Below are 72,089 nucleotides of genomic sequence, written 5' to 3'. Positions count from 1 at the left end.
ACTTTTCCAATCACAATCAACTAGCAATGAGTAATACATCAAAAGGACTCGATTTCACTGTCCTGTATAACGACACCAACCGTATCGACAGTATATAGTATAACATGTAAGAAAATATTTAAGGTATCAAAGTTTTTTTATGTAACGGAATGTTTATAATAAACTTTTTTGCACAAACACAGCATAAACTAAGCAAATGAACAAATAAAAACTCAAATAAGATGACTGAATGAATGATAGAAAAAAAACCCAAACATAAACAAAAATATATATGGTACTGTGATTTTTTTGCAGGTATTGTTTGTATAAAAATCTTAACAGCACGATTAAACTCAAACCACGTTTAGAAGCATTAAATCAAAGAAACCTAGCCTATACTTTCATAAAAAAAAAAACAAAAAAAACAAAAAAAAAAAACAGAAGCAGCAATAAAAGTTACAGTTCAATACAAAATTGACGAAAAGAAAATTTTAAAATGCCACAGTTTAATGTACAACTTTTGAATCCCTGTTGACTGTTGACGGGTTATATCACATTTTTGGATGTAATTCTCGAGTATCGGTACCGAAATAAAGTAATTAAAAACACACTACAAGAATAGAATGTTAACAATTAAATTAATATTTGTTCCTGATAACATCACGACATGAAAATATTTTAGTATAAGACAAGTTTGAAAATCAAATTACTTGATTTTAATTTCTTAACTCTTTAATTTTTATGTACATTATCAATATATTTATAGTCACCTTACATTTAGTTTATCTCAGCGCTTTTGCTTTTTGTTTGGCTCATGAAGTCAATTATTGAAAATAATGGTCTGCTTATTAATATTGCTTTATTAAGATGTAATCATTAGTTGATATTATTGTCTTTATAAGTTTTACCATTATTTGTAAATGTCTAGTTAATGTGTGGTTGCTTGCTTTTGCATAAAATGTATTAATGCATTTAGCTGCTTTGTACCAACTGTTTGTTTGTTACTTCTGCAGCCGTATGTAAATATAAATTTGATTGGTCTGTTCTGTTGTAAAGAAATTTTGGTAATCCATGTTCTTATTTTATGTATTATGACCTGTAAATAAAGCTTGTGTAAAACTTTTACTAAATATTTCTTTTTTGTGAAAAAAAATTCATTATGTGTCAATCTGATACATTTCAAAATAGCTAATTACAAAGCAATCAATAGTCAATAATCCAGTTAAAAAGCATTTTTTTTTTTTAATTTTAATTCCCCATATCTATATTTTTATGATGTATGAAATGGAGAACGAATAAAGGTGAGTTTTTCCTAGAATTTTGAATTTCATTTTATTATAAACCCTGCAGTAAAATTTTACGTTGAATGTCATCGAATTTTTCTTTTTTTTATTAATTGTTTTACTGTTATGCAATGTGAATCGATAAGCTAAATGCAAAATGGGAAATTAAATTATTTGTTTTAATGTTTAAGGAAGCAATAAATCATTTTTAATACAACTTCATAGACTAATTGTAACATTTTCGTTTTTAGTATATCAAAACTACACTTAAATTTGATAAGCAACAACAGCAAAACGTGGGAGCAGACATTCTAAGTTGTAACTACATGTATTTGTGTCGAATTGTTTGTTAAATGATGTGACATATGTAAAATCTTTACTATATCAAAAAAGATGAAAACGTAATACCTAGTCACTCTGATGCAATACATATATACAGTCCGCCAAAAGTTAAGCACCACCTAAATATAAATGGCAATATTTTTTTAACTATTCCGAAACAAATATTTATGTTTGGTGTTATGAATTGCCTATAACATACACTAAGAAAGTTCATTACGACCAAAAAAAATAAACTCCGACAAGCAATTTTTTATTAAAGGTCATTTGCACTTTTTCGAATACACTGTTTCGATGCCTTTAAATTATCTTCCTACTGTCCCGCGTACAGGTGAAATTTGACCTTCACCAAGTCACTGTGAAATATGGCAAGGGGTAAGTTATATGTGACTGAACCTTGACAAGCAATTGACATGTTGAATGCCGGTAGGCGCACTAGTTGCATGGGTAACCATTTCAATGTTAAACACACCGTCATTGTCAGATTTTTACAACGTCATGTTGACATAGGAACTGTAAATTATAGACCAAGGTCCGGAAGACCCCGTTTAACAACCAATCATGATGACAGACTCCTTATTGGTTGTGCTAAAGCCAACCCATTTACTCCTGCCCCACAACTTAGACACCACTGGCGTCAATGTGGTCATGTTAGTGTTCGAACATTGGTCCGTCGACTTCATAGAGGCTACCTAAGAGCTCGTCGTGTTATCAAGAGACCTGCCCTAACAGCCAGGCACCGTAAAATCAGGTTTCAAAGGGCTAATGACCATCGACGCTGGAACATGAGAAGCTGGCAAAATGTTCATTGGTCAAATGAGAGTCAGTTTCTGTTACGACCAATAGACGACAGAATACGAGTTTGTCGTGGAAATAAAACTGCTAATGACCAAAACAACATGTGCCCAACGACTGCATACGTTGCTGGTGGTGTTACAGTATGGGGTTTATTCTCATACTGTTGTAAGGTGGGTAGGCATATTCTGCAGGGTAACATGAACGGACAGACATACAGGGATTTGGTGCTTTGAAACATTGTAGTCCCTCATTTTGATAATCCTTTACTTGCTTCAAGATCCTTGTGCATGTACGACAATGCTAGACCACACAGGGCAAGGGTTGTAACCGAGTACAAAGAGTACAAAGAGCAAGAAACCATTGACACTATCTTTTGGCCTTCCATGTCTTCAGACATGAACCCTATCGAACATGTCTGGGATGCCTATGGCAGAAATCTCAATCGCAGAGATCCACCTTTGCAAAATCTTAGCCATTTAAGAAGCGCAATTGTTGCTGAATGGAATAAATTTGCTCAACTAAAGTTCAGAAGGCTTGTACAGAGTATGAGACTCCGTGTTATGGAACTGTACCGGAAGAGAGGGTGTTACACATCCTATTGACTCAAATATTGACATTAAATTTGTCGAACATACCAAAGATTATTTGTAGAGACTTTTAATGATATTGGGTGATTAATTGTTGTAAAAAAATAAAATCACAGTGAAACTTAAATTCCGTTTCTGTTTTGTGTAATTTTCACTGTTTCTATGAACACAAATTTCAAATGCATAGAACCTGCATACGTGAACAAACTTAAGTCTACGGTTTGTTTATGGTATATGTTAACAAAATTGCTACATGAATATTTTCGCTTTTTCGAGGATTAACTGATTTTTTTAAATGAAAAAAATTTCGGTGCAACAAAAATAGGTGGTGCTTAACTTTTGGCAGACTGTATATATAGACGAAGCGGAATGGAAAACAATAACTATTCTTTTTTAGTATTGTTCCTTAGAAAATAGAACAATATACCTTAGAACGGGAAAAAAATATTAAATATATGGTACATTGTTTCATTCAAGTGAAGTGCTAAACTCTTAAACGTGCATCAAGAACAATGTCATGTGTTAATTTAAAAAAATTACATCTTCTCCTTTCTTATTTATAATAGGATTTTTGTTATGTCATCGCTTATCCTCATAACCATGCGAAGATATCATAAAACAAGTTTTTAAAATGATATAGTCTCATAATAAAAAAGTTGGGTTCACGCTTTTTGGATGTGCGTTAAATAAAGAGGCGAAAGATAACAAAGGACATTCAAACTCAAAAGTCGAAAGTAAACAGAATAAACAGACAACGTCAAGGCAAAAACAAAAGATAAAGACCGAAAGATAATTAACAGTACACTTAACACAACATAGAAAACTAAAGACTGAGCAACACGAAGCCCACAAAAATCCAGGTTTGATATCACGTGCTCCAGAAGAGAGCAATTTATACATTTAATAGATATAGGAAGATGTGGTATGAGTGCCAATGAGACAACTCTCCATCCAAGTTACAATTTATAAAAGTAAACCATTATAGGTCAAGGTACGGCCTTTAACACGGAGCATTGGCTCACACCGAACAGCAAGCTATAAAGGGCCCCAAAAAATTACTAGTGTAAAACCATTCAAACGGAAAAACCAACGGTCTAATCTATGCATTTATATTAGTATAACTATGTTGATTACAGAAATTAAAATCAAACAGTAACTTCTCTCTCAAAAAAGGAAGAATCTAAGCTTGACGCATCATGTGAGTATAACTCTATATCACACATAGAGATAGTTAAAAAAAATTAAACATTGTTAAAATATGGCACAGAGCCTTATATCGTGATCAGTCTAGTTCAACTCTTATTGTAATAACTTCTACAATTGAATAAATCACGGAGAATAACTATACTATCTAACTCAAAACTAGTTAAGTGGCACTTTTGGCCTTGTAATTATTTGTTGCACTCTCATCAGAACACACCACGAAAGGTTTTCGAAAACAATAGCTTAAAGCAAATACGAAGTACAACAACTTCACATATAATTATATTTGGGTTTTTTTTCACACAGTGTGTGGCATAGAAATGATTAAAACGAGAGGCGAAAGATACCAAAATGTGTTCAAACTCATAAGTCTTTGATGACTTATGATTACTAATCAATCGGTCTAGTTTAGTCCCATGAACACACAAGAATTACGGAATGAACTGGTACTAGCATTACACAGATAAAATGTCTTGACAACTGAAACAACATAAATAATGATTATATGTTTTGAGTCAAATAGGTTTATGTTTGAATGTTATAATAACAAAGGGAACAGACCACAGTTAGATCCATGACTTATTGTACAAAAGCATAGCTACATATAACAAACAATGTATGTATATATAACATGACAACATCTGTGATAGATGACAAGCATGTGTATATATTATACAACCTCCATAATCTTATTCATGGTGATCACTTTCGAGTAAATCGTTATCATTCGTTGGTATATTTTCAACCGGGGTTACATAATTTCAATAACTGTTAGGCATCCATATTTCCGGGTGCCTAATTTGTACATCGATTGACGATGAACAAAGGTGTACGTAAGTATAAATGGATTCGTTCGTAACTTATAGAGACGATCGGCAACAATACACTTACGGAAGAACCGTAGTCGTAAAAAACATACCTGAACTTGAACTATTCGATTTTAGAATATTTGGTAACATGCAGTCATATGTTTTAGCATTGTGACACAGTAGTTCTCGGACAACAAGTTACAGAAACTGCATGGCTTTCATTCGATCAATGGGGTGATGGAACAAGATTTTCTATTTAACATTAAAGGTTTTGATATATGAAAATGCAGAACATGTGGTGTTGTGAGCATTGACGTAATGTAACTTAGATTGACAGAAAGGACAGAAAAATCCAAGTCAATGAATTTATGATGAATATTTTGTTTACTACAAATGAATCTGTTTGAATATTACTTGTATAAACCACGACCAGTCCACTAACAACATGTTGTTACCAAGACTAACTGTTCATTTTAGGGATGATAATGTTGTGTACATCTAATACAAATTAATGATTTACTGCAAAATGTGTTTTGTCTCCTGGTACAAGTTCACCTGATACTAAATCGATAAATGTACATGAACCCAAAACCCGTTCAATCTTTTGCATTTGCGCTAGTTCTAATGTTTTCAGAAGTAGATCCTAATTAGAGAAACAACTTCGGAAGAAAACAAAGCTGTCATGAAAGTAAAAGCATAAAAAAACAGATTCGGTTTTCGATGTCATAAAAGAAAATATTGTATGTGATATGTCCAAAAACGCCACAATACACATAATTTTTCAAAATAAGATGTTAGTTATATTTCCCCCTGAATGGTATGGTTCATTACACAAGACTAAATTAATGTACATTACTTGTACATGGTCAGCTTTCATGAGAGTTGATTCCAGACGTTATGCGTTCTAAAGCAATAAACAACAACACACTAAGGAGAGTCTCTTCATGATATTACAAATATGCCAAGGTATTTACATTATTAGTATTCACAAATATATTGTACACGTTAAATGAATGGTAATTCACCAATAGGAATTAAACAATTCCAATTTTTAATCGAAGTGTAGTTAAATGAACTGTTTGAAAAACTCACATATTTTTACAAACTAAAAATGATTAAAACATGTAAAATTTAACTTTAAATTATAACTGATATACGTGCTGAAAGCATATTTTCCTGTAGAAGATATATCGCATACTCAGATCATTGTAATTAAATAAAGGCAACAGTAGTATACCGCTGTTTAAAAGTCATAAATCGATTAAGAGAAAACAAGTCCGGGTTACAAACTTATATTATCGTGATATGTATAACTTTGTCTGTCTTTTTGTTGTTTTTTTGGGGGGTTTTGTTCCATGGGATTATCAGTTTTTTTTCCGATTAATTCGTTTGAATGTCATTTTGTATCTTCTCCTCTTGTTTATAAAGTATTTGTTTTTGTGTTATATTTTGTTTACTGTACTGTTGATCAATTATGTTCTGTACGTTAGTTGTGTTAGTTTTTGTAAAGAAACTATACTGTTCGTTGATAATAACTTCAATAGGCATATAATGAAGATCTGATGATATGCTGATATACAACATACCATCTTAAGGTAATACACCGTTCATGACAAATATAGTAAGCAAATGTAAAATATAAATTCAGAAAAAAACTGCATGCATAATGTTGATTTCATGTGATCCTAACATAGAACACTGATGATGGCATCTAGCTTGTTTAGGAATGTGTATGGATATCCTTTTAATAACGGGAATGTACATATTAAGTTATATGATACTGTGTTGATGTAAGGAAATATTTTATTGAAACTTCATATTTTTCAGACGTAGAATGAAGACTTCCGCGCAATATGCGTTGATGTGTATTTTAAAACAATATGTAACATCATATTTCTCATTAGGACGATTTACCGAACAATTATATATTCTTAAGATAGAATAGACTAGTCATATGAGCCTTTCACGTGTTTTAGAAATGATATTATGCAACTGCTAGTGGAGGTTGCCTCTCCAAGGGCACCACTAGCACTACTGTGTTGATATGAATTATCATTGTTATGGTCATAACTATAAATTATCTGTTAACAAAACATTAAATTATTCGAAATACTAAGGATTTTGTACTCCAGGGATAGAATACCTAAGCTGTATTTGGCAAAACCTTTCGGATGGTTAGGTCCTCAATCTTCAACTTCATACTATGTTTGGTTTGTTTGATGAACCAGAGTTATGTCAAAGAACGTCTCGTCCTTTTTTCTAAAAAAGTTCATTGGAAGGTACCAAGACCTTGTCAATAAATATTCCGTATCAACTTCAGAAATTATACATGATGGTCTTGAAGTATCGATTCTAGACACTGACGTTGTTTATCATCTTAATTACGTGTTATAGTGTTCTTTTTATTTGTCTTTGTATATTTTTAACCTTTACTGTTTCGTCCATTTTTGGTAAAATACCTTTCGCGTGGCTCGGTATTTATACATCCCGCCGAGGTGTTATTGTGCTATGGTCATTTTTGTATTCTAGTATTTCAGTTTTGCTCATATACGTTGTCTAAAGAGTGTCCTTATGTCATTTTTGTTGTTCGTTGTTGACGTAGTTAATTGTTTTATAGTGATTAAGATTATAACAGAATGTCGACTGCTGTACATTTTTACATATTATGTATATTTGTTTTACTCACACATTGTTGTCAATATAATAGAATGCTATGCGACTGTCATAAATGAGAGAGGTTTAGCTAGCTATAAAACCAGGTTTAAATCCACCATTTTTTACATAAGGAAATCCCTGTACCAAGTCAGGAATATGGCAGTTGTTTTAATTCGTTTGATGTGTTTCAGCTTTTGATTTTGCCATTTGATAAAGGACTTTCTGTTTTGAATTTTCCTTAGAGTTCGGTATTCTTCTTATTTTACTTTTTACTTTCTTTCATTCGAGCGTCACTAATGAGTCTTTTGAAGACAAAAAATGTGTATTGTATACACACTGTTAATCCTTGTATCTATGATGAGTTAAAGCAAGTAACTTCGCTAGCAAGATGACCAAACCTGTGGTTATTTAAATTGACAACGGTCAAGGTGTGGGATCACTGCATACGAGAAGTGATAGTCTGTAAAGTTTGGAAACTGAGACAACACCGATCAGCAATTTGTAGTTTAGTTATAAACATACGTAAAGACATTACTTTTCAAGAGTAGGTTCATTCTTGTATCTTCTTATTTTTAAACAGTCTGATATTTAAATAGTTATTCCAATTTCATTGTGTTGTTGGGTGTCTGTAAATGCATTTGGTGTTGAAGTTATGGACATGTCTCGGCACGATATGTTCCTTCAATACTAATAGTTTAAATATGCTGGCAACCAAATATCACTGTAAAACAATGAATTAATGTTGAACAGACTCTAAACATGATACACAATAGTTTTTTTTTTTCTCAACTTTTCGTGAAACAGAGATTACATATGTAAACACTCAATGTGAAATTAATACATATAGGTCAACGTACTTTGTGAGATTCTTTGCGGAATATGAAACTGATAGATGAAATAGTTACAACGATTTATTGTAATTGTTATAATAAAATGAGATTTTTAAGATACCCGAGATATTTAGTTATATGTCAATGTTCAGTATCGTTTGACTTTACCTGAAATTCAAAGGATAAAACATCTGAACTAACAAATGCAAATAAATATGGACGTAATATTTTGGATTGACTTATATTCAGCCTTTTATTTGATTTATTCTTTAGCATGTGAGTATTGAAAATTATATGGATTTACTATATCTATATTAGTTACTTTGACGTATGATTAAAAACTTGCACATGCAACTTGGCGAAGTATCATGGCCTTTTCAAGTAAAACTAATGATAAAAAAGATATATCAGATCTCCTGGCCAGTTCAGCGATATTGTATCGAAAATACCTTGTTTATGAATGTAGTATACTTGGTTACACAAAAAAATATATGAGCAGAACTTTTTAGTGTAAAAAAAACAAGTATCATATTTCATCCAATTAAATGAATGTACTACCTCTTTTGTAAAATCAGGTGTTAACGTTGATTCGGGTCAGTGGTTTTTTTTTCTAACCTTTATAAAAAAGATTTTTTTTTTTTGAATAAGTTCATCATCTCAAATATCATACTTGGTTTGTTAGCAGCGTAGCTTTCATATTAAATGTTATATAGATCATTATTTTGATGTGAATGATGCCTACATATAATGTGTTGACGGTTTACAACAATGTACAATCTTCTATGTTGACATTGGGAATCCTGCTAGTTCTGTAAAAATTACACACTGGTCATAGTTACGGGGTATATAAAACCAATGCTGTTCTAAACCACAACTTAGAATTCGTGTTGTTCAGATTAAACCTCAAAGCAAACATCTGCATATGACCTGCTTCAAATCCGGTTATACACTTTATGGTTAAGAAAAATTTTACAAATATGTATTTAACTACATGGGGAAATGTAATTGTCTTCGAATGTACTTAGTTTGCATTTGGCCTGAATAGATAAGTAATTTAAAGACTTTTATGTGACCTCTATGACACCATTTATACAACGTTTTTAAGCAGTGTATATCTAAATATGGTAACTGAAATCGATATGATTGATAAGTTCGATATGTTCCAGGTGCGCGACAGAAAATATTGTTTTCAACTGAGAAACATTCCATTGAGGAGTTTGATGTAAGGACAGGAGACGTGAATGTACTGATCGAGCTCGGATACACAGTGTATGCGATGGATTACGATTACAAAAATAAATATCTTTACTTTCCTAGATATTTTGACAACTTGATAATGCGGTATGTTTATTTACAAACAGTATGACATAAAACCATTCTGTGTTTTGAATACAATAATCTTTAGATCCCTTGAACTAATCACACCTCCTACGATTCTGTTATTCTTTTTTTATCCGTAGATGTGTTAAACAATTTATTTAACGTACTAAGGATAAGTATATGAAGAAAAAAAAAACATAATACAAATAGCTCACACACCATAGATCATCATAAGTGATGTCGTCATGTTCATATCAATACAGAATTCTGGTTAGGTCCAATACAGAATAAATACAGGATATTGACACGATTGTTTTCCAATTGTTTAATGTTATATACCTTACAACACTTTAGAAGTTATTTGATATTTGATATATAATGTTTTTTCATCATATTGTGTAGCTTAAAATAACACGAAAACGAATGATTATGTACCTTTTGTTGTTACGTTTTGAAACGAAAAGAACTGTAACTTGATCTGACTGATGCATTTCCGTCGATCAGTCACCATCACACAAACGACATTGAAGAATGAAAATGACCAATTATCAAATTACTGTATATTTCTTAGATAGAAGGTATCCCATAAACATAGACAGAAGAAATCAGAAATAAAATCAATATAGACAAACAAAATCGTGGTTTTGAAACGATACGCTCAAATATTGTTTTCTTAACCGGCTTCAAGGTAAATTTCTGTAATCATAGAAGAAGAATCAACAAAAAAACGTTATGCGCAAAATGTTTCAGTACAAGCACAGGTTTTGATTTTTGATCAAATATATGAGCCCTCGGGTTGATATTACTAATCTAGAATCTATACCAGGTTCAAAACAGAAACAAACAGATAACACTATTATAAGTATTAGGGATTAGTCCTAAACTCTTTTTAGAATTGAAAGAACAATTTGTTATAGAGCTGTTCTAAACAGTTCAAGAACCGTTTCACCCTTAAACTGTTCTAGGACAGAGCTGCCAGAAACAGTTTAATGGTCAAACTGTCAGAATTGTTGTTCGATGTGAAGCTTTCAGTCTCATTTTTAATGTAGAACTGACAAAAAATGTCAGAAGATAGAGTTGCCAGGATCAGTTGTAGGTTATAACTGTACAAATCTGTACTAGAGTAGACCTGTAAGAATCTATTCTAGGGAAGACCTGTCACAATCTGTTCTAGGGTAGACCTGTTAAAATCTTTACTAGGATAGACCTTCCAGAATCTGTTCTAGGGTAGACCTGTCAAAACCTGTACTAGGGTAGACCTGTCATTATCTGTTCTTAGGTAGAATTGACAGAATCTGTTCGTAGGTAGAACTGTCAGAATCTGTTCTTAAGTAGAACAGTTATAAATAACGTAAATTAGAGCAGTTTTTAGATTGTGGTCTAGAGTATGGACAGCTAGCTAAATATCCCCCTAAAGTCATTTGAGATACATTTAGGCAGGATTTAATAATTCCAAGTCCCCCAACATAAAAAATATGAAACGCGTTGTCTAAAACTTTTTAATTCAAAGATCTCCCCTGATCTTTTCTATGATCAGTTCTAGAGAAGATCTATAAGAATTAGTTCCAGGATAGAACTGTCCTAAACTGTTCCAGGGAAGACTTGTTTGTGTCAGAAACTATACATAGGTTGTCAGGAGAACTGCTGCAGAGAGACCAGAACTGGTTCCAACTTACATTGACACTATTTGAGTCTGCCTAAAGAGCCAATCATTGGAGAACAACTCATTTAATATTGAATATTAAACAACTTGTTGACGTGTACGTGGATTTGATCACGTTATAGACTTAATACGATTTACAGCCGTGCCATTGAATCATTACAATACTCATATTTTATACAACGTACTAAAAAGGGTATGTGGGATGGCTTTTCTATTGCTCAACAAAATCGAGTAATTAATATCAGTAAACTTTAGTTAATTTCAACATAATTTGTTTTCTTACAGATTCCGTTATCCTGCAAAGTGTATAAAATTACAAATAGTTGTCTCTACACGGAATAAACCTGCAGGAATAGCTATAGATTCAGTCGAGGGTCATGTTTATTGGACTGAAAGTATTGACGCAAAGGGAAGAATTGTCAGATGCAACTTCGACGGATCACATGTGATTGCTATATTTGAAAGTCTAAGATTTCCTTTTGTTATACGACTAGATGTTAAAAACAGGTATTGTATGTACATGATGTAATCATTGTACTGTTTAATTATCTCTATTTTAATGTATTTCTTGGTACAGGAACATTTTTGTTTCTGCAGTTGTATTTATTGACAAGTTTCAGTCTATGCGTTGAGGTGGATGAGCTTGCTACCCCATACATGATTAAATATAAGTTTCAAAATGATATGAACTTAAGTATTGATTTTGCTGCAGTTTCCGAATTGTATTATTGAAAAATGTAAACGAGGATGCTCCGAAAAGCTGGTAAAGTTTTTGTGAAGACTAATGAACACTTTGACACTACAATATAATTTAGAGGATTCAACAGAAACAATCAAACATCACCATTAAAACACACTTGTGACGTAAATCTATTGTTATAACTCTCCATTATTTTCCAGGAATGGAGAGTTATTTCTTATTGTCCGTCTTTAATTAGGCGTATGAAATACCCTGAGGGAAAATCTTTTTGACTTATACCTAGACTTTGTAACCGAGAAGACTTGCCACAAGTACATTTGATATTTATATTTGTCCCCTCTAACATTGTTTCCTATCAAAATGCAGTAGTTTTACTTAAAACCCCCTTTTGAATTAATGTTCCATATTACTGCGTATTTTTATAGGAAAGGTGAAAGAGAAGAAAATAAAAATAAAAAATGTACTTGTAAGAAGTGATTACAAACATCAAACAAGAAATACATCTGCACTTGTGTTCGTTGTATCGGTGTTAAGGGGACATGACGACTGAAACTAAAAAAAAAGAATATAGGAGCATTGCATATTTATTACTATACTCAGACATTTCCAACATCAAAACACAACACTGACTGAAATATTTCACTTCACTTCATGGAAATATTCAATGTAATTGACAAATTGCCATCAGATTTGGATATTTTGAACTTTCCGGAATCATCGTTTTCACTATCGATTCGTCCTTGGATAACGGAATTGATTTTCCTTTTCTGTTTTTCATTTGTTCTTTTGTAATTTCTTACAGCATTCGATCTATGACCCGTGACCTCGCATATTAATTGCTCATCTACACCAGCGTCGTACATCCTAGTTTCGGCAGAAGCTCGAAGCGAGTGGTTAGTACGGTAACCACCTATACCTGCTTCCTGACAAATGCTAGCTACAATGTTAGCGAGGCTATGTCTACCAATTGGTTGATCAGCATACCAAATGTTTCCGTTTGTAATTTTCAAAGGTCTCAAGTACAACGCATCGGCTTTCCTTGGAAACGGTGGACAGTGAGAAGTATATAATTCAAACAAATTCACAATGCACCTAGCTTGGTTTTCTGTGTTTTTATATGCCACCACAGATTTTCTTTTAGCGTTTTTATGCTTGATACCTCCTTGGCCTGCCTTTGATTTTGCTTCAGTATAAATCAAACACTTTAAACCATTTTTTTCATTTATTTGAAACTGTGATGAATTTCCCCCTTTTAAATCTCTGTGTTCCTGGCCACCTCTTAATGCAAAGTTTAAACCTATTAAATAAACTAACGTAGTCAATAAATGACGAGCGTTATCAGATCCTAATGAACCGCTTGCCCATAACTTTTCTTCCTCCTCCAAAGAAAATTTCTTCGGCCTGTTTTTTAGGAACGCGAACTTCTGCTCGTAATTTCATTACATTATCTATAGGGAATTTTTTATCTGAATAAAGCTAGAATCAGATAGAAACTTATGATTATATCCAAGTGTATCCATGTATAACTGTAAACAAATAACTAGAGAATAAAGCGTATCTGGTGGATATTCAGTTCCATCAATTTTACGAACTTCGCAAATAAAGCGGGAAATGGAATAATTCAATTCATCAAGCGACATTTCAGCCAGATCTACGCGAATTGGACTAAGTCCCACATTTGGATCATTCGCCCTAATATTTCTGGTAGATTTCCATTGTTTGAATAAGGTCGTTGCCCACTTGATTTTGCTCATGGTACTGTCAGCAAACCTACAATATTAAGAAACAATAATAAATATTCAAGCAAACACACAGCAAAAATACATATCTACTCTATATTTCAATAATATTAATCGAATATTGCAGTTATGAGAGAGAGAGAGAGACAGAGAGAGAGAGAGAGAGAGAGAGAGAGAGAGAGAGAGAGAGAGAGAGAGAGAGAGAGAGAGAGAGAGAGAGAGAGAGAGGGGGAGAGATCAGTAAAGAGAGTTGAATTTATAAAAGAGTATGATTAGGGTAGACGTTAACGAGACAGCAACCTAACGATATAAAAAAAGGTCTATGAAGGTCAGCATACACGACTAAAAACCAAATGTCTATAAAACGAATATTTTCTTATAATGTATGAATAAAGGGAGACGTGGAGTATACATCAATGAGACAGCAACCCAACGATACAATATAAAGGATATCTAGATAGGCGACAACATATACAGTTTTCAACAATAAACAGCTTCATATCGTCCCGAGTTTAAAAAGTTAATAACTTAACACAAACTGTCAAAGATCTGACAATACGAAATTCCTAAAAAAAATACACAAAAAAACCAAGAATATAGGACATGCAAATATAGTATTGTTTTATGTCACTAGTTATATCTAACTATAGAATTATACATTGCTCCCAAATAGCTCCTGATATAGAAATATAGTATTTAACCGTATTTTGTATGTCCGGCTGTAATCAAGTATCAAATGGAAATTAAATTCCGAACCTTAATCTTACTATCCATATCTGTAAATTCGTTGGTTAAAAACTTAAATAAACACTGTTTGTGTTTTACCATGATGTATTGTATAATATAAGTTCTTTTTTGTGAACAAGTAAGAAAAAAAAAAACAGTATAAATAAGAAGGCGATAATGGTCAAACTTTTGTTTAGTCCGACTGTGACAAAATACCGAAAAAAACTTGACGGCCGGTCGAATCTTTTGTGAGAAGTTATTTGCTAATTTCTAAATATCAAACTAAAATATTTATTTATATAATATATCAATACAGACAAGGGAAATTACGCAAACTTCCTTATTTTTTTTTGATGTACAGATGAACGAGAAGACTTTATCACGACATACAACTGATCCATTTCATTTTGTATGAGACCTTTATGATGTAATCATACACAAAGGAAGACTGCTTTACATTTTGCTTTTATTGCTTCATTTCCAGAGTTAAATGGGTCCTGTTATATATTTCTTAGTTAACTAAGTATAATCGCAAAAATATCAACATGATAATTGACTGACTGTTGATTGCTTAACGTCCAGTGGCAACTATTTCATAACCTAAATGATGACAAAGCACGCACAATGCCTCATGATTTAGAATTACTGTTTATTTTGTGTTTTGAACAAAACGTCAGTTTATATATCAAACATAAGTTACTTACTTCTTTGATTGCATATCTTCGATTTCTTTATCTGTCTTTGGTTCGTGAAATCTTGAAGTTGATGGTTGATGACTTTTACTTTCAATTTTTGAGACATTTATAAGTAATTCATCGTCAGACTGTGTTAATTTCGGATTGGAAAAACCTTCGTCTTCAGAAATATCAGAACATGCAACTGAATATGTTTCACTAGTAGTAGTAGTATCATATCCCAAGAAAAAATTACATAAATCCAAGTTATCATCATTGGATTCTTGTGAAAATGTGTTTTGCGTAAGAAAAATTTCCTCACCATCCGAACGTGACATAATCCAAACTTGGACACTAGCTACTATGGACTTTCTTGTTAAAATCAACTCAATTTAAAGCAACTGTTGTAAAAAGAACTCACTAGTGAGTTTATAACTACTCACATAGTTTAGTAAATTCTTTTAAATTTTAAAAGGTTCAGTGAAGGGAATGGTCAAGTGATCATTAAATTTATATATTTTATTGTAATACAAAAATTGCAAATATTGTAGTGTGTTTGTTATTTTTTAAGTGTGTTTTAAGTGATAGAATGTCCAAATAACTGTCCATTCCTGGGAAATAATGGGCGTCGGCCCTTCGGGCCTCCGCTCCATTATTTCCCAGGAATGGACAGTTATTTGGACTTTCTCTATAACATCAAAGTTGGATAACAAGATGTAAGCTTTACATAATATACAAAATATATTATAGAAATGAATTACCTTCGACTTAGAAATGTATTATTAGTTTTTATTATACTTCACACGTAAAAATGCAATATTTGATTGGCTTATACGAGGATGGTAATTTACTCTATTCTATGGTAAATACTCTACTACCCTTCACGGAGACGCTTGATCAAGTGTGCGTTTATTAAATACGACTCTATCCTATGGTAAATTCTCTGTTACCCTTCACGGAGACGCTTTATTAAATACGGATGGTTGTTATGTACAAGACGTCATAGTTTATTACTTTGAATTTGAAATTTAATCGATAAAATAACAGAACATTCAGTATAATAAATTAAATAACACATATCTTAGAGGGTGATAGAGCAGATTGTTACCCCTCGAAAAGACATTGTCAACCTTGGCTTCGCCTCAGTTGACAATGTTTTATCGGGGTAACAATCTGCTCTATCACCCTCTCAGCTATATGTTATTTATATAATGTTGTCTAATTTGAAGTAGCTTTCCTAAACATGCTAAATAAAACATTTATTTGATATTTTTAACACTTTTTCAGGTGGATGTATTTCGTCGAACGTTTTTCGCGAATATCTAGATCAAGTTTAAATGTAACGCAACAACAAGTGCTTGTAAATGTTAACCCTGATGTTACTTGTATGGATTTAGGTAAGTTATATATAAGTTTTCATATACCGGCACCATTTAAAACATCATACCCAATGAAAAGACAGACGAACATATAAATAAACTCATCTGAGATACCTGGATTAAAACTGTGTATGCAAAACGCTCGTTAAGTCTACACAAGACTCATCAGTGAAAGAGAGGCGAAAGATACCAGAGGGACATTGAAACTCACAAGTCAAGAACAAACTGACTACGCCATGGATAAAAGAGAAAAAGACCAACAGGCAAAAACAATAGTACATAAAACACATAGAAAAGCATAGAAAACTAAAGACTAAGCAACATGAACCCCACCAAACTCTTCGGGTGATCTCAGGTGCTCCGGAAGGTTAAGCAGATCCTGTGACACTCGAATCAAAAGTGTAAGAGGCCAAATAAAGTATGAAGTTGAAGAGCATTGAGGACCTTACTATCCGAAAGGTGTTGCAAATACAGCTAAGGAAATCTGTTCCTTAAGAGGACTATATCTGGTATTTTGAAAAATAAAAGTTGTATGAACGGTTAATTAGTGAGTATGATATGACCATATCAATGATAGGTCATGTCAACAATGAACTGTTAAATACATGTTTTACATTTTGACAATTTTATTTAAATGCAAGACCATTCAATAATGTTTATATCGCGAAGATCATGGGATATTTAAAAGATCGTGTTCTTCACATCATTCAGTTGCTAGGGACTTGTTTTCTTACACTTAAGGTACACAGTAGGGTTTCGTCGTGGTAAGTTTAGTGTTCCCTTCCAACATATTTGACATGCATGTAATTGTCCCTTTGTGGTGTTTTCAATGTTGAAATGTTCTTTGTTTCGTGATTTCTGTTGCTGACCTCCACTCTTGAATCATTTCATCCTGTCTAATCTAAGTGGAAATTCATTTGATACAGTTTGCTGTATTGGGATATTATTCGTATGGAGCATGTGTTAATTTTTTATTAGGTTTTAAGAATTGTTGTAGTAATGTGCAAATTACAGTTAAATATGCATTTGCCGGAATGCAAAAAATAAAAAGTCATACAAAATACTTTCGGTAAGATTTATCTACACAAATTATTTTTTTTCGATTTTGTGATAGAAAATTAAATTATTAGTTTACCTTTATTATAGACATGAAAAATGAAAGACTGTATTGGATATTAGATAACACTGGTGATCTAAAATCATCTCTGGTTGATGGAACTAAAGTTAGAACAATCATTAATACTAATTGTAAATCGCCAGTTTGCAAAAATATTGCTATTGATGTCTTTGGTACCAACATATATTTTTCAAATCACAAGCAATTATCGATGAGTAATACATCACCTGGACTTGGTTTCACTGTCCTGTATAACGACACCAATCGTATTGATAGTATATATAGTATTTTAGGTAAGATAACTACCGATATATAATACTTATGTATGCAACAACATGTGTTTAATTAGCCTATCATATTTGATGACCTGTAGTAAATGTAGATGTATATCATAATATAAGATATTACAAATCCTACAAAAGAACAATACAAACAATACAAACAATCAAATAAACCACAAAAGAAGACAAATAAATGAATAAACATAAACAAACAGCAAAAAAATATCGAAATTGTTTGCACGTATTGTTTGTATAAAATTCATACAGCACGCTCGAATTTCGAAAAACAATCAGGAGCATTTAACCAAAGGGGACTAGCCTAAACTTCATTAACCGAGCAAAATCAACTGTATACGAGCAAGTTGTAACAGTTGTTACAGTACAATGCACTTTTTATAAAATGGAAATTTAAAATGACACAGTTTGATGTACAACTTCCGAATCCCTGTGAACGGGTTTTATCGACGAGTATCGGTATCGACAAAAAAATGTTGACAAAATCGTATTTCACGCATTTCAAGAATGATATCAGATTTACTATTTTTTTTTTCATTATTACCATGATTGCATCAATATAGTTTTATTATAAGATATTTGTGAAAAAAAATAAATACTAATGTTTCAGTTATATTTATTTCATAACTATGTATATGATAAACATCTGTTTTATAGTATCAATCAGATCTATGATTGTGTATCAATATTTATAAATATAGATAAATGTTTAGTCCATATCAACTGTATCTTTTAATCTGTTGGGATTTTTTTCGGCTCAGTTAATTATTTCAAGTAATCGTTTGCTTTATTTCACACTTATAATGCTTTATGAAGATCCGAGTATAAGTTTATATTGTTGCCTTTATATGTGCAAATACTATATGTAGGTGATTATTGAGCGGTTGCTTGTTTTTGCGTACAATGTATCAATTCATGTAGCTGTGTACCAACGCTAGTTACCATCTTTGCTTATTATATGTACAAACATATCTTTGATAGTTAATTTGACTTAGTTGGTGTTGTTTGTGATACTGTATACTTTTTGTGTTAACTCATGTTTTTTTATGTGTAATACAAAAATAAAAATATCTGGCATGTGTTAATATCAAGCAGTTAGAAAAGTCTACAAAAAAATACGATATTTAATAAGCCGATTAAAAAGGCTTTGTTCTATTTTAATATGCATGATCTGCATTTAATTTAATGTGAAGTTTAATTTGACAGTGCAAAACGGTGAGTTTTAAATATTATTTTTAAATTGATTGATTTAATAATACTGTTGTAAAGGATTACTTTAAAGTGCATCAAATTGCAAAGAAATAATTTAATTGATTAACTGTTTTTGTTGTAATGAAACGAATGGATGAATTTGCTGCAATAAACTGGAAGATCAAATAATTTCTTTGAATTTTCAAGAAAGACATGTACTTATGTTAAAATGTTCTTACCACTGCATGTAAGTTGCTAAATGTAATATTTTCTTTTTTGTTTAGTATATTATAATCAGACTTAAAACTGTTAAGCAACAACAGCAAAACATAGGAGAATACATGGTAAGTTTCAATCACATGTATTTGTGTTGAATTTTCAGTTGCATATGACAAAACAATATGGTAAATCTTCAATCTATCAAAACAGATAAACTTATCTTGCTTAGGCGATATACATGGCTGGATAGAAAATGAAAATGACAAGGCATAAACATGGAAACACGCGAAAGCAGTAAAAAATTGTCTTACTTTAGGGTTCTTTGATTCACCATGTTCAATACAACGAAAGTCGTAAAATAGCGTCAAGCACAATGTACTTTTCTTCAAATATTTATCCTCGCCCCTGGCATTTATAATGGGATTTTTCATGTTATTGATTACATAAAAAGAGGAGATATGGTTTGATTGCCAATGCAAAAACTATCAACAAGAGTTCAAATGAAGTGGATGTAAGCAAATTATGCCATTGCATTTCCATAGTCGTAGAAAATAAAAATGAAAATGATAAATCGTCAGGATAACAAAAAAGTCTTTCACGCTTTTTTGATATGCGTTTTATATCTTACGGAATTGTCTTCCATCTGCTTACTATTATTTCTTTATAATTGCTCCCTCTTCTGTCATCTAACTTATAAAGTTGTATTACAAAACATAAGGGGGTGTCGACTAGTAGATGACGTGGTAACTACATCGTTAAGACTTACTCAGTATGCTACACCAGTTTTTAATCTAAACTATATCGTTAGGTTGTATATCAGTGCAATTAATACATACTTAAAGAGCTTGATATAGGTTTTCTATGTTTTATTAGACCTTTTTCACCTTTCCTTGGAAATAAATTATGATTAGTTTCTGATTATTAGGTTTTTCAACATTTCTCTACAAATACATTTTGAGTTAAAATTATGATTATGATGTCTTTTAACCTAACTACAAAAAGGCATTTTGATTTCACTCTGATTCGTACTAGGTTCTTTTTACCTTTCGGAAGAACAACCTTTTAATACTATTGTTCTCATTATTATTTTTGACTTTGTCGTCCGTCACGTTTGTTTCGACACATATCGGATATTTATTTTTCGACAGTTTTAGCGCATATGAATTTCACTCAGTTCAACCGAACATTGTTCATTGATAGATTCATCCATTTTTGATTTTTTCTTAATGTTGCATCTTCTTCGTAGACAAAAAAGATATCGACAAAGGAGGCAATATGATAAGAGTCATTGTTGGTCCCCTTGCATTGCATACAAATTAAACTGATTTCAAACCTTTCAAAACCATACTAATGTTATTCATAAATTTACATGTTAATATAACCTGGACAATTTGGTTTGGAAAGGTCATTTGTTATATCTCTTTGACGTCATCAATATGTCGTTATTTAAGTATTTGACCTGAAATGACATAGTTTGTGGTCTTATTATATGAGCAACATATTTACCCCTATATTTTACACACAATAACATCTATGTAAAATATATAGTCTTGCAAGCTATCGCTTAATGCAAAGCTGTTGCTCATATCTAAATATTAATGACAGTATCACACAATGGCAAATATAAGAAGATTGCTGCCCTAATACTAATATTTAAGCCAAAAACAAATTCAATAATATAAGAACTGATATCAATCAGATTAATGTTATACTAACACATGAAGGGTGTAATTTGGTTGATTTATAATATATTTGTTTTAATTTTCTAATTGAAAGAATCAAAACTGTGGACTGATCATAACTTTTCTTTTTTTTTAAATCAGTCGTTATATCCTGATGATGTTTTGTTCAATTTTTACTGAAGTGATCGAGCGACATCTTATGGAAAATCGCACGAAAGGTACCATGCTTATAGTTGTATTCGCCAGACGCGCGTTTCCCTAAAATAGACCCATCAGTACCGATCGAATTAAAGGGATTAACAGGTCAAATAAACAGTTACTGTATAAATAGTACTATATCACCGATAATTCATTTAAACACTGAAATGCTGAATTATTTTCCACTTCCTTACACATAAGGGCCTCTATGGTCGTTTGTACTGAGAAAATTGTCTATAGTTGTTAACACTAAGGTAATGAATAACCTTCAGCATTCCGCAATAACATATGATAAGAAATGTACAAATAATTAAACAGAAGGTAAGATAAGGGTCCGATTTCCCTACACATCAGAATAAAATTACACACAACACAGATCAAATGTAAGCAGAAATTTGCTAATGTTCAAATATAATAAATCGGCAAAGTAGATACACCTTTAGGAATCAAAACACATGAGGGAGCCGCATTTAGTTCAAATTGTGAACATTAATTTTCGGTGGACTTCAGAAAAGGGAAAATTCATTAAGAAAGATTACTTAAAATACATATAATATGTAGAAGTGAGAAACACACGTTGATATTATGATACGCAGTTTTTCAGTTAGCAAGGTAACACTGTCATTCTGGTATATACAGCATACTCAATGTATGAATACCAGTACTACACGTGCTGAACAGGTTGAACATGCAAAGATAAATATAACAGAAATTAATTATTCACTGACAAATTTCTATTTTTTAACAAAAATAGTGTCAAAGTTTACTTTTTGCCAAAATGATACATATATACTATATGTTATTCCTTCCCGCCAAGTTGAAAGATATATGCGCGGTTTTTTTTTCATTCTTCATACTTGAATTCTGCAACATGTTTAAATAATCGATAGGAACACTTTACAGAGTATATAATTAAAGGTTGCAAATTTCAACTTTGTCTGAAATATCTGATGGAAATTAACATCTGTTTTGCATCTTTAAAGATCACACTAGGGAATTATCCTTTTCAGGTACCAAAAATATATAACATACATGAAATTTAAAAAAAAAGAGTTCAGCCTAGTTAAGTGCATTTACTGTATGTTTTGTCAAAAAAAAAGTTATTTTTAAGGGATTAATTGGTAATTTGTCATACGTGTTGATCTTGTTAATTTTGTTTTTATTTCAATATGTGGTATGATTGCCAACGAAACAAATATCTGACACCAACATTCCGGATGTAAACAACCATAGGTCAGTATACGGCCTTCAACGTTATGTAAACCCCCATACCGTATACAAAACTATTAAAAGCCCCGATATAACAACATGTGAAACAGTTTAGACGTCAAAACCAAGAAGACTTTTTTAAAGTTCAGACATGTTCAATTTATACTTTTCAGGTACCAAGTAACCATGTCGGAATTTTTGTAAAAATATGAAGACCAAAAAAAAAGCATTTTTCTTGGTCCAGAAATACAGCTTTACTGTATGTAGTATTCCAGTAACTTGAAAACTTCCATTTGTATATTGTGTCTTATTTTATGATATTCATAATTGACACAAAGATTTAACTGTCGAGTAATCAGTAAATATCAAGAGTTTGATACAGACAGTACAAACATCAATGTATTTGTACGTACGATTGACAAAAGTGAAATTTAGCCATTGCAACGCAGTTAGTTTGATACATAACTATGGCATGCAAGTAGATAAACAAGCTTTGACTATCTAAAGTCATACGTATATGGTTTTTCTTTAAATTATACATACATATCAAACACTTTGTTTTTATTATTGTGAACATAATGCCTTTAGCATGTCTAAGTCCTGTTACTCTCACTCTCCCTTTTTATGTCACATTCATTAGCTACTTTGTTATAATATGGATGTTCGTCCATGTTCAGTGTTTGGTAATAGGTTCTAATTTTAAACGCTTAACTTGAACACGTTTCATTATTGGTAATCATAATATGATCTTCTAAGTTGTGTTTGATTCAAAGAGGAAAGGGAAATGGGGTTTTTTTATGCTGTGATTGTTTATGTTGAAAGGTGTAATTTGGTTTGGTATAAGTGGGAGGTGTCAACCAAGTTATGACTGTGTCCGCCAGAGACTGATGTGGATGTAAGCAACTATAGTGCAGCGTACGTTCGATTTTACCAAATATCACACCGTAAAGTAAGCTGTAAAAGGCGTGACAAAATGTAAAACAGTTCAAGCGGAAAACGAATGGACTTATTACTTTAACAACAATAAACGGAACACAAATATGATTGATATCAACAAGTTACAACATCTAAACTACAAGCTCCTGAAATTGAATTTTAACGTATTTGCAAAATAGTAACCCTCCCCTTATTTGGGAGATTGATATTTAGGACAACATCAGAAAAAACTATAAAACTCAGTTGCAAAGTTCAATAAGTCATCCGCACTTTTGAAATTGGTCGTACTTTTCTGACGTATCATACCTTTTAGGAATACACATAATACATTTGTAAGGACGACATGTTATGATTTAAATTAGGTTATGTCCCGTTAATCAGAATAACTGAAAAAATAACTCCGTATGTACAACATGTACGTAAAGTATAACTTATGTCTATCATCTGGAAATCTAATATATATGTACTTTTTTTTTAATTTTACATTACAGTTTTCTATTGAATATTTTTTTCGTGTACGTTTCATTTATCCACTGATCGAGATTGAAAAAGGGGTAGGAATGATATCAAAATGAAAACTAGATATTTGTCCCTGTATAGTTCTTTTTATGGTAAGTCGACTGTCTCAACGGCGTTTACAATACATCTCGTGTTTTTCATATACATAAAAAATAATATCTTATTTTTTTGTATTCAACAAGTTTTTTTGCATTGGATTAAAACGTATACGTGTTACAAAAATCAAACAAAAAACATCAATTTCTATGTTTATGAAACTATAGTTATTATCAATGCCCTATAAATAACAATTAGCTGATAAAACATGACGGGGATTATTACCTAAGGCAATAAAAAACGAAGCTTCTAAGGAAATAATCTATATAACTATGATACTTAACATTGTGAATCCAAGGAAGTTTTTCTTCATGAATATGTATATTTTAACGACAAGAAGAAATGTAAGAAGATATTAAAGTGTAACATTATACAAGAATTATGTATATAAATTCGGTCAAATAATTTTTAAATATAATGTAGAATGAACTGACGGTGTTGTTTTTAATCTATACATGGATATATTCATAGAAGCCTTGTATAAAAATTTAGTCTGGCATTGTTTGATCTGCAAATTTAAGTTGTTAACTCAGAAGGATTATAACCCAAGCTTATGTGAAATCATGACAAATCCCCCGACCTGGGTCAAATGCCGTAAACATCTCAACCATATCAGCTTCAAATCGCCAAATACTGCCTTCACCTCGTCTTCCTGTATGGTTGTGAAACAGTACATTGTACATATTTTTTGTTGCATGTGAACGTACGTTCTTGCATACTAGCTGATTTGTTTAAAAGTCATCATACCCAATGCGTATGGTGCGGTATTGCCAAATATATTTGTTACACGTCGTCTTTTGTCGCCGTAAGTTTCTTTTTTAAATTTTTCGTCTCTTAAACCAGTTGACCAATTCAAACCAACCTTTGACAGAATACTCTTTAGAGTATCTAGCATAGTAATCTGTGTTCTTGCCAATCAATCAACATGACCACCAAAGTTAGAAATAGGAAATGACACTTGAATGCATGTTATTATTTTATATTCTAAAACCACCTTCAGAAAAACAATATATATATACTTTCCATTTTTCCGACAAATAATAAGACAAGTCCTTTCTATTTCTATGTAGCAATATTTCATGTGCGTCTCCATTGGAAATATATTTCTCACAGTTGAGTTAATTTTACAAACGGTTTCTAGGAAGCGACAGAACCAAAGGCTATAAGTATCAAATTTAAAGTCATCCCTTCATAAGAAACTAAGGCTTCAACTCCCTCAGGCAAATTTGTACTTAGATAATTTGGCTATTATTGTTAGGTCCTTTTTGTTCATATAGCTCTTCAACTGTTTCGGTTTGAAATACTCAGCTTTGAGCGTTCCTCATGAAGGCAAATCCAGGAAAGCGCTTCGAACGCATGCAATTATATAGTGTTCTTTTCAATATGTAAGGGACGCAATCACGAGTTGGTTGACATATCAGCGTCGCAGATGACCACGGATATATTCCATTTGCGTATCCCAAACCCCGTCCTCTTTTCCACGATTATGATATCATAAAATTAAATTTTTCTACAACTTAGTACTTACCATTAGCAACATGATGTGTGCCACTAGTGTAACAGGATATGCTGATTCTCCCGGGGTGCCTGAGATCATCCCTAGTTCTTATGATTCATATTGTTTATTTTCAAGTTTTCTTGGTAGTTTTTTGTGTTGAGCGTTCAGAAACACGTTTAACGACGCCACATTCTTCATGTGCCTGTCCTCAGTCAAGAGCATGTAGTTCATCGGTTGACGTTAGTTAATGTCTGTCATATTTGTTCTCCTTTAAATTGTTTCTCATTTTTTCATATCGTTGCCTTTTAAAGCCGACTAGACGACATGAGCGTGTCTGATTGTTGAAGGCCGTAAGGTGACCTTAATTGCTCTTTATTTTATACTGTTTGTCTTTTCCTCGTTTTTCATTTTGATTCCCATTGAGCTGCCAGTTTCTATTCGACTTACGAGCTTTATTTGCCTACTTGGTATCTTCAGTCTCTGTTTTTCGTGAAGCCTATTATAATGATTTTCGAATATTTGTATTGTTGTTATCAGTTATCTAAAAACAAATTGTGATTAAAAATCATCATCATAAACATGTACAAACCAGTTATCATGACCAAAAATGTTGAATAACTTCTTAAAGTAGTTATTGCGCTTGAAATACAAATTTTAGCTTTAAATCTACATTTCAGTCAACACGACCTAATTGTCATCATCAGAGGAATTGCCCTTGGTTTATGAGTTTTGCAGTTTTTTGCATTAAAGGGTATTTTCTTGAGAACAAGAATAGTTAAAAGAAAGTTGTAGCATAACACATGAGTGGCTTATCAAGATCTACAAATATTTCTACAGTTTAAGACCAAGTGACTATATGCATAAGAAACGTCTATTCAGATGTCACGAATAGTTTCAAAACAAACTACGCATTGTACTCCTGTTATCAAATATTGTATTTCTTATTTGTTCAGTACAGTGTTTGCATTAGTTTCAATATAGGGTCTACAAAAGGGGACCATTGGGTTGATTTTTAAGAGAATGTTATCATTAATAAAGGCAACAGTAGTATACCGCTATTCGAAATTCATAAATCGATTGAGAAAAAAACAAATCCGGGTTACAAACTAAAACTGTAGGAAACACATCAAATATAAGAGGAGAACAAACTCAACACTAAAATGCAACACACACAGAAACGAACTATAATATAACGATGGCCATTTTCCTGACTTGGTACAGGTGGGTTGAACCTGGTTTTGTGGCTAGCCAAACCTCCCGCTTTTATGACAATGTTAAATATAACATTAAAATGGCAATTACATGACCGGACTACAATACAAATAAATGGGAGAACATACAGGACAGACACACACACAAGTAATAGCTATCAAAAGGTACCAGGTTTATAATTTAATACGCCAGACGCGCGTTTCGTCTACACAAGACACACCAGTGACGCTCAGATCAAAAAAGGTTCAAAAGCCATAACAAGTACAAAGTTGAAGAGCATTGAGGACCAAAAGTTCCAAAAAGTTGTGCCAAATACGGCTAAGGTTATATGCCTGGGATAAGAAAATCCGTAGTATTTAGAATAATTCATACTTTTGCAAACAGTAAATTTATAAAAATGACTATATAATAGATATACATGTTAACACCAATGTGGTGACTAACTACAGAATAAAAACGAATACGTAAAACAACCTAAATCAGCACATAAAAAAGGCACAGCCGAACAACTTATTATATGTTAGCCGAAGAAATCGACGCACAATGTGACGTCACATTTAAATTTCTATAAATTTCCAAAAAATAGGATTGAGTACAAGATAAGGTTTGTAATAATGATATAACATGCACTTATAACAATGAAAATTACAATACTTATTAATATAAAATTTTGGTAGTAATTAGATATTAATTGTATTATCAAGCTATGTCGGTATTTCTTCTAAATCAAACTGTAAACCAAATACACGTATAAATTTAGTTGACCCAAACTAATATCTTATAGATGAACTGGGTGATTTATTATCTTTACCGTAACACACGATTAGAACAGAAAAAAATAAAAATGTTACCTGTAATTCAAAAAGCTTAAACATTTTTTCACATATTGAGTTATCCTATTTTATAAAATTTCACCTATAACAATATTCTGGATTATGAACATGTGATTGTTTGTGTAAAATGTGTAGCTAGGAGTTCAACCCCCCCTTTATTTCATAGCAGTATCCATCATATCATCATTCATTCAAAACACATTGTGGCTTGGGTGAAGAGTTGTCTCATTGGCACTCATACTACGTCTTCTTATTTCTATATCAGTTCTCAGTTATTACATGTACAATTTTTGACATCTTGATTCGATTCAAAAGAATGAAACAGCATTTATACAGATATCGAAAGATGAAATGGCTGACCAATTAACATATTAACTTGGTAAAATCCTTTTTTTTTTCATTTTTAATGTCTTTAAGAACATAGTGTTGACCACAAATTAAAGAAAAACTAATTAGACAATTTCGTACAAAAATACCGATTGAGCAGTGCAGTTATAATTCCCTAACAAGGAAACATTTCATCCTCATAAAGACACGTTGTAATGTATAGTGTATTAAATGGCACAAAACTATAAAGTCATTTGGTAATGATCCAATAATTTTTGAATATCTCATTTCAGTTAACAATACGTTAAACAATATATAACAAAGGGTTTACTTTTTTTGTTCACTGTCATATGACGTTATCTTTGATACAAGGTATCGGAATTATCATTTAGACAATATACCAAAAACATACAGTTGTGGTTTTAGTTAATTGTATTTCTCTTATAATGTAAGTATTGATTTAAATTTAATATTGATAGGATGTGAGGGTGATCCTTGTCATGTCATTATTGTGATATGTTTGAGATTTGGAAGTGCTCTTACGCAAACAACGTTGATTTAAATAGAAATAATTTAATAGAAAAATACCCTCTGTGTCAGGTATAAATATATACAACAATCGCATTAATAATAGACGTATTAATTCAATCCAGGTACGGACCCAAGATATGTGTGCTTGTTGTACAAAAGTCCAAAAAGATTCGTCATATTTCAATTTGAAGTAACAATGAATACATATAAATTTTAACACTGTAGGGAAAATAACTAATATAAGACGTTACCGGACTAATCCATCCTAATATTTTTCCATCTTCTCAATAAATCAGGCATTTCATATCAAACGATAATCTTGTGTACGTATCTGTTTAGATTTCGAATGAGGTGCTAACAAACCTAATATTACAATTTCGAACATGATCTTGACCGACATTACAAAGTTATGGACTAAGGTACTCAATTCAAAAGTTCTTATACATTAAAGACTGACCGCTCATAAGTTACAATTCTGGTAACCATGATCTCGTCCTCTGTTCCTTGAGTGTGAATTACTTAATATTCGCTTCATATATGATCAACACGACGGGTGCCCCATGCGGATTGGATCTGCTTACGCTTCCGATGCTCCTGAGATCACTCCCGGATTTGTGTGAGGTTCGTGTTGCTTTGTCTTTAGTTTTCCATGTTGTGTTTTGTGTACGGTTGTTTATCTTTTCGTAGTTTTTATTTTTCGTCACGGCATTTTCCTTTTGTTTTCGACTTTGGAACTCATTTTGGTAATTTTCGCCTTTCTTTAACATCAACAGATCGATTTCTAAAGATAAAGGGGGAAAACAACTCTTTTAAAGTGTCGCTTCATCATTTCTGTAACATTAACTAAACCATTCTGATCATATAACGAACGATTTACAAATGGCAGTTTGGCGATAGCTTTGTGCAAACGAAGGAGAAGCTAGAACAAGTATAATCAGTGTTTTCTTTTCAAATAACTCCTGCAAAGTGTTAAACGGGGTACCTTCCAAAAAGTAAATGTTCCATATTATATATGAAATATCTTATCAATGTGTTGCAAAACAAATGTGAAATGGTTTCAGAAACCGACTTGAGAACAAAAACGACATGTTGTCGGAGAGAAAAATAAACAACCAGAAAGGAATCAAAAGTTCTTTCGACAGACATGTGGAAAGGGCTTATAACCGTTAATACAACAAAATCTACTTTATTGAAATCAATCGATTAATATTTGCACGTTGGATAATCATTTGTAGACGACAAATACAATATGTAAATAAAGATAAACATTTCGTTTGGAATTTCATTTTCTTTTTAACTTTGTTAATTTCTTACCAAAAATTATTATCAATTAGATTGCAGGTTAAAAGGAAGTAATTGAAGATGACTAGTCCCACCTAGTTTTTACATCCAAGATAATAGGTAGAAGTAAATCTATTTTCTACTGCCCTGTTAATTAGAAAACAAATTTGAAATAGTTAGAAACGAGTGTAAGCTTTCGGTGTAGAAATAGCGAGAAATTTGGACGAAACTCTGTGTGACGAGCAACATTTTTTGTGCAAAATTAAGCAAGGGGTGTTTTTTGTTCATACTCTTTCAAAAATTCCAGAACCATAGAGTACCCTTGAAAAATGCCATTTTTCTATCAAAAAAGCTGCGTCACCAGATGTGTTTTGCAGTTTTATTCACACCAGAGGTGTTGATAGTTCAGAATTTGGCAGTTTTATCAACAATTCTTTTATAGTAAAAACGCAGGACCCAAAAGGCTACTATTGTGGATTATGTAAATGATTACTTTATTTTAACCTTGAAACCAAATACCTACAGGATATAAATATACATGATATATATAATACAAAAGTGGAGTTTATACAAATTTTCTAAGTTTCTTTCTAAAAGTAACAAAGTTGCGAAATAAGGGGGTATATAGATTTAAACTAAGATAAACTATATCAGTTTTCAAATTTTTCAAATGTTTAAAGTTTTTTTGTCAAAACAAAAAAAAAAAACTGTTGCTACAGGCGATATGAAGCAAAGATTTTAAACCTTTTCCGAACGTGTTCATATATATACTTTAATGTGTTATTTTCCTTGAATGTAGAACTCCTGATAAATTCCAAGTATTAAATCTGGTTTTTGCAATATCATGAATTTTGTAAATAGAATGTTTTCCTGGAAATATCGTCACAAAGTATGTCAGATAATTTAGGTTAATATATGACTTTTAAAGGACACATTTAATGTAGCGTGACTAAAGACTAAACTAACTAAACAGGAAATGTAATCGAGGTCTGTACAATTATAAATAAGTCCAATGCTATTTGCGCGCATCCACAGAATTCAAATTGACATGATATGACAGCTGCTTAGTGAGTATCTTAAGATGCGTTTTAGTTATTAAAGTCGAAAGGTTGCTGTCTCATAGTTGTTAACCTTACATCGGTTTTTAAAAACAATGGATTTCAATTCCTAGTTTGTTGTTAATTCGTGATAATTTTTATATCATTTAAAAGCGATTTTCCATTTTACTTTTTATAGAACAAAAATATTTGAAACGAGCTATTTGTTGGGCCGTCATGTTGATGTCTTTTTGCGTGTTTACTACGATCTGGGTTAGTTCATTATAATCGTATATCATGAAAATTAAACAATAGAAATATTATGTTTAAACCTCTAAACGTCACGTCTTAGAATTGTCAAATATGTAGTTATATAACTATACTGTCATATCTGACAATTTGTAGGTCATAAATTAAAACTATAAATTATTGTGCTGCATACAAAACAAATACACACCTCACTCTTAGTTTAAACTTCTTGTTCTGCCATAAATGTATATAACTATTAGTAAATGTTAATGTAATTTTAACTCGAAATGAATTAGAAACAAAATAAAGTTAAAACGTGTATAATATTGGTAAAATATCTGTATAGTATGTCCATATTACTAGTATTATCTTCATTTTGCAGAAATTGCACTCCTTAAAAAAATACCGCATTAGTTAATGCACTCTACTCATATAAGTTGTCCCAAAATATATCCGTTTGTTGTTGGAATACATCATCTACATTATTACTAAACTAGAAATAGTTTTGCAAAAAGTGTCTGCAGACTCTTCATTGTGTACTAGTACAAATAGTATCGACATGCTGTGTGAACCGTTCCTTTCCTATTACCTAAAGCTTTGTCATGTTCAATACATACATCATGTACATGTTTTTGTGGTAACTTTCAGACATTTGTCTTGACCTAAATGCATTGCTTTGTTAAATTATCAAATAGTAGAAGGATTTCTATAAACATATGATGAAACTTAAAGCAACGAAGGATTTTCTACGTGCAGTTTCCTCGGTTTTTATAATTAAATAATTTTTTTGTGTATAGCTGTGCCTATAACCTCTTTCAAACATGGACATACAATTTTTGACATTCCAGTAAATAAAGAATGCCCCAATCCGTCCGTCAGTTTTGTTTTCTCATCTTTTGCCAAACATGTTCTAAACCAGAGTATGTGTCTTCAAAGAACGCTCTCATATTATATTTTGTGTCATGAAACTACGCACCTGCACACGAACAATTCAAGCAGAGAAGTAGAAATGTAAATTATCTGCAATAATACTTTATTCTCCTTTTTATTCGTGTTTTTTATTATTCGAGCCACTCTGATGAGTCTTTTGTAGACAAAACGCGCGATTGGCGTACCAAATCATTAGCCTGTTAACTTTGATAAATTTTATTATTAAAATTTAGTTACTAATTTATTTTCAAGTGGTATAACAGAGACAGTGTGTGTTTTTTGTTTAACTTTTCTATTGATTGAATACTTTCAACTCGTAGGTAAGGTAAGGTAAATCTTGATATATTACACAATAAGTTTATCGTGTAAAAAAGTTTTAATGCAAATTCCCAATAGCTGTTTAAATCCGACGGTGTAAATGTGTCTCCTTCAGTTATCATATGTAGGATCCTTGATATTGTAGAAATCTTAGAACCACTAAATTTAAATGCAAATTCAAACTTGTCAAATCTCCTTAGACTCCCACTAACAAAAAATAAACATCTAAAATGCGGACATCTTATTGAGAAAATTAACCACTAAAGACTTAAAACTAAATGAAGCTGCTCGGTTGATTGCTTCAAAAGACCTAAAAAAAAAATCAAGAGTCAAACTGAGATGGTACATTTGAAAAGAGGAATAACGTATACATCACAAGCTTGAAACGCAAAAGACCTTCTACTGTACAATAAGATATGTATGTATGTCGTACTACAATTTTCAGCTTTGCTGAAATTTCAGGTTCCGAAAAGGTTTGACTTTCACTCTAATAGAGTCTGTTTTTTTACTGGAGAATAACAACCCAATCCACTTTAATTTGAAATTGTAAACGAGGGCATTTTATCATAATAATTTTCAAGTCGTTTAGTCTCATCAGTCATGCTCGAATAATTTGTAGTAAATAGAACCTTTCCGCGAAGACCTATACAAGGTAAATAAGTTGCCGGTTTAAAACGTTAACAAAAGAGAATTTAAGAAAATAAAATAAGGTTAAGATTTTTTCGTTGAATAGTAAATGCATGAATACGTTTTAAAATGAAATAAATTTTAAGAAATGCTTTTTATATCCTACCGACTATCAGATACCTACACAAACATAAATATCTATTACTTTCCTTTTAACATTAGCTTTGTACACTTTATGTATCAAATTTAGGCCATGTAGGCGGTTAGCACGTGACATCGCTAAACCAATTGAAATTTATGGAATATGTGAAGGATAAGATATAATTTTGCACTTTCTACTATTTATAGTGTACTGTCTATGTGAAACTTGCACAAACATGACTATTTAATACACTTACTTTTTGATGGTTAACAGATACTGTCTCATATCGGGTAACGTCAGGAACAATAACACTTAAACACTATATTAATTAGATAAACACGGTCAACACATGACGTTGTGCAACCGATTAAGTTCTCTGGAATCTGTAAAAGGTAGAATATGTTTGAACAAGGTAATTAATAACTTATAAATTGAAATTGTAGAAAACATCAACACGACAATGACAATATTAAAATCATGCATCTGGATGTTAATTCTGGGGTACCATCCTTCAGAAGGATTTCAATCAGATTCAACGACCGGGAGTGCATATTATACCAAACACCATGCAGACATAACAGGTTTTGCTATTAGGATTGCTGTTGGTAGATTTTTAACGGATAACAACTTGATAGTACTAGATGATGAAACCGATGTAACCAGCATAGTCAGTCATTTCTTTGGGGATGGTTAGTACTAACGTTAATTTCTGATACAAGGATTAACTGTTGATCGGATTTCTCCTTCCAACAATAGAGACACTAAAGCAAAATCATCTCAGGTGGATTGTCCTGTAGTTAGTTGGATCATTGTCCTTCGTTCTAAAAAAAAAAACAAAACAACAGGATGGTGTTTTTATTGTTATGTCATATTTCATGTTATGACAATGACATTCTATATCCGTTGATTATTGTTTTTTTACGTGTGAGCGAATTGCCTTTACACTCGCGTTCACATTTACATTTCAATCCCAAAACAGAAATTATATATATACATCGGTATAATCGGTGTTTACACTGTCTGTAACACTCTGTTTCAGTTTTTTTTAAAACTGCATATCACGGCTTTGTGACGTCAATTATGTTGACCTGGCCTAAATAACTTTGACCCGGACATATCACCAACGTCATAATGAATGAACCGACATTGATAAGTTTGATTCGAACTTATCACTTCATCTTCAGGTTTGCTGTTGAAACAAAGAAAGACACTTATTTCTATCAAGCAAATACACAAATACAATCCGATAAATCAATTATCAGGTTATCTGCATATTGATATTGTAAAATATCACCTGCTCGACACAATATGAAGCCTTTTTGAACACGATTGTGTCTTGCATCTAATATTTTACAATATCAATATACAGGCAACCTGATAATCAGGTACTGAACAATATACTTGAAACAGAATGGTATTCCTTGTAAACAAACGATATGGCGTTTGGATCTCACCAAATATAATAAAGGAGTTCATAGTTAGATACCCATTTCTCATTTTAATTGATATGGAGAAAATGAGATATCTTTTTTCTGTAGTATATGTATATCTCATATAAGACTAGACTATTTGTGTTAATTAATTCAGCAAGCTATATATTATCATATTTTCCAAACTGCAGACCATATTTGACAAAACATCTATAAAGCACCTTTATAGGTGGGAATGACATGAGCCAATATGATATACACATGTATAGCATCGATTTTCTTTGGAATTTCGTGGAGATATATTTCAAACTGAAAATGTTACTGTCTCTAATTGACAAAGGGTATTTTTGGCAATAAAAAGTGTAACTAATTCAAATTTTTATTTACAAAGAAATGTATAAACATATCATTTAAAATTCATTATAGTATTTTTGAGTTCTGTAAACATTACGGTGAAACATAAATAAAAGGGATCTGCAGTGTTATCACAAAATGTGATCTGTTTTTACATCATTCCGTCCCTTTATCTCAACCATTAAACATGACAAATTGTTTGTATCGATAGAAACTTTTAACATATCATTTCAGATTCAGATGGATATGAGAAATTTGTTGAAAAGCAAAACGAAATAGTAGAAAATGTAAAAAACCAGGAAAGGTCGAAGGAAGCTCATATTCACTGCAATTCAGAACAAATTGAATTGGGTAAGACAATTTATAATGTACATGGTAATAAACGTATGACCATATGAATAACCCGCACAAGTGTGCGTGGTATTATATGGTTTGTATCATACCTTGATCTTTTACTAGATGATGACGTAGATGGACGACATCAAACTAGAATCTAATACAAAGGTGATGATGTCAACCGTCCATTTACAACTTCCGATTTCTAAGCAGTAGTATATTTTCTGTTCCATTGTATGACGTTTACACGTCTCTAGTAATACTGTCCGCTCAACCATATTCAGGTGTGTGACCTTCACACATAAACTGGTCAATCAGAGTTATGGAACAAACGACTGAGAATAAAATTACACCAATATGACGTGTGTCAGCTCACTAGCAACCTGTTATTGCAGAATCTGTAAATACATAAACAGACGTACGTTGAGTAATAATGTTCAAGCACAGATGTTCTATTCTCGATTGTGACTTTCATTTTTTTGTACATATGTTTTCGGTATTTAAGACAATAATCAATACTTATGACACTCTATTGTCAAAAATACATGCAAATTATAATCAGAAGTTAACATATGATACGTTTGCTTTGATATCCATATACACTGAACTATGTTTCTATTTTAGTAAACAATTGTAAACTCTAGGTAAACTTTAAAGTATGTTACGCAGTATACATTTTTTCGATACCAGAAAAAAATCGTTCATTCTGTAATTCATCCATTGTGTCTTATTCCCAATTCAATTGTGAGTGTTGATTCCTATGTCGTGAGATGCATGCATATAATGAAAGGTATAAGAATCGCAAATACAAAAATTTGCTTCCAGTCAAAGCGTGTGTTCAATGTCGAGAAAGGGTGTAATATCTTTAGAAATATTGTAATTTAACAATCATTTTTCCTCATTGAACGTTCAATCGATTTATCATGTTTATTTAATTTTTTTTAATTTTCTTTGAATTCTCTTTTAATCGTTCGTAAATGTCTGTTATATAGCATGACTTAGTGTATGTTTGCATTGCATTTCATTGAATTAAGCTGCTGTCTGTCGTTTTATTAGATGTTTTTTTTTGTTGCTTTATATCGAACTGATGAGTTAAGCCCTTATCAACTGATTTTTATAGTTTGTTCTTATATAGTAATGTTACACTACTGTCTAAGGTTAGATGGCGGGTTTAACGGAGTCAAGTCAGGAGCCTGGAATTCAGTAGTTGCCGTTTGTTGCTGTATATCATGTTTCTGCTATTCATTGTTTTGTTCATAAATCAGACGGTAATTTTCTCGTTTGAATTGTTTACATTTGTCATTTCGGAGCCTTTTATAGCTGACTATTCGGTATAGGTTTACTCATTTTTGAAGACCGCGCGCTGACCTATAATTGTTATCTTCTATGTCAGTTGGTCTTTGTTGGAGAGTTGTTTCATTGGCAGTCATACCACATCTCCTTTTTTATGTATGCTGAACACAGGATCAATTCAACAGACAGCAGAAAACAGCAGCGCAAAACTGTTTCATTTATTTCAAATATCGTTTTAAAGACAAAAAACAGAATAGCGTTTGCTATAATGGTTAAATATCCGTGTTAAACATATCTATATTTTCGACTTATACAGTTGCATATCTACTAAACATTAACACCTAATGGAAGCGCTTTCGTCAATGTAGTAAGACTCTTAAGCCAAAAATAGAATCTGACAATCCAAACAGTTTGAATCCTTACAAATTTATTTATTTAACCTTCAAATTTGACCTATAAGATTGGTTTACTAGTATCACTGCATGTTCTGTAATAACTCAAAATGATCAAGATAACAGGCGGCTTAAAGTGTGACACGACAGACGCGCGTTTCGTCTGCATAACACTTATCGCTCCCACTGGAATCATAATTATTAAAATATTTTCAAATTGAAGAGAATTGAAAACCGAAAATAGGGAAAAGTTGTGCAAAATATGCTAAGGTCGTCTTTGGCTGGAAGTAGAAAAAACTCAATTAATTACAAAAAATGAAAATATTTTACAGAATTAAATGTATCAATTGATATATAAATGCCTTCCCAGAAGTACTTACTACTGGCTTTTGATACTACAACACTCTTTGTTATCTGTGTTTCAGCTCACAACCATGTAATCAAAATTAGAGGACAAATTAAGAAAATTGCACAAAGTGCGGAACCAAATTTCTCATTGATTCGACAATTGATTGGGAAGTGCCTTTTCACAATACAAGCTTTTTATAGCGGATCTAACTGGGTTGAAATGAACGGTGATGAGGTTTACACAGACTTTGGTAAGCTTTAACAGATATATACTTTTCACAAAAATAGTAATATCATCAAAATCGAGTTAGACGAGTTGTACATTTTGCAATGATTGGATCATTCAAAATGTCAGAAATAATTTTCTCGTTAGATGTTTATAATTATATCTAGCTGTTAATCCGTATGCCCAATTTCGTTCATGAACAGCCATTTTACAGTTGTTACAATAAATAGTGTCAATAGTGTCAAAATGAAATAAATAAACAGCACATACCAATCTACATATGCATGTAAGTAAATTTAGATTATTTTGATCGACGAAGTTCATGAAGTAAAACGATTGCTACTCTATGTTGATGTTTCTTTCCTGTGTCACAGGAGTACCAAATAAAACGTTAATGGATATTGCTGGTGTAACATTGGACACTTGCCAAGATTGTGACAATTCTGGGTAAGTAGAGTAAATACAATTGCGAAGTAAAAAATAACAAGTAAAATTAATGTTAATGTTAATACGTAAAACTACCATCCATCTGACATTATTAACAATAGCTACACTAGGTAGTTACGGTAACAGAGGACGTCCGGTATGAAGGTCGGGGAAACTTGGACTGCCACTGGAATATGACTGTTTTTACCAAGAAATCTTACGACTAAAATTGATCGTAGGTTATACTGAAATGTTCATGACTTACGAGTAGTTTTTTCTCGTAATATTTTTTTGAAATGAGTCGCTGCTCCTTGTTAACGCATGCTGCTTGCACATGCTTCTCCCTTACATGAACAAACAAGGTCTTGTCGAGAGTCTGATGTCATTTGTTCTTCAAAGAAAACTTGCTCTTACTCGTCATTTTGCTAAATTTTCCAACCAAACTATTATGGCTGCCTTTATTTGGGTTGGCAACATTTGTATCTTTATATATAGTCAACTGTTGTCTTAGCGATTTATTGAACTTGTATTTTAAGCCGTATAACGCAGTAAAAACACTCTAGCATCATATGTAGCACTATCAAGATCACCGTTTGCCGAAGTGGCTTGTTTTTGTTCTACGGAGGTTGCCAACCGACTTTTTACCAATTCCACAAAAACTTGAAGTGAAATAAAATCCAGTCTAGACATGAATGATCGGCAGAATTTCGGTGACAACTTGGTCAAAAGACGAAACATTGGCATCAACTGGGCTGAATCGTCTGTTATCCTTGAAGCTGTCAATGGAACCATTCTGAACACATACTTCTTAAGTTTGTAATTTTAAACATCAGGTAGAAAAACATAGCATCAGCATGAAAAGCATGAAAAATCATTGTGATATCTGTCTCTTCATGGTTACAGCGGGAAGTCGGTTTTTTAACATTTTTGATTTTCCTTTGATGCTATTTGCGGCTTAAAACATTGTAAAAGGCGTCGCCAATTGAAATGACGCTTGCAAATTAAATGTTCGATTTGCCATGTCCTTTTTTTTTTTAGAAAAGAACACTTTGGCATCTATGTAGTGCTTCTTAAGTTTAGTCTTCAGTTTAGAGTAATTGCAGTAGGTTTTACTTAATATGTTAGTTGGTAAGAAAGACTGGTCATTATCAACATTGATTAAATAAGAAGAGTCTTTTTGTCACGAATAATGTCTTTGTCTACAATATTAACTACTCTTTGTGTAATTTCGTCTTTGTGTCAAGCATACAATGTATGGCCAAACAACGTGCAGCATGATAAACTGCATTATTATCATACTTTACTTGGTTTATCATATCAGCGTCGCCTGCTCTCACAGTAACATTTTTTAAATTTGCTAATTTTCCAGCATATTATGTAATGTTTTCACTTTTTTTAAGAAATGTTCTTGCAAATTATACACTTTAATGTATCGAGAGGCCGGGTCAACATTACTTTCAACCAACAAAGAATCGGACAAATCTGGCTTCATATTTGGTGCTTCCTTTTCAGTCGTGCTACTGGTTTCAAATTCTGTTTACTTGTGAAGCTTTTAAAACAAGTCCTGTGATACCTAAATATGTTTGAATAACTTTACGTATCATTACATACGTCTCAGTGCTGCAGCATTTAGCAGACTTTTTATTCTAGATTCTGTTGATGTTTTTAAAGTTTCAACAAATTTGTCAATTCCAACTTCAGAGCACTTTTTCTTGACATCGGACGGAGCCACTTTTAACAAACTAGTGTAATTGTCCTTTTACTTGAATGTCCAACAGATAGAACACACCTGAAAACAAAACGCACCGTACACTGATTGTCATTTTTTACGGTTAAATTCAACAAACACGACTAATCAGCAATACCTAATAACATGAATAAACCGTAAAGCTTCAGAAATTCTAAAGTAAACAAGAAATACGCGTGATAATAACTGAAAATGGCCATCGCAAAATTACCTAATGTGGACTGATTGATAACTAGAAACAAGAACAGCGTCGGTTCATGTGTAACACATATCCGGAATTGAAATTCTTATAAAATGCAGATGTTTAATCAATTATATTGCTTATTACTAATTTTCTTCAAAAAGTAAACCAAGTCAATTGAAGTATCATACGACGGCTTTACGGTCGTACCTTTAAAATACACTTTTATTGCAAGTGCAAATAATGACGGGTGCAAAACAGTGATTTTTTTGTGTTTTTTTCACAATTTTCAGATATCCTGTGCTTTAAATATAGTACTCATTAAAAATGCCCTTAAAATGTATGAAGTTCAAAATAACCATATTCGCCAATTTAGTTCACAAATCATGCTTAGAAAAGGGTTAACTATGATATTAGTCTATCGAAACAGTAGTTGGGTCTTCGGTGAGAGTTGGGTAACGTCAGTTAAGGTCGTTTTTGATGTCACTGTCACCACATTTGATATTTACGACAAATATTTTTTTGAAGTTGAATAATCGATAGACATTTTAAGACATTAAAATTCCATGAGGAATTTAGGTAATTTAAACTCGTTAACTTAGCGTCTTTTCAACTTTTGCCGCCCCACTCATTTCAGAAGATGTTTTCCTTGTTTAATCAATTATTTGCATTTTAATTTTTGTTTGGAAAGTTTTTTACTAACAGCTGCATAAAAAACAATCATGTAATATAATTAGTGTCGAATTAACAGACTAAATGGACAGTTTTCATTAATTGATGAAACGGAATGACTGCAAAGACCTGAACAAACTTAGAAACAACTAACAACACTTTTATTGCTTACACATAATTGTCTTTTTGTAGCAAAAACGAGAGTTCCTGCAAAAACAATTTATTGGTAAATGATATGTTGACTAGTGGTTATCAGACAGGTCAGGATGTGCAACCTCCATACAGTATGTATATAAAAAAGACGAATGGTATATAGAGCCCCTGATTGGTGTTAAAGTCGTGTGATGGAATTTGGATGGTGCATAATGGAAATGGGGTGGTGTAAATGAGAGGCAACGAATACCAAAGGGATAATTAAACTCATGAGTCGAAAAGAAACTGACAATAACATGGCAGAAAACAAAAACAAAAAATACGATGTAAAAACAAACAGCGGTACAGCGTACGGTGCAGTGTTTTTTTAGGAATGATTTATCATGCGATTGTAATTTGACAGGACTTGTTGCATTTCTCTCCATAAATAGGAATCAGAATATATATCCTCCGTTTCGATTTTCTTTTTTTTTAAATGTTTCTTGGTTTTGTTTTCGCCATTATATATTTCAATACTGTGCAAAACTACAAAAACTCAGTATAACGGAACTAAAAATAACTTTCATATGAGTAGGAGGATACACTATTAGTATGTGTTTACAACCAGGTATATCCAAATATCTTCTTCTAAAAATGCATGTAACAAGTCAGAAATATGACAGTTTTCCAGTCGTTCTTTTAGTTCATACAGTCAAAAGTTTGATTCCCCCAGGTCTAATGGACTTTCCCTATTTGAATATACCGTTGGAGAACGATATATTTGTTAATACAATTTTAGTGAATGTCGAAGGACGTATGTGAACCTTTTGATGGCTATATTCTATTGTTTTGGGTTGTTGTACCATTGATGTTAATTAAACATCCTTTTTTAAGATAGGTACTTAATGATCCAATAAAAAAACAAACATGGTGAGTATTTTTTTTTTAATGGATCAATTAGACTCAGTTTTATAAAATAAACAATTTGTTTTTAGAATTTTCGAAATTCATGTATGTACAAATAACAAATAATTGTAGAAACTAGTGGCGATATCGATCAAGGAAAGTGTGGATTCGGAGGACGAAATGACCCAGAAAATGGTTATCGAACTGCAATAGGAGGAATCAACAAAGACAGTTTAGACCCAAAGTATTCACCTCATCATCATCTTCACTATCAAGCATTTTATGCTGCACGAAATGCCACAGTTCAATTTCTAATAGATACACGTATGTTTCATGAAGATTTAAACATTTAATTATATGTCAGTGTTGTGTTAAAAGAAAAAAAAAAATTCTTTTCCATACTCATCGATTTTCTTTTTATTTAATCAATGTGAGGTTCGTTTAATCACAGTTCTTTATGGGTCGAAATTCAAATATAACGTCAAATTTTATTGCTTTTTCTGATGATTTCACATAGAAAGAACACATTGTTTTTGCAGATCATTAAACAAGGAGAATAATATTTGTTTGCATATCGACTAAAAATCATTAGACAAACAGATTCAACCACCTAATTTCGTGCAAAACAATATTTGTCCACTCTCGACGGATACATTTCTAAATTTCAAAATCTTAATGTCTTGAATGGAGAAATATCGTATCACACTCGATGCAGTGGTAGAATCTCTCGATTAGTACATTTGATGATGTCCGTTAAAACATTTTATTTACACACATATTTTGTTACAGAAAGTGGTATCATTAACGAGGTGAATATAGACACATTTATACAGATTTTTGGCTTGTTGAAAAGATACAAGGCGTCATTTGGCTTCGTAATAGACGACACCAGTTCTATGGGAGCCATTATTGCTCAAGTTCAAAAGGCATGCATAGATATTATGACGAATGTCTTGGGTACAGTAAATGCGCCATCCAATTACATCTTAGTAACTTTTAACGACCCAGGTAGGTTATTTGAGTTGAGTTGAGTTTCAACTAATTAACACTGTAATGCATATCCAGCTTTAGAATATTGACTTATTTACCATCAATTGAAATTAATGTGACACACACGTATTTATTAATTATATACAATATCAAAATTTAGGAGTAATGGTCATAATAGTTTTCCATAAGATTTTCATTAGCACTAGCTAGTATATATTGCAACTGTTTTAACGTAATTTGATATAAAGGGCACGCATTACTTTAAGACGTGAGAAACAATCTATGTAAAATTAAATACTTTTTCTCTGAGACCGTTTGCCGGAGGGCGCGGATTTCCTAATAGCAATTTTTTGGCATTCCTAAATGAATTTAAAAAATGTATAGTACAAAGGGCATAATGTTAGTCTAAATCAAACGCCTTGGACGAATTAGTTTTGATTGACAATATGAAAATACGATTGTTTTTGTTTAGGAAGACAATTCAAAGCAAATGTGAAAAACACAAACTGCTGTAATCGGCTGAACACCAAAATAAACAAAACCAAGGATTCAAACAGGTAACCATCTTCTGCAATGCATATATAACCTGCTACGCGAGTCTACACTTAAGAGAAATGCCACAATCGGGAAAAGGACACAATCGGTAAATTACAAACAGACGTTATGTTTACACTTAACTAAGAGTAAGTTTGTTCAATAACGCGAATCAATGCCATTTTAACCTCCTCACATTTGTCGTATTTATTCTCTAAAATCGAATTTCCAAAGATAAAAGAAAGCTAATGTTCTTAAATACTTAAATAACGAATTGATTCGTTTTGTTCAATCCTGTTCCTATTTGGTGCCATATTTGTAAATACTGGTGCCATTAAAGGTTATATTTTCTTTACTGTGCAAGTATTATGCCTTTAAAATTGGTATTCTGATTGGCTGTTTAAATCTCATAGATGGTATATAAATCATTTTAATATTTCTTAATTTTTCATTGCAATGTTCATTCATCGTATATTTCTGCTTAAACCTCATTTTATATCTTGCAATTAATTTTCCCCACTATCAAAACCTACATTTGGATTTAAAAATGAGCCTCTTCACACCAAGATACGTTATTTTAATCAACTTCAATATTCACGGTATTGTTCATTTATGTTATTCATAGTGAAGCATGTGCATAGACTTACGACTGAACATGGACTTGACATGATAAGTGCACTTGAAAATGTAATACTTGAAGGAGGAGGTGACTGTCCAGAGTATGCGATGAGCGGATTGCAAAAAGGTACAACATGTAATATCTAAAAATAAGTCGCATTTACATGTATCTCCGTTATCATGGCAAACATATTTGAAATGTTTTTTCTTAAAAAGAGTGTATTGTTGTCGTCCGTCTTGTTGTCAGAATATGAAAATTAACTTAATATCTACACCAGCATGATTAGCTAGGGCATATACATAAGGCAACATTTCGAAAAAATTCTTTGATACCAAGGTATTTTAGTTATCAGTTCCTGCCTTAACGCAAAGATCTGAATAGGGAAATATATTTTACTTCCTATACACTTCTATGACTATCATTGGCCAAAAGCGACCACGTTGAGACCTTGTATATTTAATTTTTATTCAGTAGGAGTGTTTTATCTTAATACACGGTTAGTAGTTATTTCTTGACTTTAATGCGTTGTTTTGCAGATGTTAACAAAGGTACCGGGTTGCATTTTCTCTTGATATAAAGACGCTCAGATTTTAATATCAATGCTTCATTATTTTAAGCTATTGAATTGTGCAGAGAGAAATCAACGATATTCTTCTTTACTGATGCTCCAGCAAAAGACGAAGCAGATGCCCAAACTGTAATAGATGCTGCTAACGAAAAAAATATTGATCTGCGACTTTTTCTAAAGGATTCTTTGTGTGCTCGTCGGAAAAAGAGAGAAACTGGTGGTACATATGTAATGCTTAATATAAATATTACATAATTTATGTCATATTGCATAAGCTTAAGTAGAAAGATTGTAATTGAATATTATTACAAACTGACACACATGGTATGCACTGCTGAATTTTAATAAACCTTCGACAAAGAAGAAGTTTATTGTGGATAATGTTTGTATGACACCTACACACATCTAATTTTATCATTATATAGACCGATTGCAGATGACATTATACACATAGTAACTGGGAAACAAAATTTCCACACCGACCAATGAAACAATATATTCCCATCGACTTAATTATATAGTAATTTTAAATAACAAGATGCATTGAAACATTTTATATTTAAAACAAATGCTCAAAGAAATTATTACCTTCACAAACAAAGTACCAAATATTTAAATATTTATAATAAAAGAAAAAAACGTATATATATATATAATTTTATATCGTTCTGGCGTAATTGAAAAATTAGGTTGAATCATGAATATTATAATCCATTTGTTTGTAGGCAAATTTCGGGGGTTTTGAATTTTTTTTATTTGCCTTCATTAACAACTCTTTGAACTTGCACAGATTTACATTTATCGGCAATTTGCGCATTTTCCCTTGGATCTTATCGCCCTTTATTTTTTTAAGATCATAAACATGACTTGATACTCAAAATTATTAGGCACGCGACTTCATTCATACAACCAAACGACTATCCGAACGTTTTGTATGCGTGAACATATTTTTACTATTTCATTGTTTTCATATTTTCGAACAGAAAAACCATATTGTAAAGACAAATTGCCGATAACAAGAATAACGATATTTTAGTTTTTGATTTTGACTTTATTCAAATGAGCTCGCTTAATATTCATTTCATACGTCCTTCGTAACAATGACAATAACATCAAGTTATCTGCAAAAGTAGTAGAAAATATGCACAATGTAGAAAATTGAAGTTCAGGTTATATACAAAAGGCTGTGCAAATCATACTAGTTCCAATGAATATCATTAGGTACTTGTGTTTGCAAATTTGATGATAATGTTTAATCTTGCCAAGTAAATTTAATAAGTAGATTTTCATCCAAATTTTTTAAAAAAACGGGGTGGGTGGGAGGATTTTATTTTTTATTTTTTATTAGATATGAAACGCTCTTGTGACGTGTTCTTCATATATGCAAGTGTAATAATAAGGTTCTATCATGTATATACATGTATAACGAATCAAACATACAAAGAAATGCAAAAACCAAAATTTGAAACAGGATGTTATTAATGAAACGAAATTATCGACAGTTACCGGTAACGAAAATGAACAAAATCCGGAAATCGTAAATTTTTCAAAATAAAAAAAATTGGGGCGGAACGATTTCAGAGGGGCGGGCGGGGATGAAAATCTATCAATTAATTTTAATTGGCCTAAACAAAAAGGACAATAAAAACCTTGATATAAGTAGATATGTCAAAACATCTATATGTTTCTTTTATTTTTAAGAAGAGGGAGAAGATTACAGGGGGATAATAGAAAACGATAAATCAAACTTCAACTGGCAACACTTTGTCCAGAAACCAAACTAAGAAACGAAAAGACAAGCTACGCTTCGCACAACATTTCATAGATAAATAAGATTAAAACCATCGACGAACCTAGATAATCCACAAGATTTAGCAGTTCCTGTTCCATTATTGACATTTCCAAATTGTATCCCATTGAAATACATTTATCAGTTATATCAGGAAATTACGCGTCACACAATAGCGTCACACAATAGCGGATTGGCATTCTCGATAAATAAATTTACAAAAAAAACCAAATTAGTCTAGGTACCATCATCAGCCTTGCAATCACGTATTTTATTTTTTGAAACGTGCTGTAAGGATGCAAAAACCAGGACTCAACTGCAATTTTAGATATTTTTTTTATGAAAATACGATTCTGCTCAATACCTTAACGTATTATTAACGTATGCACATTTATAATTTAGATTCTATTCAAGATCGAATAAAGCGTGATGCTGAACAAGATGCGTATTCCTTAGTTGCAGCAGGTACAGGAGGAACCATTTACCGGTTTAGTACAGTGGAACTAGGTGATATCATACGACAGATCAGTAAGGTATATAATTTTGATAAGGAAATGCGAGATTGTGAATTTTATTTTATTTTTTTTTATACTGAAAATTAACGTATGTGTTATGTAATACATATATTACAACTGCTTTCCAATCTGAATATGGAAATGTATCTTACCTTCTATACGCTTCTATGAATATCATTGGCCAAAAGCGAGCACGTGGAGACCGTGTATAGTTAATATTTGTTCAGTAGGCGTGTTTCAATTTAATACACGGTTAGTAGTAATGTTACGTTCATTCATAAAAACAATAGATGTCTTAGGAACGCTGATTTTCGCACTGTAAATAATTGAATGTTTTGTTTAATGTTATGTAAAAATTGTGATATCAAGGTTAACAACTACGTCTTATCTCCCCATATAAGATAGTCGGTAAGATATGGAATTTACTGACCCTGTTTATATCGTATGTGGTCACTAGCACACTGTGTAACTATAATTTACCGAACAAAAGGATCTATCTTTAATATGCCAACTGTTATCATATGGAAGATACATAATGTAAAACGTATTAGTATTTTAATGAGATAAATAACGAATAGGCAAAATCAATGAGATAGACTAGTTGTTCATTTCGAACAATTCACGGCAGACAATGATGTACATTGTCCCGAAAGCATGTCTAGGAATGTATCTTAAGGATGATTTTCACAAAGAAGTCAATACAACTTAATTAAATTTTATTTAGTTTGTTTCACATTCATTCAATGCTGTTTATCACTGTTCATATATATGCTTAGTAAAACATGGCACCAATGATACATTGAAATTGTTTGAACAGTGTTAACAAACATAAACAAAATATATAAGATAGACGAGTAGGGAAATGTTATTGCTAAAATTTCTAATTTTAAACTTGTTTCTCGCTTCCAAAATGACAATTTTTAGTAATTCATATCAACCTGGACAATTTTTCAATTCCAATAAGTTCAACTTGGAAATAAAAACGATATATTTGAAGTCAAAAAGATAAACTTAGAGGTAACGAATCTCATCTTGTAAGTGTGAAGTGTCAAGTTGGAAATGATGAATGACAACTTGGAAGTGAGATATGTCATTTTGAATATATCAATTTCCGATTGGAGCTAAACAAATGTCAAATTAGAAATGAAAAATAAAAAGTTTGATGTAAGAACTTCAAAATGAATGGAGAAATAAAACAAAATAGAATATCCTCACCACGTGTACCAGTCTTTCATTAAAATGCTTCATAGAACTCGCTAACAAAATCTAACCAAACTCAATTTTTATAATCCTTTGAATAGTACTGTTTAGCAGTTGTATGTTCGCTGGCTTTAAAGTAATACTAATATGACAATTCTATACATAAACATGATGTGTTTATGTGTTAAGGAACTCTTTCCATCGGCAACTGTGACAGTGGATATTTTTGAGGTCGAAGAACATGACGATAATTCAATGGTGTTTCCAGTCGACAATATGTTGAACAATGTTAGAATCACAGTGATTGGTGCTAATTCTTCAAATGATGTTGACGTTGCATCCGAATTTGGTGAATATAACTATATTTTTGTTTCATGACATAACATTTCTAGATGGTTACTTAGCAGTAACCTTTAAAACACACAAAAATAAATACAGAAACCGTGATTATAGAGTAAGCCAGTAACCTTGTTCTGTTAACTGTAGTTTTTTCAAATCGAATATTGTTTCGAGTTTACTGTGTTCGATATACATTGGTGGATTGAACTAAGATTGAGAACGAAGTCAATACGTTTCCTTGCATATTATCAATTGTATTCGTTTTGTAAACTACCCCTAAAATTCATAAAAGGTACAAAGTCCATAGTACTTTTATACTTTTGAATATTCAGATCCACTATGAAACTGATGATATAAGATGTGGATTTGGTGTACTTCTATAATTAAAAAAAGCAAACAAATCGCATTCTTATTGAGTATTTGTAATTAATTTAATAAGATAGAAAAAAAATTATCATATTTGGGAAGGTTTGAGCGCTTATTACAATGTTTAACCCATCACACATTATTCATGACTGTGTCTGTTCTAAGTAAGAAGCCTGTTATTCAGTATTGTCGTTGGTTAGTTTTTTTTTAATTTTTGTTTGCCGTTGATTATTAAACCATACCCAAGTTTTACATTATGTATCTTCCATATGATAACAAGTTTGTTTTTCTCGTTTGAATTCTTTCACTTTTTTGCATGCCGGAACCTTTATAACTGGCTATACTATATAGGTTATGCTCATTGTTTAATACGTCACGGTGACCTATATGTGGACTGTTGTGGATACATCTAGTTCGCATTTACGATCATATCTCATCTCCTTTATATAGAGTACTAATAGTAGTGAATGGTTCATAAGATGTATGTCAATTATGCCTATTTACAGCTAAAATTACCAAATTAAAAATAAATGACAATTATCATAGTATGTCATACTTCTTACATTGACCAAATTTTGTGTTTTATCTACACATCAGTGTTATCTTTATGACGTAAAATTTAAGCATAAATTTCAAAACATGCATCGGCACTAACGATCCTTTCCAACATAGTGTTTGTTATTACACATACTTCGACTTGAAAATTTGAAAGTGTAATTCCATTACCATATTTACATTATTTTGTTCCAGGATCTGTAATCACAGCTGAAAATACCAGTGTGCTTTTTGAAAGCCCAGCTAAAGTTATTGTTACTATCTTGGTAAATACACGAGAGAGAGAGAGAGAAAGAGAGGAAGACAATAATCCAAAAAACAATTTATATCATTGTTGGTTTAGTATGATTTATAACGAACATATAATTTTTTATATATCAACAGTTTGTATTAGATAATTGAAAACTCGATTCGAACTCCAGCACAGTCAACTCTATGTCTACAAACTCTTATATTCAAGAGCATTTCCTATCATGATTTAATTGATAGAGGGTTGCTGCTCACCAAGAGTTCGAAATGGTGAAAATGAAATCAGCCCTTCGTAAATTTTACGGATGCGATTGACGAGGTGGTTGGCCGTTATTACATATCTGTATCACACATGACAACGGATATGTTCCAACTGTCGTAAATACAATCCCGTCCGATTTTACCCGAATGTGATCTTCCGAATTAAACTTATCACCGGGTTGTTTGAACTTGCATGAGAACCACGACGGATGCCAAAGGTGGAGCAAGATCTGCTCACCCTTTCTGGAGCACTTGAGATCACCCCAGGTTTTGTCGGGGTTCATGTTGTTCGGGCTTTAGTTTTCTATGTTGTGTTTTGTGTACTGTTGTTTGTTTGTCTTTTTTGTTCTTTTTTAGCCATAGTGTGGTCAGTTTATTTTCAACTTATGAGTTTGTATGTCCCATTGGTATTTTTAGCCTCTCTTTTACTTGTCTTACATTTACTATTTCTGTCCTATCAATCATTATCGTGACATTTTGAATTTGCATGACAGGTAATGCATGCATACGATGTTTGCCTTGTTGACGCACCCTAGATGAATATTTAGATTGTCTGTCATAGTCTGTACTTATACACCAACAGCGGACTTGTTAGAGCTTTGGTACATATGAGTATTTTGACACTTTGATTGAACCTGGATTTAAAATAACTGTTTGAATAAAGTACAAGTACATCTAACGTGTCCGCGTGGTAAATAACTTTACCAATATGGTTTGCAAACTAACCCGTAGACGTCATCTTCCATTATTATTTAATTTGACCAATGAATGACGATCATTTCTGGTTATCATGGTTATTAAGATGATTTGTGGTTTCAACGGCATAAACTATTTACGACAGGACCTTTACTGAATTAACAATAAATTACAAAAATATAACATATATTTTATTTAAATATATTTCACGTACATCGTAACAACAAAATTCTTTGTGACTCAGTTATTCTGGAAGCAAATATATGTTTAATACATGACTAGTTCAAAATAATAGAAAACACCTCAACAACCACATGCGAGCGAAATTTTGTGTTGTTAAATGGATGAGTTTTTAAAAATATTTGTCATACTGCCTTGTTTGCCTTTGTCCATTTAAATGTGTTAACCTCTATAAAACTTAGCAATCTGTAAGCATACTACACTATTTATTACCCGTTCTTAAAGAATCCAAATTTATGCTTTCCAAATATACATCGCATAAAGGCATTCGGGAAAAAAAGTGAAAATAGGAGGTGGACGATGCAAAAAGGCCCTTATCAATGTCCTAAAAGTTTCATTGACATCTCTTTATATATTATTTTAATTTCTTTTGGGCAAAAAGCGAATGTTCGAAAACCGGCGAACGAATATGAAACAAAACAATTGAAGGAATCTAACAGTTAGTATATGCCACTCTGTTTTCAAATGTTGTTTACAATTCAAAACATAGTACATTTTCTTTCAGAATCCAAAGCCTGGCACATATAGTTTAATGAGAACAGGAAACAACCACTGGACGGTCAATATTACAGCCCAGACTTCTGTAGATTTTCACTATGTTATTACAGAAGAAGCAAATGATGGCCAATTATATAAAGTTTCAGGAAATCCCGTAGTAGGTATGTAAAGCAGTGTAAATTTATAATTGAAAACCATTTAATAAGATAAAATATAATATATTGTAGTCATACAAACTTATCAAACAGCAACAAGTGTTATTTGCTGATTCAATGACGAGGACACGATGGTCTTCCGTGTTCTTTTCGAGAAACCGAAATAAACAAATTGACAATTTAGTGAAACCATGTTCATACACAATGTCATCAATTATTATTTCAAATGAGCTGTTCTTAAAATTATCAATTATTAGGATGATTTTTTGACCGACTGTTGTCAATAAAAACGGATTAATGTTTATCTGAATGCATTGGTGAATTACATTCTACATTGTTGTAAAATTTGCAGTATTAAAAGAATTGAAATTAACTTTTGTTTTTACATTAACAATGATGCGATACAACCTTCATTTAAAATTTTGTAGGCGGAAACTATACATTATATTTTACTGTGTTCAACCTACCTGCTGGTATGAAAACGTCATCCGTGCGTTTGAAAACAAGAAATTCAACAACGAATTATCTCAATTTAACACTGATTTCTGGAGAATTTGACTCGAAATACTTTGTTTCGACAACTCTAATAGCAGATGTAAGTCTTTGTATAAACTGTAGTATAAATAATTTACAACATTAAAGTAGAATAGAAAACATGATTCTTATTGACTCTAACACAAGTAGATCATTGTATACGGTTAATTCAAAAGAATATAAAAAAATAGTGAAAATGACATGAAATAAAGCCTTGAAAATAAATGTATTGATATAGATACAATATGTTCAGATTATCTTCTGATGTTGTACTTTTACACAATGTAACAGGAGGGTTAAAAATCCCTGGCGCATTTTTCATATAAAAACGAGGAGATGTGGTATGATTGCCAATGAGAAAACTACCCACTAGAGTAAAACTGTGGAAGTAAGCAACTATATGCCACTGTACGGCCTCCAACAATGAGAACAACCCAAATCATAAATTTGGCTTTAAAAGACCAAGACATGAAAAAATGTGATACAATTTATAGGAAAAAACTAAAGGCCTGATTCGTAACAACACAATTTCCGAAAACCAAGTATGGCAGACATGAACCAGCGACAACTTAGGTACTCCGGACTCCTGACTTGGGACAGACACACAAAGAATGTGGCGGGGTTAAACATGTGTGTGGGCTTTTAATCTCTGTCTCTGTCTTCTATAATTTATTTTCGTAAATTGTTTTTAAAATAAATCAGTTTGTTGCTTTTACCATTTGAAATTTTTCTTATTTCATTATGCAGGGGTCTGTTACAGCTTACTATAAGGTGTGGTTCTTTCCTCATTGTTGAACATTTGTACGGTTATTTGTAGTTGTTTATATCCTCGCCCTTTAGTTTCTGGTGGAAAATGTTTTTAAAGACAATCATACCACAACTACTTTTTTTACTTACACCAAAGCGGTCTATTTAACCATAATGTTTGCAAACTATTCTTACAGCATTACGATGTAAGTATTTATGGAATAGATGACAGTGGAACTACCTGGATGAGGACATCACCTAATTCTATTTCTCCGGTGACTATTAAACTAAAGTTAACTTCCATGCCAGGTTTGTATACCTTATAAACTTCTAGTTTGCTGACTAATGTATTTATATACACGAATATATCTTTATTTCGACTGTATATTGATTTACAACTTTTGTAGAGATTTTCTGCAATGTACATTATATAGTTTCGAATGTTTAATAGATATTTAGCTTTCAAAACTATTGGCCTCAAGCCGTGCTGTTACAAATGTATTCCAGAAAAAAAATACACATGAATTAATCTGTTCTATGATTAGGAATACAAACATTAAACACTTCTACCTTTCTAGATACACAATTAAATTGTACGTGGCGAGCTAAGCATACAGTCACGTCTTAAAAAAAGTAGGAAATTGCAACCTTGTACAATACCCAGATTAAACTAAATAAAAAATCCAAAACGGAACATTGTAGTATTGCCTCATACAACAAATTAAAGAATTCTTATTTGTAGCAAAAACACAAACAAACAAAAATAAGTAGGACAACAGCATTTTAATTGAAACATTAAATCAGTAGTTTGCAAATAATTTCTGTATTGCGATGGTTCTTTATATTGTACTATTCTTCAGATCTTTATATGAACGCTGTTGGTAATGTATCCTACATCTTAGAAAACAAGGGTTCAGAGAATGAAACATTTGTTATTGATGTAACAGATGATAGAGGATTGCTGACTGGTAATACACGTTTTACTCGATTAATTAATAGCAACGGATTTGCAGAAATAACATTTCAGATACAGGGATCTAGCCTAAATAATACAGTGTAAGATTTACTTTAATAATATTTAACCTTCCTGAGGCTTACTAATAGACAGTTTTCCCATGTTAGTTTATTTTTCCAATGAAATTTGTTTTGCATAACGTTTTTAATTGATGGTTAGTGAGAAACGAATGGCATACGCATTAAAATTGGATGCATACATTTATCTAACTATCACAGGCCAGGCACAACATCATCTGTATGGTATCCATTATAATGGACTTATTATGTCTTCAATCATGCATGCCCATTGTATCTAAATACTTTTCTACATTGTTAGCATATTCTCAATCGATAAATTATAAAATTTACTTAATTTAAAGTTAAAATTAGCTAAACATTGTTATCATTTTCTCGATCGATGAATTACGAAATTTACTTCACTTAAACATATAATTACCTCTAGCAAAATTAACTTTAGACGATGGTGGCAGTTCTATTTATCCCCCTTCTTGGTCTTTATAATCCCATACATTTGCCATTACAAGTTTGTTGTTTTGAGTGTGTCTAATTCAGGTTATTTTAAACAAGAATCAAGATAAATAGATGCATAAATGGTTTGCAAAAATGTATGGAGCATGGAAGTATTAATTCCCTTTTTCAAGAAATGGTTATCCTTGTTAAATTATTCGTTTTCTTGGCAGATTTTCATTGAACACTGACACACTTTTACTCTTATTACAGGACGTACACTTTGACAATTCGCGAACACGGATCAGCTAGTATCGTTTTGCGGGAAAGTCAAATACTATATGTAAGTTAATTATTTCTTATCCGGAATAGTTTTTATTCGAGTGATTTGACATCACTTTTGGATCTACATTTGTGTCCTTGTATTCCATATTCAATATGTTATTGAATATAAATCAGAAATCATATTATCAGAATAATTTGCTCAAATCAATATTTCTGAAATAATTACTCAATTGTTAAGTACAGGTAAAATCATCCGGGAGATGAAAATTGTTAAGTCGTCCTATCTTCCAAACGTATAGACATCTGGTATAAGCTGAATGTTCGTTCTTTCTTATTTATGTAGAAGCCTTAAGCTATTTCATATTCAACCCATCGCAAAACAATATTCACATTTACTGATTTTGGTAAAGCAATTGAAATCACTAGGCAATTCAATAAGACAAGTTAGAACTTTTTTTAATCTCCTGCCGCACTTGTCATACGATTGCAAAGTAACTGAGAAATAAGGAAACTAGTAAAGATATCAAATGAAAGATGGTATGAATATACGATGTTTGGAAGATAACATGTAAATCAACTCATTATAGATATCAGGAATTAAAGTGTGTACACCAGTCGCGCGTTTCGTCTACAAAAGACTCATTAGTGACGGTCGAATGAAAATAGTTTAAAAGTACATTGTTGAAAAGCATTGAGGACCCAAAGTTCTGATATTATTTGCCAAATACAGCTAAAGTAATATAATCTTGGGGTAGAAAATCCTTCGTATCTCGAAAAACTCTAAGTTTTATTAACAGCTAAATTATGATTATGACCATATCAGTAATAATTCAAGTTAACCCAGAAGTGCTGACTACTGGGCTAAGGAAATTTTCTGAAAAGTTCAAAATGGTCAACCTTGTTTTATGTTGAGTGATTTGTTCAGCCTTAAATTCCGCTGTTTGAGAATCATACGAATTATTTCCTCGCGTATGATATAATCTAATTACATATTATAATCACGTTTTGCTATTTTCTTCTGGATTGTGGTCGAATGAATTTCATATATTCTCTATCTAAGGCGTTTATGATTGATTTTTGATTCAGCCGATTTAACACCTATCTTATCACACAAGATAACTAATCTGTATCAATATCTTGTCATAAAGAATACTTTAGCATTTTCCTTGTCATAATGTAGAAGCTAATTCAGGGAAAAATGAAAATCGTTAATGTCACTAAACATTTGCCGTTACATATACAATTAAAGTTAAATTGAAAGCGTATCTTCTGTGCAAATGCAAAAAAAGCATTTGTTTGTGTCATCTTATGCTTTAGGAACACAGAAGAAAATATTGCAAACTGTTTATATTCTGGGTGCTTAATATCCAAAGAATTTTATATTTGTTTTTCTAGATTAGTCCAGATATTGCACCATCCTGTACTGTTGAACAATTAGTTAGAACGTGTGATGACTTGGATATCACGTCGTGTTCAGGAGTTACATGGAATGAACAGGCTACGATAACATTTGCAACTGAACTGTCATCTTTTTCTGGATCAAAGGGATGGAGTTTCGAAACAAGCAGCGTACATTCATCCCCGATAAAAATCAATGCCAGGTAAAAACACATATAACAGTAGACCTTTTTGTCGGAACGGACAAGACATTCCATATACAGACATATTACAATTAGAATATGCTTTGGTATGTCATTATTGTTATAACTTCGTCAGTAATAATGAGTAATTGTCTGGAGGACATATTCTCCAGTGTGTTAATGATCTCTCAAAAAATGTTTGGATGACAGTCTCATCTTTGTCGTTTTTAAACATCGACAAACTGCTATTGCCTCTTATAGTGTTAATTTGATTAATGTTTGTCATTGACCTTCTAATAAAGGGGACTGTTATCTTGTAAATATAGTCGACCGCGCTGCTTTTAATTGTAAGACAGAAATTCAGAGGTTGTCTATTATGACTGCAATATATGTTACGTAAAAAAGATAGCAACCCCTCTTCTCCGAAATATACAACAACACAAGCTCAGGTACCCGTAAATTCTACAGCTGAATATATTGCGTTCAACAGTAGACAGGTGTATATTCAATATGTTTTATTTTTGTATTTGTGTTATTCTTTCGTTGTCCTTTATTTTTTTTTATGATGGGATAAAGTTGCGATTTGTATATTACACCTATGTATCGTTTTGACACATTTTATATATATTCTATCTCTGGAAAATATGCCACACTACACCATGTATTTAGGACACAGATGCAGTTCAGTGAATTTTAAAAACACCCGAAATATAAAAAAAAATCCAAAATACAGTCAAATTACGTTTACGTTGCCTTTAACATTATACTTTAAAAACACAGGGGAAAAACTGGTGATTAAACACAACGTTCAGCTGATTTTTACTGAGTTATCTCCCTGTATTAGTATGTACCATCTTAATACGAAACGACGTGTAAACTATTCAAAAAAGAAAATCAGCAACCGATGATGACAGTATGAACGTTTATATTGTAGAAACGTGTATTTCAGCCCTATTTATATTGTATCCGCTTTTTCTGGACACGGAATGGAAAGAACTCTAAAAACCTATAATTTACGTAAAATCATAAAGAAGGTAAAAAAATAATTGACGAAAAATATTTTATCAAAACTAACTTTCAAAAGTTGATAATTTGATGGTGTTATCGCCAGTTTTTAATAGTTGTATCATGATTTGTTGTGGGCTTATTTAAATGCAGATAGTATCCTTCACAAATGTCGTTGTAAAGACATGATTCGAACCTACATTATAGTAAATTGTATATGTTTTGCTTCGGTGTAACAACTGCTAGTATATAAGTTTAAAAGATATACTATATATATTATAAATGTGAATAACGGAGATTTTTGCCCCCCCCCCCTAAAAAGATATAATGAACAGGCATTGAAACAGACAGGACAAGACAGCGTTTCTAATTAATTACCAATTATCTGAACGTCAGTCGTTGTTCTTATTGAATTTTGTTTGATAATCCAATGACCACTCAGACAACTTAAGTTAACTTTAAATCGAACATTTTACTTATCATATTTGCTATAACATATATAATGGACTCAGAATAATGTCGGAACTCAAGAAGTTTACACTAAAATGAACAACATAAAGGTTATATTATAAACATTCTACCTGTTAACATTTATTGTTTTTATTATCATATAGGTTACCGCTACGTAGAAATAAAGTTAAACGTAAGCATCACAGTGAATCAGTTCCATTTCTACAATAACACTCTTCGACAACCATGTCGTCTCAAATATAAACCACTAAGAGTGTTCCTTGACAAACTTTCTCCCCACCCGCCGTAAGATTAAAACTACATACTTTATACTTTAACATTTATCGTTCTATATGTCTTTACCAATGTCTATACGATCTCAAGTATCGGCGACTTGGTATGACTTTTAAATAGATTAAATATTAGTGAAACAACAAAAAAAAGAACACATATTTCTTCACTTACAGGTCAATTATTTAGTTTTTATGATAGCTAACGGTTGCCTAAATAGTGTTCTACATATATCGAACAACTAGGATTAAACATACTCTCCGAATTATACCAGAACTAATATTTAATAAACATCTAGGTACATGTATCTTTCTTGTAATTGTCGACCCAACTATAAAGGTGGAACTTGCAGATAGATGCTTTTCAAAGCGTACATGCATAAATAGACAAACAATGAAGTTATCTTAAATTTAGTTTATTTGATTAAGGTACCAAACTTTAAATTAACGATCGGGTTACTCGAAATAGCTTATGTAAAAAAATCTATATAAAAAGAGTAGTTGATTCGGAAATAATAATCAACTCACGACTAATTGCGCTCGTTAGCTACCGTTTAAGAAGCCACCACTTATAATGCATAATCTACTACAAGATTTCAATATAATTTTTGGACTAACATAGAGTTTTCTTTTGTGTTCTATTTTATTCTATGTCTTACTATTGACGCAGTATGAAATTCAACTTAAAACGAAGATAGTTGCAAAACAAACTAATTTGTCGTGCTTCGAAGGCTTTGTTTGTTTTATAACCGAGTTGACTTTTGTTTACTGTTTCAAACTAGATTAAACTCTGCATCTCTTCTTTAGACATACCATTTGATTGCAATGTTCATTTAACTAAATTCTTCGCATTTATAAATTTTAATTTAAATTCAACAAAGAAGTTCAATACTTAAAGCAAATGAGTTATATTATTTATTGCATATTGTTGTTCATTTGTTTCAGTGGTGATTGTTGCTCACCATCAGTATACCTTACAGTGACTGACAAAAAAAGTAACTTTGCCAGATGTCATTTTTATCTTGGTGATGTAAACACATCAACACCATTGCTGACAACATCGGTAAGTAAACGTGTTCTGTAATAGGTGTGTTTAAGTTTAGGTTTATAACGAATTTATTGTCTCAGTAGGACATATAATCCTACAACAAGCTTAATATAATTATAACGGACCGTAACTCTACATAAAACAGTTCAAAACCTAGCGAACCATTCCTGGTATGTGTTAAAAACCTGTTTGAATAGTTATAAAAAAATCTGAATTTAAAATGAAAATGTATTTGAAGTTCGTCACCGGTGATTTGTATATGTGTTTTATGTTACTTTATCCGATGATGTAAATGTTTTATTTCAATGTCTTAATTTTCAGTTTCTATTTCCGGTTGGCGAATATAGGCTATACTAATTCTACATCTATTCGGAAGTATTATCGAGATCAAAATTTCTACATATGTTATCTGATAAATATGCATATTTAAAAAACTGAATGATTTATTTTAATAATAGATTTTACTGTCAAATTCATGATCGACAATTGAAAAAAAAAATTCAATAATACAAATGGTATGTCCAAGACAATACTGTCTGATACATGTGTCATAATTCAGTGTACAAATTAACATGTACCTGAGTGTTAGCTATTTATGAATATAAAGAGTAGTGGGGGTACAAATAAATGAGTTAACAGTGATTCACTAATTTTTAAAACTCCTAATTTAACCAAGAATACAAAGCAAGTTGCAAGCAAAAACGGACGGAATTGCACGAACAACAGAAGGAGCTAGTCTGGGTGCATCGACATGGTAAGCGTCTCCTGGTATAACATCAGAATTTACGGCTTTCCAATTATTTAGATATCTAAGACTGTGAAAAGCGTCGTTAATGAGTTTAAACACAGACGTACTGTATAAGTCAACTTCGTTATAGTAACAGTAAAACAGTGAGCCATCAACCACAAAAAAAGAAATATCTTTTATAATGGTTAACAATTGACAAGTTTCTATACTTTAGGTGAGAGTAAGGAATTTGATTATGATAATTAATTACTTGAAAAAGGTACATACTGTTTCTACATTAAAAACACCAGAAAGGATTATTTTATAATATGTAGGCTTATAAAATGATTATGCCGTATGGACAGCTATATGTTTTATATTCGGATTGTGATGATTATTCATGTTCGAATATGATTGATAACCAAGGGTCAATTAACTTAAGAATAATATTAGATAACAAACATAAGTAAATAAATTTAACTTATTTCAACTATCTTTTGTTTTCATTTTTGACAATGATAAAGAGACCAAAAGGTAATTATTTTTTTAATATTTAATGAATATTTTACAATGAATTAATGATGCAATGCAATTTTTACTATTACAACTTATGTTGTCCCTTTTGTTGAAATGTTAGATATTTCTATGTAATTGTTAATACGTTTTGAATGAATCGTTCTTCATAAATGTTTGCTTGCTATATTATAACTTTAAAATCAATACATAGTTTGTTCACGAAACGTATTGTGTTATGATACATTGAATAATATGCTTGCTTTAAATTAAAAACAATATTATCGTTTTCGCTAACATTGTTATTTTTGTTAATTGATAGTAAATTAAATCTTTTAAATCATATGATAGATTAATATCTTAATTAATGTATATGTATATATGCAGATATATACATTCTAGATATATGAGTAAATATGTACATGATGTATACAGAGATAGACAGATAAAATAATATTTTATTCTAGATTGGAACTGTAAAGATATGCAAACCATGATTAAAATTGTGATAATCTTATTTTAATTTGTATGATGCTTCAGATAAAATGATAAATATTTTCGTGATTTTGTAACTTAATATTTCTTTGTTTTCTTTTTAGATATACCGGTGTCAGTCATAAGATATACTCCTTAATAATTTGATTTTTTTTTTCTAATTAGAATTTGTTTTGTTTTAATTGATAGTTGAAAGTTCATTTCCATTGTTTAATTTAACTGTCTTTTGTAGCAACGAAATCATTTAAACATTTATCAAATATGTAAACGAAATAAAACGTTCGTCCTGTGGTGTCTGGTGAATTATCGATAGTTGTCTTATTGACAATAATTCCACATATTCTTGTTTATATCGAAAAGTGGCTATAAATATAATGCAAAATGGTAAAGAATTATGGCTTAACAGCTTTTTATGAAATTTTTACTCAAATGAATAAACAGCGTGGCCAAACCGATAATGACACTATTTCTTTGGGAGGTACATCTGAAGATAGTGATGTGGAAGGTAAGGATGAGCAAAACACTATTTGATATGGAAACATTATAACCAGAAAGATCATTTTAAATCAATCAGAACGAAGAAATAAATTGTATCACCGTACAGTGGTATAATGGATCTCAAATAAAATGGCCCACCTGAAACATGTAAAACAATCACAGCATATCTTTTTTTTTCAAATGCATAAATAATACACCATCCAAGTTGTGTAATGTAGAATCAAATACAAAGAGAGTCATGGAATCGCAATCATTTCTTTCTTAAAGGTAAGCCATTAATTAAAAGAACACATCAGTACCTTTTGTGGATCTTGTCGTATATGCATATACTTCATGACACATATACGACTCGTTTGAATTATTTAATATTTCCTAGAAAGGAACCGATGAAGAAACTAGATAAAAACGAATGACTTCAAAACAAAAGAGTGTATTAAGTGTGAGATTGAAATATTGAATGTTATCAATTATATGCAGGCTAATAAAAAATCTAATTTCTATCAATATGTAAGAAAAAAATACAATTACATTAACACGAATAAACGAAAAACAAAACTGTCTAGGAGTATGCAAGATTTTTGGCACTTGGATTTCAAGAGGGGAAAATATTAATTTCAGATATCAAATAACATAATATTTATGTGTATGCGTATGTATATAGCTATCTCATTGGTGTTAATACCACATTTTTTTTAAATTTTCATATATAAACCAAGTAGGAGCATTGGTCGCTGATACATGAAGATTCTGCTTTTACCACTCTTTTATATGGAATTGTGTACACGCTCCACAATTGTGATAAAAGCGAAAAATACTGTCCACTGCAAGATACGGAACGCATGTGTATTGATAAGAAATGCTTAAGTGACATTCAATTACATGTACAACTTAACTAATTAAACTGGTTAAGCTGTGAGACAAAACAGTTTTATTTTCTATTAGGTATTCACCGCACAATCATAATAGAGTAATTAACTTGAATGAAAGTTGTTACCACAAATGGACGTGGTATTATATGTTTATTCATGTGTTACATTATAATTCTAAATTGAATCCAAATCCATATGTAGCCACCATTCCCATTGTACATACTAAACCTTAATGAGGTATTATATGTTTATTATTTGTTTTTAATAAACAAAACATTATTTTGAATCAAGAAATGCCGACATTATATTGTTAAAAAACTTTAAATTAATTCCATTTTTTAAAACTATTAAAAGTAAATCTAGAAAAACAATTGAAACTTACAAGTGAGTGTTGTTTTTTTTTTCTCAGATCTCACTAATATATTCATGCATGATTACTGAAACCTAACCATTCTAATGTATTACCGTCTTTTTTTTACAGTAGTTAAACAAATTGAGTTATCTTTCTTGGTTGAAAATATGTCATTCAGAACAAATTGACGTACATTTTTATCATACATTATGAATGAAAAAGAACATACTTATCTATGATGTCTAATATTAAATACTTTTTCTAGAGAACTTGTAAATGCTGTTTCCTCATTATTTATTAAATAAATCTTATTTTTTCTTTAAAATGACAGTATTTCATTTACTGAGATAAACCTAGCAAATTTTGATCATAAACAAAATATATTGATTAAGCGTACATACGTTGTAAACAGTCTGAAAAAAAACATGATTGTGTGCAATAAGCTCATCATAGAAACCAGCAAATGACAAGGATTGAAATTTTGCACGCCAGACGAGCGTTTCGTCTACAAAACACTCATTAGTGACTCTCGAATAAAACAAGTTACAAAGGGCAACACAAATACAAAGTTGACGAGCATTGAGTACCCAACTTTTAGAAAGGTTTTCCAAAATGCAGCTAAAATAATCTGTTCTTGGAATAGGAAGTTCTTAGCATTTCAAAATGTTATAGTTTTGTGAACAGTTAGTTTATAATTATAGCGATATCAATGATACACGTAACTCATGTAAATAATGAAGTGTTGTTTACTGGCCTGGTGAAATCTTCTGTGAGAAAAACCCCTACCGGCAATGGCATCGACCCAGTTGTTATAGATAAATTCATCATAGATACCAGGATTAAAATTTTGCACGCCAGACGAGCGTTTCGTCTACAAAAGACTCGTCAGTGACGCTCTGATTAGAAATGTTAAAAAGGTGATAAATGGATGAAGTTGAAGACCATAGAAGACTCACAATTCAGAAAGATTTTGCCAATTACAGTAAAGTCATACATTCCTGAGGTAGACAATCCTTAATTTTTGTAAACAGTTATTTCATAGTTATGACCATATCAATAATAAACCATGTCAACACAGAAGTGCTGGCTACTTTATTGATTATTCCATCGGGGAAAAAAATTCCTACAGCAGTGGCATCAACCCACTGGTTGTAGATAAAATTATAATAGAGCTAACTTTAAAATTTTACACGCCAGACGCGTGTTTCGTCTAAAAAAGACTCATTAGTGACGCTCTTATAAAAAAAGTTAAAAAGACAGCATAAAGTTCGCAGTTGAAGAGCATTGAGAACCCAAAATTCCGAAAGTGCCAAATACAGCTAATATAAAAAAAAAAGAAGATGTGACATGATTGCCAATGAGACAATTCTCCACAAGAGACCAATGACACAGACATTAACAACTAAAGGTCACCGTACGGCCTTCAACAAAGCTTATCTATTCATGGGGAAGAAACTCCTGAGAATTTCGAAAATTTTAAAATGTTTACAATCTACAGAACCATACATTTTATATAAGAAATATCACATGTATGTAATCCTGAATGTATATAATAAGCATTTACAGTGTATGGCAGTGTTGGTCATATTTTCTGTAGTTGAAGTCATAAGATGTTAATCTAGAACAAACGACCGTGCTTGTTCATATGTTGAACTGTTACACCATTGTTTCTGGTTAAAAAGAGGGTTGAAGGCTCAGAAACCTGTTGAACACCACCACATTATATATGTGACTTTCCTAAGATGCCTGTACTTCAGTGATTGTCGTTGGTTGGTGTCTGTTATATTTATTACCGTTTGTTGTTTTGGTTATGAATTGGTATACATGTAATTATGTAGCTGAATATACGGTATTGGTTTTACTCATTGTTGTGACATGGACGTTGACCTATAATCGTTAAAATCCACATCATTAGGACTCTGTTAGATATATTGGCAATCAAACTAAATCTTATAATTTGATATCTTAATTATTTGTTACTTATGGGATACTCAATCTTACTAAATTAGTTATCAACATCAACTTCTAGTGTACAAGTTCAGTTGTGTGTATATCAAGTATGGACGCCCATAACACCAGAATAAAAAGATGAGCAAGTGTGGAAAACTACTTATTTTATAAGTCATAATACTTTTATCTAATTGCGAGATACTGAATCTTGATAAATGACACATGATTATTTGTTTAAGAAATTACAGGATATTTCATTTAACTGGTGGATATACCCATGAAGACGACAAGTGATTGTGACATACAATTGTAGATTCAAACGAACATTGTATCATGATATTAATATTAATGTTGATGTGCAAAAACTCATTCATGACACCAGTCTTATAATTTTGAAGAATAGACGCGCGCGTTTTGTCTACAGAAGACTCATAAGTGATTCTCGAATCAATACAGTGGGAAGACCAAATCAAACACAAATATGAAGAGCATTAAAACCTCAAATCCAATTAAAGTTTTCCAAATAAAGCTAAAGAAATCTATGCCTGAAACATAATCTTAACATGTTAATACAAAGTGTCCTTAAAAAGATCCATTGCATTGTAATCATCAGCCAGCCCTCATATATTGCAATTTTGGTAATATTGACAATGCAACTTCCCTTAGGAACTCCTTTTATAGAGAAAAGTGTGGCACTTTTACTATGAAGTTTCGTAAAAAAAATTATATCCCGAAATTGAAAGATTACGTGCACTACTATAGTTGGTGACGGTAAAACATAGGGTTGTGCAGCATATTTTCAACGTGAATATGCCTCGAACTCTATGAGTTTAAACTTCCACTAAAATTCTGTCTTACTCCTCCTTCTACTTGTGCCTTCTAGAGATTTCAAGTTAACCGCTATCAAACTGCATGTATACTGGTCATATTCCAAGAATAGGAGGTAAACATTACAAAATATCTATGAATTTTAAATATCTCACCAAAAGAGGCATGGTTTGTGAATCAGCTCTATTTACTTAATTCAACCTATAGGCAGTATTAAAAACAAAAATAACATTATTTTAAACAAAAAAGAGACTTAAATATAACAGCCAATGTTATACGCTAAACGTTCAAAAAGTGTAGATAATTTCCATGATTTATGTATCTGTATAAATAATTGAAACAACAAACCAATGTCTAAGAAAAGTGTATTGTATTTTCCACAATGGCAAGGTTCATAAAGGGTTCCAAGGTATTTTGACACCGACAGAGTCCGTACTTGACCATGATCAGCTTCAAAATCTTGATAAAGCATGTTTTGCAAAAATAGCAGAAAGTTTAGCTTCTTGTAATATCCTTTTTTTTCAACCGTTCCAAATACAGATATCATGGAAATCTGATCGTGATTGCTATTTTCAGTTTTATTTATTCATTTTTCTCTATCTCTATTTTTTCTACAAAAAAAAATATTTAGAAGTCGTGTTTCAATTGCAACAATTTTATGTATGACCACGTTCACTTATTAACAATTTACTGGATGATTTACCTGGTTAAATTCACAACAATATCCGTTTAAACGCTGTAGGTCGAGTAATTTGTTACAACAGCACACACACAAGGTGTGATAAATGTGTTTTTACATGATACAAACTGGGAAAATGTATTGACAGCTTTTGACCAAAGTCAGTTTTCGGTAATTGCAAAAAATTAGTGTTTATATGTCATGTATGTGGACCACCCTGTAAATCTGCATATTCAAGCCCAAACTTGGTGACAACTTTATATAGTATGATGAGAACAGTCAAATAGCAGTAACTCTATATTTGTTAGTGTAAAAACTTCTATGTTTCTAGTTATAGTGGGCATGTTGGATGATCTCTAGTCATTAAATAGGTATAATTTTAAAGTAGATCGCAAAAATGAAATCAAAATTAAATCATCGTATTTATTGTGTTCAGCACCGCTGTCTATTTTTATATTAATCACAATGATGATAAAACACGGACATCTCTGAATTTACAGTATTTTGGCATCTCCTGTTATCTTAACTAACTTCCCATATGCATGGATTTGTTTTGTTTTATTTTGTTTATGACGATGACGTACATTGTATATGTTTCAAACACCTTATCTATTTTTGAAAACTAAAATTTTATAAAATTATGACTAAAAGGAATAAACTAATTCTAATGGACTATTTATATTTTTTTCCTGATTGTTTGCACGAATTCATCTCCGAAGCGGCTATCAAATGCGGATCCAGGATTTAGAAATAGAAGGTGGGGGTGGGGGACTAAGATTAAATAAAGGCAACAGTAGTATACCGCTGTTCGAAACTCATAAATCGATAGAGATAAAAACAAATCCGGGTTACAAACTAAAACTGAGGGAAACGCATCAAATATAAGAGGAGAACAACGACACAACAAAAACACAACATTAAAATGTAACACACACAGAAACGAACTATAATATAACAATGGCCATTTTCCTGACTTGGTACAGGATATTTAAAGAAAAAAATGTTTATGGATGGAGAGTTGTCTCATTGGCACTCATACCACATCTTCTTATATCTATTATGAGTTAAACCTGTATGTAGCTTCATAATGTGAACTGCTCCTAAAAAATCCGGCCCAGGATGTTACTTTTTAGTTTTAGTTTTATAAAAAAAAAACAAAACCAAACACAACATTTGATATACACAAAATGTAATCATTTCTGTTTATATATTCTTTGTCAACAGAAAAAGTTTCACCATTTACAGGGTTGGCGAAGTGCTATATACGATACTCACAAGGGCTATACTTTTTGATGTGTTTATTTAAGATAATGTATTTACTGAATAGTACAGACAAAGTATAGTTTCATAGTATTGTTGCTAGATATATACATTTTATTCAAACCAATATGATTAAGTTTTGCCCATTTAAGAACATCTTGGTTGAGTGCCATATGAATATATGAAGATTTGATTCCGGTTGAATTATTTAGACTGATCAATAATCAACTCCTGCCTAACATTCTCTTCAAAAGATTATGCAATATTCTTTTACGCTATTCCGTTAACTTGGGTTTTGTTTGGAATTGTTTATATACTCTCATCTTGAATAAAAATTAAACACTTGCAACTTGTTATATATGGATAAAAAAATCAATCGAACCATCATTTCACTTGTATGTATTGTGTGCTGTGGTATTTAAGACAACTTACAATGTACAATATAAATCTCTATGGACGTGTTATGTGTGGATAATCGTAATCAAAATTATTCATTTCACTTTGATTGAAGTCATTTAATACATACGTACGTCACCTGTTTCTAACTTTTAGACTAAATATAATTTCAATATCTTAGACAAAATATTATAGGTGAAGTGAATGGTAATTTAATGATAGAAATATGAATTTTAGTATTTTGTACCTATATGATTACAATTGAACGATATTTTGGAGTAAAAAGTCCAATTGATGTTCAATTTAATCGGTCATACAACTATGTTGTGTCTTTTTACTTTATCATATCAATGACAGTCGATGACATTTATTGTTAAAGTGTACTTGCATCATGTATATCTCATAAAAAAATACACAAATAAAAATGGCCTGGAAGCAATTGTCGCCATGTCTAAAAAGCAATCGTGCCTTTTATTCATGGTCAAACATAAATATGTTCTTAATAAATATATCCAAAGTAGGACACAACAATGTGTCCATTTTTCAATTCAAAAGTATTCAATTTATACTCCCAATCAATAAAATAACACTTTTCCTGTTTTTGTCCTGCATTTATTGTACATCTCCGGATTAATCTTCAAACAATGACGTTAGAATGTAAAGCAAAAATATGGATAAATACCTTAAAAGATTAAATTGATTTTAAATGATTAGAACAATAATCGTTTCAGCTGATCATTATCCTTATCTTAGATTTACTGATGGTGATGGCCGACTTTATATGAATTTGGTTTACTGTGTAGTCCCATTTCATCATATAGCTAATAATGTTTCTACGCATTTAAACAGTTCCTGTAATGTGCTTCGAGCGAACGAAATTGATTTATTTTCATTTTAAAGTTTGATCGAAGTTCATGAATTTCTGTATATACATGTATACCTGTATAGACTATCGTATGTTGCCACGACAATGTTTATGTAAATGTTTGTCGATAAGTTGCTGTCTCATATACTTATATCACTCATATATTTCTAGTTATTAATGAATGGTGGCCAATAGCAAAACATTGACTACATTCTGCTTTTTATTGTAACAAATATATAACATAATATATAACACAACTTAGTTCAAAAGCGGGTATGACTTGTGTGGACGATAACTAAGTAGTAGACAATATCGTCCACACAAGTCATACCCGCTTTTGAACTTAGTTGTGAACAGGTAATAGTTTTCATATAAGCAATTATATTAATCATTGTTAATAATCATCTACATTTATGTTTCTGTATATTTATAACCTATTATGTTATACATTTATTACAATACAAAGCAGAATTTAATCACAAGCTGTATCAACACAAACGATCAATATCCGCTAATAAACTGATATCAAACGAGAGTTCGTATATGGATGGTATGGTGTCTAATGTTCGGTTCCATATATCACAATCATATCCGGTCAAGAATATGTAGATATAATATCGGACGTTATGATCCTATTACTTGCATTTCCAACTGCTACAGCTTTTAAGTAATATTTGGCATATTTTGAATAGTGTTCAGTATTCTTAATCTTTGAGAACTAGATATTAAGTGAATGATTTTTTATAGCGAAAACGATTGGCTTTACATGACCAGCACAAGGGCTTCAAACATTGTTAACATTGTAAACCTTTAAACCGTTTGATATGCATTTCTGTAATAAATTGGACCTTGAATTGAATCATGATCCAGAACTTTCCTTATACGGTATTTTAAGACTTCACCGGGTGAGAATATGTTTGTAGAGCCTTTACTTTCCCCAAGACGAGTCCATCGTGGTCTACAATATGCGGTCAAACTTTATGCATTCCTACAAAATCATGCCTGCAACTGTATTTTCGATTCAAATTATGAAAATACTTTAAAAAAAAAAATGCAGATCTTAAAACGTTTTCTTTAGGAATCAAGTTGTAACCCCGCCTTAATACATTTTCACTAAAATGGTTTTCTCCTGAGTAAACTTCTAAATAGCCACTATTGGATCTTCTTGACTCGGAAATGATATGCGATCTTCGAAAATGCAATGAGGCTGATACAAATTCTCACGTAGTTCAGAAACATTATGCTGATATTAAATCCAATAAATCCGACACTGATGGATCCAAGTATTGAGACAGAGAAGTATCTGCTGCTGTCTATGGAAACCGAGCATCATCTCTTTGCCTTCATCCAGAATGACTAGTCTATAGTGCAGAAGCAAAGACAATAATTGCGGCATTACCGTTTATTTCTTCTGATAATCAATCGAAATTTAGTATATATTCTGCTTCATTTTCATGTATTCCACCGATATATAATACAAAAACTAACAATCTGTTAATATTTGATATTCGGTTCGTTATAAGAAATTTAATAACATTTTAGAAGAATTAATGTTTTTGAGTAAGTGCCAAATCATACTGACATAAAAGAAAACAAAGCTGCACATCAGGCGACACATTGTGCCTCGAATGATCTAATTCTTGAATATCATATACCTGCCCCTGACTGTTGTACAGATTTTATACCTCTAATTAGAAAATATGATATAAATATATGGCACAATAATTGATTCTATTTTCAACATATTAATAACATGCAATTAAACTTGAAATAGATAAAACATTGCAAAACTTTATATAATTATATTTAAAGAAGGTTGTTGTTTTTGTTTTTGTTCTAGATGCCGAAACATACGTCTAATCCTACAACAAGGAATACTGGTTCGTTTTGGATTTCTTTGAGTAAACATCGGTAGTTATTATATTCGACCGTTTCATGTTTCTATCCTAAATTTGTTTACAACCACTAAGTCGATACCAATGCTGGTGCAGGTTTCATCTTCGAGCCCAGTAGTCAACTCTAACTAGGTAACTGTTTACAAATCTTTGAATTTTTCAGACAACAAAGGATGTTCTACCCCAGGAATAGATTACCGTACTTGTATCTGCAAATGGCAATATCTTTTTGGGTCTTTTGAGTTTTGGGTCCTCAATACTCCTTTTTATTTGTTTTTTTTTCACTTTTTAATTTGAGCGTCACTGGCGAGTCTTTTTGTAGACGGAACGATATATGGCATATAACATTTTAAGTCAGGTATAATGAGGTAATTCATCATCTTATCAAAATATGCAAGCTGCGTTAATTTAACAACTGATACAAAACACAATTTGAAATCCATTATAGTATTGTAAAAGTTTCCCCTCAACATGAGGGAACCGATTTCATATTGTTTATAGCTTAAGTTCTTCAATCAAACGCATAAGCCGTGGCCATATATGTTCATGAGTAAGGCATAATGAAGTAAATGTATTTTCGTAACAAAGGAACATGTAAAGACCATCAAAAGAATCCTTAAAATGTAGCCTAATATTAGGAAAGAATTTGGAACGAATACTTGCTACGAATCAATAATAATAAAGCAACTTTGTTTAATACATGTCCTAAAATTGCCTTGAGGCATGTCCTTATATTAAGACAGTTAAGATAGATTGGCCCTATGTTCCACGAAGGCGTGTTCTTATCTCAAGACAGGTAAGAAAAATAGGCACTAGTATTAACATTAATCAATGCATCACATTTCTATTATTTCCCTCGTCCTGAACATGCATGCCATATTTGCCACTGAGCGTTAAGCAAACACAAATCAATCAATCAGCCTATCATTGTCTCGTTTTTTTGTAAAACGAAAAACAGTGGTAGTAAATTTTATTGTTTTCTTTATAAACAGTCATACTTTATGCATAGTTATAAATGTACATAATGACAGTTTGTTGTAATTGAACGCTCAAGCAAAACAAAGATTTATTATCGAGGTGAGAAATAAATGGTTATATGCAATGAAAAATGGTGGTATCTACAATGAAAAGGTAACAAATTGTTTGATGGCCATACGACATATATTGAGAGCTCAGTACTGTTGAATTATTACATTCAACATCAGCTCCTAGTTAACGTTCTCTTAAAAAAATGATTTTATTTACTAGTAGTGTGCATTCCTCGAACTGAGTTTCTGTTTTTGATTTGTTAATTTGTTTTCGTCCTGACTATGAATGAAACATTTTGACTGGACATAAATCAGTAAAAATCAAATCTATTCATAATTTACAAATATAAATATTACGATATGATATTTATAACAAACTTTACACTTTAAAGCTCTTTTGACGTGTTTTTTGTCTGTACTCGTTATCAAATTTCTTTCATTTTGTTCCTTAATACATACTTACGTCAGCTATATGTAACGGTCCGTGTTACACTTCACGATTCTAAATTTAAAAAGTTTTTAAATTTTAGTGTTTTGGATTTTTGGTCAAAGTTATAAAATATCAACATTCCAAATTTTTTAAGATTTGGAAAATTTCACCAAATAATTAATACATGTATTCTAAAATCCTAAAATTCGCTTTAAAATTTAAAAGTTTAGATATTTAACAAACCTTCAAAATTACTAAACTTAACGTGCAGTTTTGATCATTTCGCCTTTTGATAGTTTAATTATTTTTTTTTAATTTTTGATTAAAATATTAATTATATAACGGATGAAAAGAGAACATCTGTACCAGCATCGCGTTTTGAGTACATGTAAAGTGCGAAAATATCACTGAAAAATGAACATATTCAAATACAAAATCAAATTTTTAAAAAATTAAACAAGAGGCAGACGGGGATCAAAGCGGAGAAAAAATTAATAAAAAAAAATATATTTCTCAAAAGCGGAGAATTAATCTAAAAAAAAAGAAACACTTTGATAATGATCATTCTTAAGTAGGGATAAAAAGAATAAAACGAATGGAATCATTTTTAATTGCCAAAAAAAAAATATATTTGAAGAAGAAGCTGCATTTCTTTAAGCAAGTCGGACGTCACATGAAATATCAGTATCCTGACATTTTTAAGGTTTTGCATCTATTAAAAAAACACTCAATTTTCAAACCTATTTAAAGCT

The 72,089-nt window shown here is 31.6% G+C and overlaps 2 protein-coding genes across 6 annotated transcripts in view; both read left to right on the top strand.

Moving 5' to 3' along the window:
- The window catches only part of LOC127721919 (low-density lipoprotein receptor-related protein 4-like), a 14,662-nt gene extending 8,245 nt beyond the window's left edge, over nt 1-6,417 (top strand). For 2 of the 3 annotated variants that reach the window (XR_007991533.1, XR_007991532.1), the window contains 2 exons: nt 1-4,184; nt 5,166-6,417. The exon at nt 1-4,184 is cut by the window's left edge and continues 156 nt beyond it. Coding sequence is in view for 1 of the 3 variants with exons in the window: in XM_052228729.1 (XP_052084689.1) it covers nt 1-98 (98 nt within the window). In the remaining 2 variants the exon portion in view is untranslated. Of the gene's footprint in view, nt 4,185-5,165 lie in introns of those variants that run through there. The other variant, XM_052228729.1, reaches the window with a different exon arrangement.
- A 21,906-nt stretch (nt 6,418-28,323) lies between these two features.
- Nucleotides 28,324-62,331, top strand: LOC127721917 (von Willebrand factor A domain-containing protein 7-like). 3 transcript variants are annotated; one of them, XM_052228726.1, is made up of 21 exons: nt 28,324-28,465; nt 33,576-33,821; nt 35,151-35,267; nt 37,363-37,536; nt 37,886-37,958; nt 40,730-40,821; nt 41,708-41,899; nt 42,365-42,583; nt 43,725-43,844; nt 44,336-44,506; nt 46,490-46,608; nt 47,980-48,139; nt 49,246-49,316; nt 51,002-51,155; nt 51,578-51,744; nt 52,628-52,739; nt 53,291-53,486; nt 54,168-54,237; nt 55,575-55,780; nt 58,450-58,567; nt 59,804-62,331. In XM_052228726.1, exons 2-21 carry the CDS (start codon nt 33,593-33,595, stop codon nt 59,834-59,836), a joined length of 2,793 nt encoding a protein of 930 aa, XP_052084686.1. In that variant the 5' UTR covers nt 28,324-28,465; nt 33,576-33,592; the 3' UTR covers nt 59,837-62,331. The 3 variants fall into 3 exon arrangements, with proteins under 3 accessions (XP_052084686.1, XP_052084688.1, XP_052084687.1); XM_052228728.1 differs by lacking the exon at nt 58,450-58,567 and having other exon boundaries at nt 61,505-62,331; XM_052228727.1 differs by lacking the exon at nt 58,450-58,567 and having other exon boundaries at nt 61,502-62,331.
- The last annotated feature ends 9,758 nt before the right edge of the window (nt 62,332-72,089 follow it).

The sequence above is a fragment of the Mytilus californianus genome, unplaced genomic scaffold (assembly GCF_021869535.1).
Source record: "Mytilus californianus isolate M0D057914Y unplaced genomic scaffold, xbMytCali1.0.p SCAF_12, whole genome shotgun sequence".
NCBI lineage: Eukaryota > Metazoa > Mollusca > Bivalvia > Mytilida > Mytilidae > Mytilus > Mytilus californianus.
The sequence above is the reverse complement of the archived record's forward strand: the minus strand, read 5'-3'. Positions and strand labels throughout refer to the sequence as shown.

What these genes read in the sequence shown, in the direction of transcription:
- LOC127721917 (XM_052228726.1), top strand. Translation starts at nt 33,593, where the DNA reads ATGACAATATTAAAATCATGCATCTGGATGTTAATTCTGGGGTACCAT. An exon ending in TTCAGAACAAATTGAATTGG is followed by an intron (nt 35,268 to 37,362) that starts GTAAGACAATTT and finishes TCTGTGTTTCAG; the next exon opens with CTCACAACCATGTAATCAAA. An exon ending in TGACGTTGCATCCGAATTTG is followed by an intron (nt 48,140 to 49,245) that starts GTGAATATAACT and finishes ATTTTGTTCCAG; the next exon opens with GATCTGTAATCACAGCTGAA.